This window comes from Ostrinia furnacalis, unplaced genomic scaffold (genome assembly GCF_004193835.3).
Source record: "Ostrinia furnacalis isolate ACB-3 unplaced genomic scaffold, ASM419383v2 OfSCF1110, whole genome shotgun sequence".
Classification (NCBI taxonomy): domain Eukaryota; kingdom Metazoa; phylum Arthropoda; class Insecta; order Lepidoptera; family Crambidae; genus Ostrinia; species Ostrinia furnacalis.
In genome coordinates, this window is record NW_021131349.1 from 1 (window position 1) to 72,089 (window position 72,089).

A 72,089-nucleotide genomic window follows, 5' to 3' on the forward strand; every position below is an offset into this window, starting at 1 on the left:
CCCGTAAAATCATCGTATCCGATTGTTGTAATCGGATTACATGAACATCACTCGACCATGTATGTCCATTTGGACATATCGGAATGGCACGCTTTGACTAGCAACTTGCTGTATCTACTCTAATCCATATCTGTGGTCAAAGACCATCAGCGAATGAATGAGTGGATACTGTCCTGTCAATGTCATTAAAATGACAGTTGACATAACGGATGCTCTTTTTTTTTAATTGGCCTAATCCTACAGAGCCCCGATTACGGTAACTTTTAACGTCTACAATCCAGACGCGTTTCTGATGCGTTTCTGATTCTGCAATACGATTGGTCAAAACAGCTGACGTGCGCTGTTGAACGACCAATCGTATCGCAGAATCGAGAAGCGTGTCTGGATTGTTGACGTTAAAAATTACCGTAATCGGGGCTCAGGCTATGTTCGCTGAGATTACGTGGATGCCCCTAGAAATGACATTTGACTAACCATCTGTCAAACACTATGGCGTTTCCACCCCGCTTCGAGCTCGAGTTCGAAAAATCGAGTTGTATTGTATTTCACGTTAAAAACATTCCTGTCTAATTAATCTGTATAGCGCACAGATGAGACTTAGCGTTCTCTTGTTATCATCATTAATGTTTAATCGGCCTTTGTTTTAATTAGTGAGCCTCGCGTTGCAGACTCATAACGCGTCTGTTGTCGTGTTCTTTGTATCAGTGAGGCCAATAGTATCTTGGTAATAAAATTATCAAGATTATGTGCCTGGTTGACAGCTGAATTGATCGAGGGATAGAAGATAAGATTTCATTTTGTGTAAATAATTAATCAGATTGTCTTAGGTAAGTTCAAACTCCACTAGCACTAATTATACACCGACCTTTATTTAAGTAGTGTTTAGTTAACTTCGCACTTTTTGCTGTAAATAGGACTGCTAAAAATTCGTTTTAGTTTACTTAAATAAATTAAAATGTTTAAGGAACTTCATGACACTGTTATCTGTAAAGTTAAAGGTAAAATTTCCTTCCTTTTTTCCTTTTAGCTTAGTTAGATCAACATCTTAGTTGATCTATTGCTTTGTTTAACAATGTCTTTGTTAACTATTTAACTAGGTAATTAATCCCATTCTTCTGTAGTTACTCACATTAAAGTATTTTTTTCTGAAGTAAAATTATTTTACACTAGCTTTTGCCTGTGGCTTCACCTGCGTGAAATTTCGTTTAACACAGACCGTTATAAATTATAGCCTATATGTTATTCTGGATTATAAACAATAATACTGTAAAATTTCATCAAAATCCGTTCAGTAGTTTTTGCGTGAAAGTAACAAACATCCAGACATCCAAACTTTCGCTTTTATAATATTAAGTAGAATCTTTCTAAGTATAGATTATTAAGGTTTTACTTTTTATTTAAGGAATAGAAGTTCCAGTTTCTAATTATTGCCTTTATTAATGTTGCAGCCATGAGTGAGCGTCCGCAACCGTTGAAAGCCGTCAACCGGTTTTTCGAAGGGAAGGAGCCATGGCAGATCGTAACCATGACCGCCTCCTCCATACTAGCATTAGTTTGGGCACACAGTCTATACAATGCCAAAGAAAGTAAGTATTCCATCAGTTTTCCTATACTTTTCAAATGATTTGATTTGAAATAATTACCTCATTAGTTAACTAAATTATTATACAACTAAGGCTGGGTTGCACCACCCAACTTTGACTGTAAATTTGACGTTAACCGGTGCTTTTTGTATGGATATTGACAGCTTTTTGACGTTTGCCTTAGTTAATGATCTTAAACTTTTTATGTATTGTTTTAGGCCCCACCACAAGACTACGTAAACAATTCTTCCATTGGCTGCGCCAATTACCAATAGTGAGGAAGACTATAGAGAAGAAAATGGCAGAAATCAATAAAGATTTCCGCAAGGACGTCAACAAACGCTTGGCTGGTGTCACGGTTAGGAGAGAGCTGCCGGCTACTGGGCTGAGTCCTGAACAAGTGGCTGAAGAAGTCAGAGACCACCTCAGTCTAGGTAAGAAGTAAAGCATGCCCTTAATGTTGCGTAATTGTTAGTCTCTTAATTACTAGCTGTAATTTTCCATTAAATGTAAAACTTGAAGAAACTATTTAAAGTAAATAGTTGTTGCAATTATAATGCTGCTGTCTATTAAACCTGATTTAATTTATAACTTCAATTAGACTGCCTTATGTAGAACTTGAATCCACAACCTTTCTCTTATTGGGAAACAGCTCTAATCAACTAATAGGTCATTTTCAAATCAAGGTATTAATTAGAGATGAAACGGATAGTTGTTTGGCCGGATACCGGATATCCGGCGGCCGGATAGTAATTGGCCCATTGTCTCGTTGCATTTCGTGACGATTTTAGCGCCGCACAGGTGCTTCGAACGCGATCAGTGGGTCTATTAGTAGACTAGTCTAGTCACACTTTTCGAATATCGAATCCGTCCGAATAGAATGTCAGATTTTGTCACTTGTCTAGGGGGCAGATCAATTCAGGTGATTTCGGTTGCTGTAGTGAGTGTGTGATTGAATAGCGAAAATTAAATTATAGATGACCCACGCTGAACTGTCCCGCCAAACTCAATGACAGGGGGGCGCTACCATCGTTCAACTATATGGTTTCCAACATGGCAAAAATCGGAAACAGCGATTCGGTATTGACGGTGGCGCCCCGCTGTCAATGTCATCGACAGGACAGTCCAGTATTTTGGAACTATAGTTTACTTGCTGCGTAATCTGACTGAACTGCATGCATCATATTGTCACCAGACCATCAGTGAAAAAAAGATCGCCTTTTTATTTGGCAATATTTCAACATTAACAGATGTTTACTATTTATGTATTCGTCATAAGAGTGATTAGCCCAGAAAAAAATAGTTTTTTGAAAAGCCTTAATATGGCTTTCTTGTAACTTTTTAGACTTTAAATAAAAGCCGTCATTATTATAAGCTATTTTATTGATATTTACATCAAAGATTAATGTATGTCATTTTATTAATAGAAAAATGTCGCAGTTTTTTAATATCCGGTATCCGGCCGGATAGTGAGTTACTATCCGGTATCCGGCCGGATAGTGAGTTACTATCCGGTATCCGGCCGGATAGTAAATTTACCGGATAGTTACCGGATATCCGTTTCATCTCTAGTATTAATGTTCATTAAAACTTGAATCCATTTTTCATGATTTTGTTAAGATGATTGTACACAATTACAGGATTTCACAATTAGTTAATTTCAATTTAAGTAGTTGCTTTTTTTGTGACTTGAAGGTCCCTAAATTGTTACCATTACAGGTAATTATGACTGGAAGAACGGCAATGTGTCCGGGGCAGTGTATCACACCAACGAAGAGATTGCCAAAGTCGCCTGCGATGCGTACGCTCTGTCTGCGTACACCAACCCTTTGCACTCGGATGTATTCCCTGGGGTCAACAAGATGGAGGCTGAAATTGTGCGCATGGCTGCCAATTTGTTCCATGGAGACGACAACTGTTGTGGGACGGTGAGTGGATTGTACTTGATGTATGTAGTTACCTTCGTTCGTTCGTTCATTTCAGCCGAAAGACGACCACTGCTGGACAAAGGCCTCCCCCAAGGATTTCCACAAAGACCGGTCCTGCGCCGCTCGCATCCAGGCATCTCCCGTGACCTTCACCAGATCGTCGGTCCGCCTAGTGGGGGGCCTGCCCACGCCCACGCTACGTCTTCCGGCTCGTGATCGCCACTCAAGAACTTTCCTGCCTTAAGCAGTTACCTTACAAATCTTAAAATACCATTTGCCAGGTATCTCTCTCATTCATCATCATCATCATCATTATCTCAGCCATATGACGTCCAGTGACTGCTGAACATAGGCCTCCCCCAATCTCACTCATTGCTAGGTATAAAATACAAGCTCCTATGAGTATAACATAGCCAGAGTTTTAGTTTAAAAATATTACAATAGAATTTATCCATACATAATTATTATTGTTTTGTTACATATGTACAAATAAGCAAATCAAATAAGCACGCAGTGCTTGGTAGATAAATAATTTAAAAATATGTTGTTTAAATAAATTACAATATCTTATGTTTTTGTTTGGTTAAGTAAGAAAATACCTAACAAATCTTGTATGGTTGATAAGCCCATTGTAATTTATACTTAGTCGTATCTCTTTTCAAACACTTGCTTTTAATTATCTTTTGGAACATAAAACATTGTCGTAAAACCATGTTGAGTCTTTTACAAACCATTTCTTAAAACCATTCTTTTTCAAGGTGACTTCTTTACATGCTAATGAGCATTCGCTCATTCTTTACAACTGTGAATTTTTTTCGGTGACTTGTTGTTTGTGAGATTAAGATATTTTATCTAGCTGGTTTTTAATGAGCAAAGATTATAATGAAAAAATATTGTGTAATTTTCATGCTAGTGATAATCACAAGAAAAGATAAAAGATTTGATATCCTTAATATAAATCTGTAATCAAATTAAGTACCGTTTTATGCCTATATCTGTCTGAGTTTAGGTCAATCAAATAAATTATTTTGGAAATGAATCGAAATTTTAGGGTCACCAGAAAAAATCGGTGAGCAAATAGAAGCCCTGTTTGTTCTACCACAGAATAATAATAAGTACTACGGTTCTACATAGTAATGATTGAGTCCAATTGGTACATCCTTATATTCTGCATTTTATGACCTTCTACTGCACATAATGTACACTCTATGACACATACAGTTTCACAGTTACAAAGCCAAAGTACTTATTTGGTAGATAATAAGACTGGTCAAGGTCACGCTCGATGCGTCTCGGGCGTCATTATTTTGTAAATAGGTGCAACAAAAATGTATATGCTGTCATCTAGGTATACATATTACATAATATACATCGAACAACTATACCTATTGCTAAAATATGTTCCAGGTCACAACAGGCGGTACAGAATCCATCATAATGGCGTGCAAAGCGTTCAGAGACTACGCTTACAGCAAGGGCATATCCAACCCTCAGATAGTGGTGCCCACTACAGTCCATTCCGCCTTTGATAAGGCTGCGCAATACCTGGGATTATCTGTGAAGTCGGTACCAGTGGACCCTGAGACGTTGTGTGTTGATATCGCGGCGGTCAAGAGGGCCATTGGCAGGAGGACCTGCTTGGTAAGTTGAAACTCATTTTCAATTTGCGTCATTCGAATTTCAAATAATTTTTGTTCTTCTTTTATATCTAATCCTAAGACTTCATTTTATTTATGGCCAGATATCAGTCCACAAATTACCTAATAAGCTTTTACATTTCTCATAAACAATGTGTAAGGCCCAGAACAGACGGTGAAACGCAACTGCAACGAAACTGCAACTGCTAGTTACTTTTGAGTTGCATCTAAGTTTCTGCCATAGCGTCCGTTGAGAGACCACACATGACGCTACCAGTTTGAAACTTTCAGTTTCAGTTTCATTCATCAGAATCATCACAAAGTTGCAGTTTCGTTGCAGTTGCGTTTCACCGTCTGTTCTGGGTCTAATAGCCCTGTATCCTGTATACGAGCAATAGTAACTTCTTGAGATGAAATTGAAAATTCTTCATCTATGGTTGAAGACATTTCCGTATAAGCCTATTGCCTGGCTGGCGTATTCGAGCAGTAATCACATCGCAGCCTTCCGGGAGCCACTGTCTAATACGCTGAGAGTGTGTCTCATTGCAATGGGTATTGCTATTGCAACAAGGTGGCACTGCTCAGTTCTTTATTTTCTCTTGATTTCTTCTTGTGCTATTGTTATGTGTTTTGATGTAACTTGTATTCTTAAGATGTAATGGAGAAGTTTCAAATTTAAAAAAAAAAATATAACTAAAACTAATAATAATTGTGAAAAAATCATGAAAATATCTCTACAAATAAAGAAGTTACAGGGCCCTAAAGTTGCGCATAACAAAACAAATCTTGATGGATTTAAAAAAAAACTTCACCGTCTTTTTAGTTTTGGTCTATATTTTAATCCCATTCAGAGAAATACAGGGTGTTAGGTAAATGGGTATATGAGCCGACACTAGCCCATGTTAACATGGTCATATAAATGGTATGGTGAAGTCAGAAAATTGATATCTTCATTTTAATTATTTTAATTTTCATACAAGTCGGATTTTATAAAATTTATTTTGTATGAAAATTAAAAAAAAAAAATTATGATATCAAATTTCTGACTTCACGATACCATTTATATGACCATGTTAACATGGGCTAGTGTCGGCTCATATACCTATTTACCTAACACCCTGTATAATGTTTTCAACATCAGGCAACTTCTCCATTATGTTTTTTTAAATATTTTCATAATCTAGGCGGGTTGGCCGCATTGCAAGTCTTAATATTGTCAACACATCTTCCAGATCGTAGGCTCAGCGCCGAACTTCCCCTACGGAACGATGGACGACATTGCGGCGTTGTCAGACATCGCTCTAGAGTATGACGTGCCTTTGCACGTAGACGCGTGCCTGGGAGGCTTTGTGGCGGCGTTCATGGAGCGTGCGGGTCACCATGTACCACCATTTGACTTCAGACTGCCTGGCGTTTGTAGCATGTCAGCTGATACGCATAAGGTGAGATAAATTCGCTCGTTTCAGCCAAATGACGTTCACTGCTAGACAAAGCCTCCTCTAAGAGTTCAGCAACCGGTCCAGCGCTACCCGCTTCCAGGTACTTCCCGTCACCTTCACCAGGTCGTCGGTCCACTTAGTGGGAGGCCTGCCCACACTACGTATTCAGGCTCGTGGTCGCCACTCGAGAAATTTTCTGCCCCAACGGCCATCAGCTCTAGGAGAGATAAGTACATGCATATAATAGGTTCTTACATGTATGTAATATAACTACCCCTACGGTTCGATGGATGACGTCATCGAACGAGGCCTTTTCTGACATTACGACGTTATCTCACATCGCGGCGTTGTCTGACATCGCGGCGTTGTCTGACATCGCGGTGTTGTCTGACATCGCGGCGTTCTCTGACATCGCGGCGTTGTCTGACATCGCGGCGTTGTTTGACATTACTCTCTAGTACGGGTTCCACTTGCACGTAGGCGCGTGCCTGGGAGGCTTCGTGCATTTATGGAACATGCAGGTCACCATAATATACCAACATTTGATTTCCGACTGCCTGGCGTTTGTAGCATGTCAGCTGATACGCATAAGGTAAGCCACCTGCTGTCGTTTTATCTTTCCGATTGCGACATTTTTTTTAGCAACTTTTTTCATGATTTTGGGTTATTTTGATGATGAAATTTTTCCTAACGTGATCGAATCAGGTATGAGGAGTCTGTCTTCTATAGATCTCGTCAACCAGAGAGGACGAAATTGTCAAACAAATTGTGGATAAAAAAATACATATATAAAATGGATAAAAAAAAGAAAAAAAAACAGCTGGCAATGGGTGGGGCAAAAAACCGTTCCTCCCTTACATCTACTAAGTATATCGCGGGAATCCCCTACATACAAGATGCGCCCATGTAGAAATCGAGCCTTACGCAGGACGTGACGTAGTAGAAATTCTTGGGGAAGGTCTTTGTTCTGCAAAGCATGTTCTTTGGTTGATATGAAAGACAATTTGTAGATGCAGTGAAATCAGCGCTACACGTTACGTCATTAAAATTTACTTACTTTTTTTTCAGTACGGATATGCGCCAAAAGGCACCTCAGTGGTTTTGTACCGCAAACCGGAATACCGGCACTACCAGTATACCGTCACGACCGACTGGCCCGGCGGCGTATACGGCTCACCCACTGTCAACGGTGAGTATTTTTTTTTTATGTGATACATCAGAGAGTTTAACGATTACTTTAATATCATTTTTGAAAATATCTTGCTGCTTTTTTCAAATGTCGACGTTTTTCTAGTTGACCCTGGAAGAATGTCCTATGACATTTAGACACGCTCTAGCGAATATAGGGTGCAGTTGCATTATTAATTAATCTTTAAAGTTGACTAATTCGTATGTATAGACATCTGAGTATTTTATCGTATCTAATTTAGTCTCACATAATACAACATCGTGGAACTTTGCACGTGCACGTTTACGTATCCGTTGTTATGTTTGCATTGATTTGGCAACTCAATTTGTTTTTTTTAATAAATAAATATCGTAGGACATTTTAATTGACGTAAAACTACAATTTACTCGTGCCTTTAATTAAAAACTAATCTGTTTTTCAATGCTAAAATAAAGTGTCTTTTAGTATTAATGGCACTTCATATGGCAAGTGAACAGGTCTCAATAATGAGGGCTATCGTTTTAGCGCTCACCAGTTAGCGCCACTGTAGAGTAAGGTCCTGTCACTTGCTAGTAGCGAAGACAGTGGCACCAACTGGTGAGCGCGAAAGTGGTAGGAGGACTATCGCATTTGCACTCATCAAGATGGCGCCACTGTAGAGTAAGGTCCTGTCAATCGCCAGGGGTGCTAACTGTTAAGTATAAAAACGATAGCCCTCATTGTAGGGTAGTTCTTTAACTAGTTGTCTTTACAGGCAGCCGCGCGGGCGGCCTGATCGCGGCGTGCTGGGCGACGATGATGCACGTGGGAATGGCGCGCTACGTGCATATGACGGATGAGATCATCACCACCACACGATACGTGGAGCAGGAGTGAGTTTGAAGTTCTTTACTTTGATTTACTATCTGCCGCCGACATACTACCCGTTCGCGCTAAGTTTGCCGGTCCGTGGAATGCGCGTCCCCTCCCCCAACCGCGATTAAACGCAATTAGAGCACGTAGAATTTTGTCCAATGACCCCAAGCTACCCATCCTTATCGCTCGCGCGTAATTATGTTGCTGTCGCGCTCGCACACTCACTGCGGGCGCCCGTCGCACAGTCGCGACAGCAATATAATTACGCGCGAGCGATAAGGATGGGTAGCTTGGGGTCATTGGACAAAATTGTACTTGCTCACGGACCAGGCCTTAGTTAGTGATTAAACGCAATTAACGTGTCTTATTTTACGCAAATACACAATTTTCAACCGACTTCAAAAAAAGGAGGAGGTTCTCAATTCGACCCGTATGTTTTTTTTTTCTATGTTTGTTACGCGATAACTCCGCCAATTATGAACCGATTTGAACAAATCTTTTTTCGGCGTATAGGTAATACCTCAAGGGTGGTCCCATTTAAATTTAATAATAAAAAAAACAACCCCCAAGGGTGGAAAATTGGGGATGAACTTTTTATACGCAATATCTCCGCCGATTATAAACCAATTTGAACGATTATTTTTTTGTTGAATAGGTATTATTAAAAGGGTGGTTTCATGCGAATTCGAAGAAAATATTTCACCCCCAAGGGTGGAAAATTGGGGATGAACTTTTTTATATGCAATATCTCCGCCGATTTATGAACCAATTTGAACGATTATTTTTTTTGTTGAATAGGTATTATTTGTGTTCACGTATTTGAAGTCGGTTTTATTTTTTAAAAAAGTTATTACCAATCGTCGTCGTCGTCGTTTCAGCCGAAAGACGTCCACTGCTGGACAAAGGCCTCCCCCAAGGATTTCCACAAAGACCACACACACCGGCAACACACACTGGTCAAACACTTTTCACTTGAGACACTGCGGTATTTCGGACGTGAGAATTTCGCGAAGCTTCCCGAACGCTGTCTTTGTTTTACCAATAATCATAAATAAAAAATATTTTAAATATAGTTTGTTAAAGTTATAGACGCTTCCCTTCGAGTGACGTCATATCGCCAGCGGCAAACTTAAAGCGAACGGATAGTACTTGCGTTTTGTTTCGTTCTTAAGTGTGCCTAAAAACGAATTTAATTTTAGGCGTACTTTGTAAAAGACGCCTGTATACACAAACGATGCTTGCTTAAGTGAAGCAGCAAATCGGACGCACGGCGTTGAATAGAGTTCTATGATTCGTTCGTGTGTCACCCTGTGCGTCCACGCGCACTGTGAGACTTCATAGTAATGTTTTTGAGTACGGGCGAGAGTCTTCCCCATAATAGGTCAAAAGCGACTTTAGCTCAAAACTTAGATCAATCTTATGTTCAAAACTTAGATCCATAGGTTTTTTAATATCTTATTACCTAATTACTTTTATTTGCGTATAAATGAACTGTTTAATGTCATGTCAATACTCGATAATAATACCAAGTTTTACAACATTTTTTTAAACACAGGCTACGCAAAGTCGAAGGCATCTTCATTTACGGTAAACCAGCGACTTCCGTCATCGCTTTCGGCTCGAAGAGGTTCGACATCTTCAAGCTGGCCGAATCACTGCACAAGAAAGGATGGAGTCTGAACGCTTTGCAGTTCCCTTCAGGGTGAGTGTCTATGTCTACAGTAAGAAAGAAAAAGAAAATAGAGGGAGAGAGAGAGAGAGAAATGTTTACGGCAAGCCCTTCTGGGTGAGAATAAACAATGGCAATGAAAGAAATAAACAATGAGATAGAGAGAGACTTCTCTTCTTTAAGAAAGAAATCATTAGATATTTATTAGTTAACGAATACAATATAATAGAATTACTTTATTCATTTCACATTTAGGTACAAATATTCTTAATCTAAATATGTACAGGGTGGAAACGATAAGTGATCTCATTCGATTATTTCTAAACTATACAAGATAACGAAAAACTGGTTACTAATCCTGAAAGTGCTTCACGAGCTCTTTCAAACGGTACCAATATTAGGTTACAGAATTAACTGGATCTATCCGAAAATTTACCTTTCAGAATTAGTAAACAGTTTTTCGATATCTAGTATAGTTTAGAAATAATCGAATGAGATCACTTATCGTTTCCACCCTGTATGTATAACTCAAAGGTGACTGACTGACTGACTGACTGGCATAGTGATCTATCAACGCACAGCCCAAACCACTGGACGGATCGGGCTGAAAAAAGGCATGCAGGTAGATGTTATGACGTAGGCATCCGCTAAGAAAGGATTTTACGAAACTCCACCCCTAAGGGGGTAAAACGGGATCCACGCGTATGAAGTCGCGAGCGGCGGCTAGTTTATTTTACTAAAATTAAGAATGCTGAAGAGGCAAAAATCCTGTCAGAAATTTTGCAAAAGTCGTCAAGCTGCTGAAGCTGGTTTTCAGCAGGGACCAGGATAAAGAAGATTGTGTTTTTGTAATGTAACAGGAGTAATATTGCAACTGCTTTTTCTATTTATTTATATTAACCGGCAGACAGTGGTGACTGAGTTTGTAGCGGCGCTTCTTCTCAGCACTTACCAAATGTTGGTCTCGAAGCGCTGGTAGGGTAAAAAGATTATGAGACATGTAGAGGCTCCTTAAGAGCAACATATTTGACGATTTGTAAGAACTATTTAATAGTCTATCGTTAGTTTCAGCCGAAAGACGTCCACTGCTGGACAAAGGCCTCCCCCAAGGATTTCCACAAAGACCGGTCCTGCGCCGCTCGCATCCAGGAACCTCCCGCGACCTTCACCAGATCGTCGGTCCACCTAGTGGGAGGCCTGCCCACGCTACGTCTTCCAGCTCGTGGTCGCCACTCAAGAACTTTCTTGCCCCAGCGGCCAACAGCTCTTCGAGCTATGTGCCCCGCCCACTGCCACTTGATTTTAGCGATTCTGCGAGCTATGTCAGTCACTCTGGTTCTCCTACGGATCTCCTCATTTCTGATTCGATCACGCAGGGAAACTCCGAGCATAGCACGCTCCATCGCTCTTTGGGTGACCTTGAGCCTTCTTATGAGGCCCATAGTAAGCGATTAATAGTATATACAAATAAAGAAATTTTAACTTTGACTTTATTGTTTGTCTACAGCATCCATATCTGCATAACGCACGCACACACGGCGGAAGGCGTGGCTTCCCGCTTCGTAACCGATGTACGCAGCGCTGCGCACGAGTGTCTTACTACCTCCTCCGGGCCTGTGGAGGGAAAGGTAATACAAAAAATTATATTTATAGTCTATCCAATATAGCTTGATTAGAATGACGGCTGTCAAACGAATGTGACTAGTGATGGGTATGTTTCGTACGGTTCACATAGATGTATCGATAAGTTTTCGAAAAGATGATATGAAAAAATGCACCCAATTTTTCTTCATATATCTTTATTCATAAAAATGACAATTATGATTTAAATTTAAAGACAGTAAAATGTAAAATTCATGTCAAGGGTGTACAACCTAAGTCGTAGTCATTATCATCAGTGTTCTTCAGTGGTTTTTTCCTCTCGCTAGAGGGCGGTGGACATCTCTTCTAGAGCAAAGGTGCTATGAATACCCAAAAAATTACCGGTGATTGATTTCCGATGTTTGATTATTTAAGAATGAAATGTTTTTTGGTTTTTAATAGTGAACATTTAGAAAAACGTATAACTTGACTTAAATATGTTAAAAAATTAGTTAGAAAAAAAATTTGTTAAATATGTTAAAAAAATAGTTTTAATTTAATATGACATTTGTCGATATGTCCCAACACTAACATTTTTGTAACTCGAGATAACCTTGTAGAGACGTCGTTAATACTCTAGCTTGATTTTTATAATTTCGAATTACTACTTATTGGTGTAATTTAACGCTGCATTTACACGAAATTATCATTTTTATTGGAAGCACTGTCGTCGAAAATATTGTTTGTAGGTCAGACGTGAATTATTTCTTGTCCGCCAATATTTAGCTCTCATTGATCGCTACTACAAAGTTATGTCGTTACTTTTGATGACAGCTGTCATTCTAATCAAGCTATGTTGGATAGACTATAGTATCAAAATGCGATACTGCCATACATTTTATGCCGGCGCCACACATTGGGGTTATTATTTCCAAGTTATTATTGTATCTTGAAACCAATACACCTGTGTAGATCAGTCTTTGGACAAAAACGTATTGGAAGTGTAGGCCAAATCCTACATTTGTCTCTGGTAAATTGGGGAGAAAACTAAATGACTTGATGATAATAGTTATTAGAAGTAATTAACGACTGATCGATAACATGTTTTACGATTAATAAATGCATTATAATTGTAGTCTATTTCAGGGTTTCCCAATTTTTTTTTGCCAAGGAACCCTAATTGATTATACTTTTCCTAGCGGAACCCCCGTACTACTCCGCCCGCACGCCCTGCCCCTCCCTTGTGCGTAAACAAGTCGGTGCGAGCGAACAACGTCGGTCACGAAACGTGGAATAATATTTTTTACGGAACCCTTGCGGCCTTTCCACGGAACCCCAGGGTTCCGCGGACCACCTTTCGGGAACCGCTGGTCTATTTTATGACTATTATGTCATGATTAACTGAGTTGACTAATGATGACTAACGGAGATTTTTATCTTCGCGTATTGCAACTAATAAATTCCATCTAACAATTTATTGTTACTGTCATTGGTAAAAGAAACAGGGCTATCTATAATCTTTGTATTGACTACCACACTATTTTATTTCCAGATGGCAATCTACGGTGTCGCCCAAGAGATATCAGACAGAAGCCTCGTATCTGACATCACCAAATACTTCATCGACTCCATGTACTATCTACCCGAACCAGAGTCTGAGGAAGACGCGAAGAAATAAAGCATTCCACTACTATTCCTATTGAAGCGTTTTAAATAATCACAAATATTTGTAACTATTTTACAAATAAAAGAAGGCTAGTACCTATAACAATTTAAGATATCACAATTGTATATACCTACTGTCCGTTCGCGATAAGTTTGCCGCTGGCGATATGACGTCACTCGAAGGAAAGCGTCTATAACTAGCAAACTATATTGAAAATATTTTTTATTTATTAATATTGATAAAAATTGTGTATTTGCGTAAAATAAAACACTTAATTGCTTAATCACGTTTAATCACTAACTAATTGCGTTTAATCGCGGTTGGAGGAGGGGACGCGCATTCCACGGACCGGCAAACTTAGCGCGAACGGGTAGTACAAGTAAGTAAATATTAATTTCTATTGTTTAAAATCCGTGCGTCGTATTCATGCAAATTGTAATCGATCCCTAAACCTTAATATTATGTTTTGCTCCACTGTATTTTATTTTCTTTCATCAAAACTACTTTTAATACCGATTAATTTAAATACCATTTTTTTATATTGTAACACTTATATTGTGATATTGCCAGTATATAAAATAAGTACAGTAAACATAAATTTTGTAAAGTTTTCTAGTCGAAAGTGCCACACACAAATCGAATTAATTTGTTTTACAGTGCCACCGATAAAAGTCACACATTCGAGTCGTTTCATTTTTATTTTTATATTTACATTTTATTTGATATTTATATTTCTTCGTGTACAAATATTTTAATTAGGTGGATTGCTTGAAGATATTCAAGATAATATTAAAAAATAGATGTGGTGTTTAAGGTTGTTATTGACAGTGGAATTTAATTCCATCTTTCACGCGTTTCTTGAAATATAATTTTTTCATGTTTTAAAACGATTTTTCATAGGTGGACTTAATCTTTGTAGTTAACTATCCATACGCAAGGATTATAAATATTATAAAATAGGTTTATTATAAAATCCGTTTATGTATTCAGTATTGTAAATAATATGCAAGCATTTAAAAGTAGTGCAACGAATGTATTAGCTCAGAAAGGCTCAATGAATTCTGCTATAATATGTATATTTGTGAAATATTTTTCTTTTTTGATTGTTAATATGTGATGTTATTTAATTAAAATAATTATATTCCTTAATTTGTATGTTTTTATTATTTGATTTAATTCACAACTTAGTGCTACTTTGTATAGTGGAAACATCGCTTGATTACAACCTGGATTGGGGGACTTTTCATACAGCTCAATGTGCATTGCGTGTTTAATGGGGAATGACATTATATTTTATTGATTGAACCTTGGATTGAACTATGGATTAAACCGAACTGGTATGATTCTATTTTGAATTTGTGAATATCACACTGGGTTTGATAAGCTTTGCTGGTACTCGTATAATTTACGTTTTATGGGCTAAGAGGGGCAAAGTTCGGTGCTGTGTTATAGGATTACCATTACCATGATCCATGACCATGACCACTGTATCAAAGAAAAGCAGATATTATGGCATCATAGATACAACCTTCCAAAAGATTCTCTACGATGATGATGCCTGTGCTCTACGGCTCTAGACGTCATTCAGACAAAATGTCACCTATCAAAATCAAAGAGCAAGTGAAAAGTGAACGCAAAGTAAAAATGCTAGGCAAAATTAACCGTTGAAGATGCGGCGGGCGGTCGCGTTGGTCCTAACATTGGTCGCCAACGCAGTCCTCGCTCAAGGCTTGTTAGCACAGCGCTCCGTCAACTATTGCGCTGCCAAGATGTGTGGGCATACCAATGCACATACCTTCTGTCAGTTTCAGGTGAGTAAAACAGCTTGTATGATTAAGGAGGGAAATGTCGCAGCCCAATTCCTTTAAAGGTACACAAGACGTCCAGTTTGATATCCTTGTTACCAGAAAAGATCGCATTGTCTCACATGTGTAGCTCTGAAGTACAGCAGAATCGTGTTTCCTAATGGAACCCATTGGCCCATTGGCGTATCTAGGGTTCGACATGCCTTGTCACGAGATTTCTCTCTAGAGCAGTGGTTCCCAAAGTTGTCTGGGCTACGACTCATCTCATAAAAGTTCCCAAAATCGGGACCCTATAGGAAATTTAACCGTTACCAATATACCTAAAATAGGACTTTTCAAATAACAAAGTTTAAGTACAAATTGTCACCCGCTGCCCAGCGGTTGGATCGGTAGGGTGGTGTGTCGTTCACTCAATTTTCGCTCGCGACCCACCACTGGGTCGCGACCCATTAATTGAGAAACCCTGCTCTAGAGAAATAATCAAATTAATTAGGGCTGGAATGGTATGAAAGTAGTCAATCCTGATTCACGGCAATGTTGTCCTCTCATCTTAGGAAGAGGGAGCTTAAATCCCATGTGTAATCCTTCGCTTCTTACAAAAACTCACACTATATTAGAGCAACTCAAATCTAGTTTTCTGTAGCTCCATCACAATCTAAAGCTCACTGATGCTGTAGCCCGGCCCAAGCGAAAGATGCAGAGGGTACATGGACGCACACCTCACCAACGAGGAGAAAGTGCGGGTAGTCGCGCGCCTTAACCGGCGACGCAGCGAGGCCGCGAGCGGGCGTCTGCGGCGCCTGCCTCCTGCTGGGAACATGCTCAAGTTGGTACGATTCATTATTACAGCCAATAAACATCATCAATTAGTTTTAGCCAAATGACTCATCCACTACTGGATAAAGGGACCTACCCTAGGGACTTCCCCACAAGGATCGGTCTTGTGCAATCCGCATCCAAATGCTTCCCGCGACCTTCGCCAGATCATCGGTCCATCTAGTGGGCTAGGCTTTCCTGCTCTACATTTCCTAGTCCGTTTCTATTTTATGAATCAATAAGTAGCTGGAACATGGTACATAGCCGGACTATGCACCGCGCACTAATCGCGCGCGCCCCGTCCATATTGGATCGTGCGTCCGAGTCCTCGTGTGGGTATAAGGCAAACTGTTAGCTAGAGTCGGCTAGAGAATTGTATTCAAGACAACAGTTCCGTTACGTGCTTTTGCTCCCCTTATGTACCTCGTAAACTGGATGAGAATGCCTTATGGCATTAAGTTCGCCTAATGTTAAAATTTTGGCATTGAAGTATAAATAAATAAATAACCCTCATATTACATCATTTATCGTCCCCTTTGATTGTTTCTGCTTCTAGCGTTGGGTGGAAGAACTGGCTCGTGAAGCCCAGCGGTGGGCTGACCAGTGCCGGCCGCCGCGGACGCCTGACGAGCGAGACGCTTGTAGAGACCTCTGTAAATATTATCGTCTAATCTTTTCTCATTGACCATAAGTATTTTTTTTAATTGAATTGACTAGGCAAGTAGGTATTAGGCCGCAATCGCACCTGGTGTTAAGTGAGATGCAGCTTAGGATGGTACATATCTGTCCTGTAAGTGCCTATTCACTCTCGCCTTGAAAAGGCCCGTATTATTGTGTTCGGGAAAGACAGCAGCAGGCAACGAATTCCAGTCTCTACTTAGAGATTACATTATTATAATGCGAACAGCTACTTAGCTGTTCGCATTATAAATAATGTTATATCCAGTCAGTCTGATCTCCATACGTCTGACCATGTAAAGCCCTCCCATAGAGGAGGGTGGAACTCTCTCACTCCTCTACTTCCTGCACTCCTAGTCACTCCCTCACTATCACTCATTACTGCACTGTCTAGGGTACTAATACTACGGTAACGGTCTCTTATCTTCATGTCCAGATTCGACTACAGTGGGGCAGTGCGTGGCGTCAGTGGTGGGGGAAGCCCCGGGCCTCCGCGTGGAGTCTATGGTCGACATGTGGTACATGCAGAGCATCTTATACAAGGGGAACGTCACTTCTTACATGATGTTAGTTTTTATTACTGTTTGTACCTAACCTACTGTGTGTGCCTGAAAGCACTCGAGGGGATTGAGATAGATTCCGAGTTACACAAATGATGATTGCTCTTGATCTTCAAACTTTCTGATACTATGGCTATTAAATAGCTAGATGATCAGTTTCTGGAATTTCTCTATTTGTTTTAACATAAGTATTTTTGAAATCGTGGCTTACAAATAAGATTGATAGCTTCTAACATCTTCTTGAAGTGCTTGCTTTCAATTTTGCAGCCCTATGAGCAACGTCACGTTCTACGGCGATTTCGCTCAAATGATTTGGGCAAGAAGCTACATGGTCGGTTGTGGTCGGAGTAGATTTATGGTGAGTCAATCATTATGAATGTAGTCTCGTCAAAAATGGCCAAGAGACATCGTTTTTCAAATGAGGGCATCTGATATTCATAGATCTGTACTTAAGTACTGCAATATTGTCATAAGTATATATCTTACGAATTTTTAGTCGGAATTGAACGGACGGTTGAGGAGCGTAGAGCGGCTGGTCTGCAACTTCGCGCCCCGGGGCCCCGTGCAGTCCAGGGCGCTGTGGATCCCAGCAGCCCCCGCCACTGCCTGTCCCGCGCGATCCATGCCTGACCCAGAATTGACTACACTCTGCAACTTTCGTAAGAGCTATCAAATGACCTTTATATAGTTTTGTCAGTTTGTTGCTAGTAGCAGTAGTTTCTTTTTGAAGCAGGCAGTTGATTATCCTACTTACCTGTACATTTTAATGCACTTTTTCACATAATTTTCTGTATGCACCGCAGACATCTATAATCCATTTGGTTACAAGTTAGGTGTATTGCCTAGACATTGAATATCGTACATTTTAGACATCTATGTAGTTAGGTAATACTACGTGTAGGTAAGTAAATCTAATAAATGCACAGCTATACCTAAGTAACTTTTAACTAAAATTTCGCATAAAATAACGAAATGAGAAATATCCAAAGAAAATGTGCATATTCCAGAACGCAATTTGGATGCATCTACTGATGTTGACGGCACAATGAGTTTAGAAGACCATGTTCTGTTAAGTATAGTATTAGAAATAGAAGATAATGAAATTTTGAACTATCTGGGAAGTCTAGACGAGCTGTATCTCACCAAGTTAGCGGTAGTTACAATGGATAACAAAATCACCACCCCTCATTACGAAAATGTTGTGCATAAGAGAGATATTATAGAAACACTGGGTTTAGATGAGAACGTGGTTCATATAGATAATGAACTTATGGAAAATGATGCGCATAAGTTTATAAATGCAACGAAGTTTTTGATGAAGATAGAAGAAGCTGTGAATAATGTCACCATTGTCACCAAGCCTGTAAAGAAAGCTATTTTAATCGGACGTCCAAAATCTTACAATATTGAAGAACTAAACGATATTGGAACTCATTCTCCACCAGAAAACACTAGTAAGTTGTTTCGATCAAGAATAAGTAAATTAGCACTTGAACAATTACTTTAAATTGACTCATCATGTGTTGCAGATCCTAACGAAGATATACCTAGTCCAGACCATGCAAAGATAGATCGTGATGTTTATTTGGAATATGCACTGCTAGATGTACAAGACGAAAACCTCACATCTTTGCCAGAAACGCCAAACATGAATTACGGTACGTATTTAAAAGTACCAAAGATTATGGAATATGGCAATTGTAGAGAAGCTAATTTTGGGTAATTTCCACAGAAAATATAACAGAGAAGCATGAAAATTCAAGCAGCATTGATGAGTCACAGAGCGTAACTTCTTCATCTGAAATTATGATGCAACAACATATTTCTTCGTCCGATGATGTTAGCCAAGAAAATTCAGGATTTTCTTTTAAAGAAGACGTTACCAATATCACAAACAAACGAGCAGCACTGACTTATGATTACTTTAAGAACATCACGAGGAATATGAATGAGACAGCCATTTTTTCCACTTTGAGGCCAGATGAAGATTATCTTACCGATCGTAAGTATAAGGAAGAAACTTTTAAATGCAAGTTGCGCCATGAAGAGCAAACAAAAAGAAATTCTTCACAAACAATCTGATGTACTCAGAAGTAAAATTTTAAAGTTCACCCAACTTAACTACAGTTATACATTTTTAATTACTAAATTATCCATTTGTTAACAGCTGAAACTGTACGAGAGATACAGGAAGCTTTGGATCGCATGGAGCGTAACCTCGAAGAGATCAGGTCGACACCAGGGAAGGTAAGTCTCGTTATAATTAACATAAGTACCAACCTAGTAATACAAAAAAGTCAAACTGATAGTAATGTTTTCTTTACACATCAATATAATATGCTCAATTTTACTCTTTAGGCAACTCTACATTCATCATCATCATTTCAGCCATAGGACGTCCACTGCTGAACATAGGCCTCTCCCAATGCTTTCCATGTTGATCGATTAGCAGCGGCCTGCGTCCAGCGCTTACACTCAACATTACATTATTCTGTTAAATTAAAAAGCAAATTTCTAAATCCTTCATAGTACGTATGACCACTGGGTAGTAAGATTTTAGCTAACAATGGTCTACCATTTCCCAAGGTGCGTCGCGAGCTACGAGATGTGCCACCACCCCCAGACATATTAGACAACACGCAGCCTCCAGATCCTGTTAGACATTATAGACCAGCTGTTCAGAATGCTGGCTCGGACCAGAACAAGACCGACAGGGGCCCTATGCTTAACATGGTGCTTAAGTACATGCCCTACTTGAAGCCCTATGAAAACGAAATACTTGGCAGTAGTACTTCTTCAGGAGTTTCTTTGGCTGTTTCGTACGTTTGGTTTAGCTTCGAGTTCTTGTTAATGTGCGTTTAGTTTGGTATTACATAGTTGTATTTTGTTATGTTGAGTGTTTTGTAATGTATTTTATTTTAAAGTTGTATAAATATTGGCAAAATGATATTGTAGTTTAATTTGTATACTTCTGAAAATTTTAAAACAACATTCCATTTCGATGGCTCCTACGTATACTGGCGTAAGTGAAAAAAGTAAATTTTACAGGAGAGCCATTTTAGTGGCCAGAACCATATTTTTGGGTCATATCTTCTGACCTACTAAAACGAATTTAATGAAATTTCACATTTAGCCTTAACATGTAATGCTTTTGCTACTGCTGTTATCAATTTTTATATTTTTCTTATATATTTTGAGATTTTACGCATTGCCCTTTTACGTCGGCATATTTCTATAATTTCATGTATATTGTTCAACGTAAAGAGACTTAAATGACAACGTAAATATAATATTTTAAGCGATTACTCTCTTTATTTATGCATGTAATTATTTTAATTGTTATCATGTGCTATATCAATAATAAATCAGTTAGAAAAAGTCGTTTAATGTACCGTTTTACGTTTTAACGCAAATACGCCCATATACTGTGCTCGAGATTTAGTTAGGTCTTTTAACATAATGTGTCATATTTTTAAAAAATATAAATAATTTGAAAAAATCGAATTGCCTAAGGCGGGAATTGAACCCACGATGCCTTAGGCAGTTCGATTTTTTCAAGTTATTTATAATTATCAAATTAGTTTGAGATGCGACTCTTAACGCTAAAAATTAAATAAGTATATAATGTGTCATAATTTATAAATAAAACAATTTGCTAAATATTTTCATGGCTTTATTTAAGATTTGGATTATAAAAAATATATGTTTATGTAAGCAACTACTCGTATAGATTGACGAATCGTATGATTGGGCTTTATACGTGGCGTAGTTTTGCACATACGCCTATTTGCCTAAAATTTTATTTTGTATCTAATGGAAAAAAAAATTTTTTTTCTTACTGATGTTATAGATTAGAGCAAAGTGAAATCATTGCTTAAATAATTGGAAAAAGGCGTAAGCGGCAGTTTCGCCCTTATACGTAGGAACCATCGATTTATGGAAAAAGTACTTAGACAAATATCATACAAATTTATTTTATTTATTTATTTAGACTTTATTGCACACACAACAATGTTCAGTACAAAAAGGCGAGCTTAATGCCATAAGTCATTCTCTACCAGCTGACCTGAATTCATTTCAAAACCTAATATGTTAATAGAGTTTACAGGTGTAAAACGTATGCAGGTGCATAAAAACATTTATGAGTCCTTGTATCGTTAGTAAGAGTAATGAGAAATTCAAACTTGTCTCTACATAATACTTTTAAGCATTCCTTCTCTAAAATTTCCATGTCGATATGCAAAATTAACTAAAACTAATTAAGTAATGCACCAGTCTAGTCTTCGTATTAATTACAGTGACTAATTCTGTTTAAAGCTTTATGCATGAAAGATAACGCCACACGAGCGCTTTGTTCGAAGCAGCGACGAATTAAAAAGTGTGTACGTTACCGTCTACGTTAACGCTGAAAAGGTTTTTAGGGCATACCCAGAAGGGTAATAAGCGTCGCGACGCGTCGGTCATCGTCCGCCAGTCGTGGACACGCGGGCCGGCCGCTCGCTCGTAGCACCGCTGCTTCGTAGCACGACGGCTATAGGATTACGACTGTAAATATATTTAACGCATTCAACTCACGGGCTTCAGTATTTCTTGTGCATTTTTGGATGAGTAGAATTGTGTGGTGTGTCTGTTATAATATCTAGGTTTTAATTGTTAAAATTAATTTTGACGCAATAGTAATTTGGGACTTTTATGATAGGTTTTATCAGTTCATCAATTATTTTTAGATAGAGGACATTTACTATCTTTAGATAGATAACTCAACATAGATCGTTTTTCCTATGGGAATGCTATTAAAGCAGAAATAAGTTCAGTAGTAGTGAAATTATTTTAAACTGCACGCTACGGGTGTCCTTGCTATTGACATTGATTGACTGGATTTGTGTGACCATGGCATTTGAATTGTTATAATATGTTATTATTGAAATAATAATATTGAATTGTTAATCAATGCAGAAAGGAAGTTACGGGAATCGTAAGCTACTGTTATGCATTCAGCTTCAGTAGCTGAAAAACCTTGTTCAATTTGGAGTATTATTCCAAAATTTTCTTCGAATATTCCTAAATAATAATAAGTATATAATGGAGTAATATTTTATGGCATTAGAATAAATAGTTTAAAGTTACTTGCGTCAGATTTCAGTAGATACAAATCTGTTTTGAAATCTTCAAAGACAGCACTTAGCATTTGATACTAACTGGAATTAGTAATCAAATAGCACCCGTGCATGTATGTAGCAACCAGACAGTCTAGAACGAATTGGTCATAATGACGAATGACGCATCGCAAAGTGGGGCCAGCGAGCCTCGTGAGGGGACAGCCCGAGGATCGTGGGGTGCCCGGAGGGGGGAAGACGTCAAGATCGAGTTTGGGTTTGGAGTGCCACTAGGAGCTATGGGCGCGCATCCTGCCTTCCACTCCGCTTGGGACCTGGGATGGTAAGATACTGATCAATTACTCTCTTTTGGTCTACCAAAAAAGCCATCAGGCTTTGAGCTGAGCCCTCAAAAACTGCGAGACCGTGGTATTGTATGGTTGATGGACTTATGGATCGGTAGAATTACAGGAGCTGAAACAAAATGACTATTTATTCTCTTGTATTGCAGAATAGCTTATTATAATAAAACTAGAACCACGCTATACATGAAAAAAAAAGACGTGACCCACGCATGTTCATGACTCGGGTAAACAAACGAAAGGCGTAACGTGTACCACATAACTGTAGGTAATATTAGGTTAGCCTATATTATGTACCTACCTTAACACAACGGCAAGATCTCATACCAATATAATGTAACATACAAAAGTAAACAACGGCAATAGAAAACAGAAAAAAAAACAATGACGCAATTGTGAGAAATTAAGTATTCTAAACGGCTTATAAGGTCAAGAAGGCTTAATCTATCATTCTTAGCTATTTTTGTTTTGTATTTCGTTATTAAAATGTAGGCCATAAAGCAGTTCGCGAACAGATTGACATCGCACGCGAGGTCTTTTTATAATCTCAAGTTATGTAGGTATAAATTATTCAGAATAATGCCAGTATAAATAGGAGAAATTAAGAATAATTAGAGTAGGCGCACACCGTTGATTTTTCGTCGGCCGATAGTTTAGTCGGGCAGTTGATCAGTATGGACATGTATGGGAGTGCGCACACTACGCCGATTCGATTTGGCCGATTCTTCACACAAATTAAAATCGGTCACAACTATCGGCCAACTAAAAATCAACGGCGTGCGCCTACTTTTAAATGGACCGTATTTTTTCGCTAATAGCGAATCTGGGTAGTACTTGTAAATGCCGTCTCTAGCTCCGAAGAATATGGTCTTTCTGTAATCTGAAGTAGCATCACGCCCTCCTTCTAGGACTTCGTAAGCAGTCAGTAATATAAACATACGAGTAAGAGTGTAACATAATTACAAACACCCGAAATTAAATACCTACCTCATACATCTTTTGATTTGAGATAGAGATAAGTTCTTATATTGGTATTTGGAGGACAAAAGAACCTATTTCTTTACCCTTCCTATTTCTTTTCGTAAATAAAATATTCGTGCTATCTAAGTGGACAAAGCAAATGACAAAGCTCTACATTTTTATATGTCGGGTAGAGTTCATTCATATATCTCCCTGTCTCATCTATTCTAAGACATTTTTACTGCTGGAGAAAGAAGAATTAAAATCCAATTTTAGTTCAAGTGCCAATCAAATACCAAGAAACCTTGACTTTGTTTATTAAAAGTAACATGTTAGGCGGGTGCTAACTACTTTCAGAGCGGAATAAATTATCATTTCTATAAGGCACCATTCCTCCACTGGATTATCAAGGTTTTTAACAAACCACTCTAACCACCATACATCATAGATCATCCTGATAACGAGTTAGGACTGTAATGACTGGGTACAGTCATATTTTGGTCTAGACTTTACGTTTGCCGTGACTAACAAAAGCTATGATAAATGGCGTTTCAATATTTTACCATGTGTACAAATTATATTAGTTAAAACATACAGTGGGCAATATATTGTTTTAAACTTTCATGGTCACTAACAAATTATTATTACTGACGGGATTGTGCTACCATGTACCTTAATTTTCAGTTACTCCGTGACCATGGCGCTTGCAACAGTGGCGAAATATCGGAAACTCAAAATTAAGGTACATGGTAACAATCCCGTCAGTATTAATAATTATACAGCAGGCAATTAGGCATGGAAAAGAACAGTTAGGTAATAATATCTCTAATGTTCAGTTTGATCAAAATGAGAACCAGTATTTAGCAGGGGGTTACACGTTTCAGAATCGTTTGACTATAAACATCATGGGGACAACGGTACGCCAGAAATTCCTTTCCATTGTCCACCTTATTAAAGGGGACAAAAGAAAGTATTTTTTATTGTTTTAATAAATTCCCCTTGTCATGGGGACAAGAATCACGGGGACAACGGGAATACAGGACTCGTACTCGTACATCGATAGGCGTATTTTGTCAAGTTATTGTTGGTATTTTGTATGATAAATAAGTCCAAAAACCTTACAATAATGAATTAATAGGCATAAAGAGCACTTACAGGCTTAACTCATCTCGAGGCTAATAACATCAATAACATAAACGAGGTAAATGTTTCCGACCTACATTAATGATAATTGACAAATGGTCATAAATCTTCAGACAATGTCTTCATGATGTACTTAGGTACAGTCAGGTTTAATAAGACAATGTACGACTTGCTAACAAAAACACAAACAACAAACTTAAAACGTTGAAGTAATATTACTACGTATACATTTATAACACAATGGCTTAAAATCTGTATTTTACGTAAAATAGCAACGCCTTCCAACCTACAGAATCGCTCTGATATTGCAAAAGTCAAAGTTTAATTAGTGGGAAAAGATAAACTCCTTTAATATACAGGGTGTTAGATAAATGGGTAGGTATATGAGCCGGCACTAGCCCATGTTAACATGGGCTGTTAACATGATAAATGGTATGATGAAGTCAGAAAATTGATTCATTTTAATTATTTTAATTTTCATTCAAATCGGATTTTATAAAATTTATTTTGTATGTGTGTAGTGTAGAAGTCTTATGTATATTTTTAGCTTCGTCGTTTATTGTCTCGTACATATCCTATTGTTTTAAAAGAAGTCTAAAGAAACAGAACCGCGAGCTATTGTCCTAACTTGGACACTTCTCCGCGGCAGTGCGGGAAGAACAGTGTCACTCACTACTCGCTACAATAAAGAGCCTTGATTAATTAAAGTCCAACTACCTAAAATGATTTTATTATCACAAAGACGTTGTGTTTATAGAGATGACTGACTGTCCATGGACGCCTGCGTGGGAGTGGGGCAATTTGCAATAAAACAAATTGTCCAGTAGGCGTAACTGTTTTAAGGAGTTCGTATTCATTCACCTCGCTGCTAAATTGATCTTGACATGATTCTGAAGACGAATCGACTTTTAAATGGGTTATCCTGCTTAAGGATTCTGCACAGTAATTGTTTAGCATCAATTTGGAGTGTCGCTTTCTATATTTGGCTTCTGCACCAGCAGTCTTGCTAATACTCATTCAAGAACCTATTAGATCAACTTTATCATTTTTTCCTATCACCTATAAAGATATTCGTATTCAAACTTGAACTTTGTGAAAACAATAATCTGCAAAATGAAATGGAAAACATATAATAGTTGTCCACTCATTTTTGGCAACATTTTAGTTACAAATACTTACAATTTCTAATTACTTTACTTTCCCATTTTCGTAAGAATACGTAATTGTTAGGAATTAAGTAAGTAGGTTATTAATTGGTAACTTTACCTTTCTAGTTACATAGTTTTAAAGTTATTAGATAAGTATTCCACAAGCATGATGCGGAAACGTTACTTTTATGTCACCTGATTACAGCGTCTTCAATAACTAGTAATTTCATAAACTAGTTAAGAATTTCTAGCTAGAAACAATCCATAACCGTAACACCAATAATCTTAGGGTAATTAATCTCAATCGATTGCATATCGAATGAAAGGAAAGTAGTGTATGTCGATGACCTTTCATGGTGTCTAGTCATCGACCTTTGACCCACATCCCTCTACCCTCCTTCCGTCAACAGTAAACATTGGGTTCGTTTACCCCAATGCAAGTCGAAGTTTGCAAGCTGCAAAGTAGGTGACGTTGTGGAATAGTTATTGACCTCTGATAGCAATTTGCAACTATGTACCTGGCAACAGCGTAGTCGTTTTTCAGGCGGAAATATCGCTGATGATTCACGTTAGTTAGGACAGGTATTTAAACTTATTCGACCTGATAAAGGTAGCAGGAAGGCGCTGGATGCAGGCCGCTACCAACCGTGCGATGTGGAAGTCACTGGGGGAGGCCTATGTTCAGCAGTGGACGTCCTGTGGCTGAAATGATAATGATGATGATGAAAGATGTATGTGCCCAAGTTATGGAATTCACTACATAGAGGACAAGTAAAGATGCCTCTCGTCTGTACACTTTCGACAGTTGCATCTTAGGTAGTAGGTGAAATTTTGAATGGAAAATAATACAACTGTACTTAATAATTATTCAGTGAATGTGAATGTGAATCTTAATGGAAGGCTCCATTAGTCTCACTAATTTGAAATATTGAGATACCTCTCGTATATGTTTGAATGAGATCCGATGTTTCAAGAGGTTCTTATTTTAGATTTTATCATTTATTCTATTCACAAGTTATAAAAATAAGTAATAATTTAGATTTTTCGTGATTTTTATTTGCATCATGCATAAACTTTTTTTAAGTTTACCTAATTTGTTTATTGTTTTAGCGCTCGTTTATGTCTTTTGTACTGTAATATAGATTTTATTTATTTTAAATTGTAACTTTTCCCAAATTAGGTTCATTATTATAGCCTGACCAGGAACATAAAAACCCTGGCATAGAGGCGCGTCAATTGCATTTGATAGTGCAACACTGAGTACAGTCGTACCTGTGTTAAATTAATAGGCTGACTTTATGTATCAGGATTCAGGATTACGTCCTAATTTGATATTTTCATAAATTAACGAATAAAGATTTTATAGGTAATCTGGTTTAAATAAATTAAATGAAACCATCAATCGAGTTAGTAGGATTTATTTTATTATTCGTCAATAATCAAATTCAGAACTTGAATATTCAACTGCAATGTCTGCTCATGAACGCTTCAAACTCGGTACTTCTTTCCCAATTCCATAAAATTCAACACTTAGAAAGTGACAAAAAACTTTAAAATAGGTAGTTGAAACAAACCACAGCTAATTTTCATAGTGGACTGTACTATACGATAAACATGTCAGTCAATTTGACAACCTTTGTCGGAAACATTATCAATGAAAATATTGTCCGAACCCTTAGTATTTCTCTTCGACAAATACTTTAACACATTGTGAACCACTTTTCTTTCACGACTATAAAAATATTTTAGCAATTTAATTCACAAAATCAATTGCGCACATTTAAAATAAAGTTTGTTTACACTTTGACAGCAATAGACTGACATGCAAGGTGACATGTCAATGAAGTTTTCAGTTACTGTTGCCATTAAAAGAAATTAGTACCATTAGTTTTCCGCAACATGGCGAGGGTTTTTATGTTCCTGGTCAGGCTATAAATAAATAATGCAACATGTAACAAACGCATTATAAATAAAACGTAATGACGTCAAAAAAAGTAGAACAGTCAAGAGCCTTTCATCCAAACACCAATATAAACTTCTATAAGACGAAGGGGCCAAGAGCTTTATTGCATAAGAAATAAGGTGTTGAATCACAAAAATGTAATTTGACCGAAGATTTGATAAGTTTGTACGGCCGTACGCAACCATTGCCGCGGTCAGTGGTCGGTTTCCGCAACCGCGTTGCCATGGCAACCGCACCATAACAGACCTGTCAAATAGCACACGATATTTTCCAGCCCGGTTCAACAAAAGTAATGACACACTTTCCATACTTATATACCTGAGAAATTATGTTTCCGTGACCTACAGTGACCTCCATTTGAATGCTACACACAAACAATTACTTATGTTCTTAGCAAAAGTCAGAAGAGTGCTGAGACTCAGGATGGATTTTGGATTCGGTGATACGTTGATCCCCAACGTGGCGGGACTGAGACAGTACTTCCAGCATGATCCGTTTTTTGGGTACGTAGCATTTCAGATGCTCAAAGATGATAGATTATTTTGGTGAAGTTATCAGGAAAACTGTCAACAACGAACATTAGTAATTGATACAAGTAATCTGCGAAATCTTTATATCTTTTAAGCTAAACTGAAAAGTAGGTAGTAGAGTAAGCATAAAAAAAAATGTTTTTATTAGCAACCAGGATGGTTCACTTCGCTTATAGATAATTATTTAGGTACAGATAAGTTTGGTTTCATCGTAGGTATGAATGCGGGCAACGCAAGACCGGTCGTTAAGGAAATCCTTGGGCCTTTGTCCAGCAGTGGACTGACGTAGCCAAATGACTTTGGCTGAAACGAAGCTTGGTTTCTGCTGACATGGAAAATCCTAGATAACATTCATCGTATCGTTTTCAGATACATCTCTTTCTCTATAGGTTTAATAAAATTAATTGTCAAACGTTTTTAAAGCTAAACTACTGTAAATATACTCAACATCAAATAAACCGCACCTTCCGCGACGCGAACTTTAAAGATTTTCTTCTGACACAATCATGGTACCCCAACAGTATTGGTGTTATTTGAAAGCCCAATAAATATCCATAAAGAAAAATACATTTCCTTTCTAAATAAATGATTAACATATACCATGAATGTGACTTGAAAATAGACCTCACTTTGGGCTCACCTCTGGGATCAATTAGACCAATTTTTATGGTTATAAAACCAAATAAAGATCTCACGTGTCCTCTTTAACAGATGGATAGCGATTAATCCCAACTTAACAGTTTTATAGTCATAAAAAATGGCTATAGCGTAACTACCTATTTTTTGAAGAAGTGACTCTGGATCCTTCTAAAGACACATTTTTGGGGTAAAAACCTTTCCTTTAATGAAATGAAGGTAAGAACTAGGCTTTTAAATGGTGCCAATATCGGTGGGAAGTGGGGAAGCATACGTTTGAAAATGCTTGTCTCGGGAGGTGCGATTTATTTGATGCCGAGTGTATTACTACTAGGTATGTTGTTACTTTATGGTTATTTCTTCACCAATTTTGTGTGTGCCCAAGATCGAACCCGGGACCTTCATGCATGAGTTCAGTTCTTTACTATAAACTAACTAGGTACATTCGTAGTCTCGTAGCATTTCGTAGCAGAAATGTTATCACTCATCTAAATTTGATTACTTTTGTGTTCGTAATGATTAACGAAAATACTTTCCCAACGTCATTATAGTTAATAGTGTTCTTATCACGGCTTTCCTCGAGCTATGAAAGTAATTAAATGTAATAGAGTCAAGGATCGCTTGACTTGTAAGTTTATACCTGTAGGTGGTATTCGTAGGTCTGAAAATTATAAGACTTGTTTCTGCCTGTGGGTGCACTTATGTTTATTTCAAAATGTTCCATAATAGTTTTTATTATAAAAGTCCTGGCCCAATGTATGATCTAAACCACGGGTGTAATTCTTAATACATAATTGGATTTGGAGCAAAGGTATTTTGTTAATTATGCATCTCAAAGTACGACAAGTATTTGTATTTATTATTTAATAAGTTCAAGGAGTTCTTTGCTTGAAAAATAAGATTTTTTTTAAAGATCACGTAGCTTGTATTACGAGTGAGCTCACAACAATAGTCGAGCGGCGGCGGGGACCGAACCCGCGTTCCTCGATCACGAGTCAGCCAGTCCGACCCCTTCACCGTTCGGCTATCGTGGCTTATCTTTATTCTTCATCTATCCTTAGACGCTATATTGTTCCTGCTGTGCATTAACATTTTACCATAATGTGTTGGCCTTCGTAATCTTCTTAAATTTCAAACTTTTTCCAGCCCATCGTCAGGGTTCCACCAAATGGCCCGAATGATGGACCGCATGATGTCAGAGAGCCTGCAACCATTTGGCTTCGCGCGGATGTCAACCAGGCGTGGTGGAGATGGCAGAGACAAGAACGAGCCTCCTAGAGATGGCCTGAGGACAGAACGGAGCGAGGTGCGAAGAGAGAGGGCGAAGCAGAACGTTCCGGATACACACATGGCGAATGGCACGAGGCATCCTCCTACACAAGGTAATGAAATATATCAACAGGTGACGTCGATAGGTTGGAGATATTGATTATGAAAAGAATGAGTAGGATCCTTATATCATGAGGGTTAATTATGAGGAACAGCACCATATCCAATCAAGTCAATTATTTTCTCGTCATTTCCATGCATCGTGAGTTGTAGGTGTGCAAACTTTTTTTACGATTAAAATCCTTATTGGTGCTATGAGTATCAGATGGATGATCCGTCGTCTTATTATCTTATACTTGGGTCTGGAAATTGTTGTGTCAGAAACTCTCAAGATTTATATTCAGAAACTAAATAAAGGTAATTGTATACTTACTTAGATAAAACCGAAGTATTTTTCATTTCAGTGGTAAAGCCAACACAAGCATACACTTTCCAAATACAACCAATGGACACTTCAAAGCAAAATGATCCGACGACAGAGAAGTGGGCCGGCACATTGCGACGTCGAGACCCCAACATCCAGCCCACTCTCCCCTCCATCGTCTCCAGGAAGACATCCTCCACTTCATCTTCAGTAGGAAGCGGTAGGAAATGTCGATCGGTGGACCGCATGCCCAGAGGTAGGGCGAGGCACCTTATACCGATAAAACCCACTGTTAGAAAAACCGATATACCTACAGAAGGAGACGTGGCGGTGTTGGAAAGAGACGAGAAAGTTTTTGATGCGACGGGGTACGAGCTGCATTTAGTAGAGACCCTAGAAAGGGACATATTGCAGAAGAATCCTGACGTTCGTTGGAAGGATGTGATTGGTTTAGACGACGCTAAGTCGGTGCTGCAAGAAGCTATGGTCTTGCCACTCGTGATGCCGGACTATTTTAAGGTAATGGTCTCAAAACATTACACTAACTAGATAATTGTATGCTTGAAATTGCTAGTTGATGTAATGGGTAGCTTCTCGGTAGTAATCACATGATACAAGAATAGCATGGACTCTTATGTGACTCATTTTTTTTTTTTATTTTCAAATGAATAAATATCCTTTATTCATGTCAAATGACAGAATAGTTGATTTTGAAGAACTGAAACTAACAATAAAGCTTGCATTTTGAACCCAACTGGAATATCAAGGTTTCGGTTATCGGTAGACCTCACATGAACCTCTAAATTGTTGGTGGTGTCATTGAGTCTCAAAATCTAGCCGATGTAAAATAACCTTTATCAATATTAGTATATCTTGCGATAAGGGATACGCCGAGTGCACACAGTCTCGTAAAACATGATTACACAAATAAAGCCAAGCCCACAAAGGTAACACCAAACTCAGAATTAGCCTACTTTAAATTGGAGATTCGCGTGAGCGATATAATCGTCCTGACATTTTACTCCTTTAGGACTTGCTTGGCTTTCTTGAAAGTGTTTCAAATAACCCTTTACATGTCCAACGTATATGCAAAGTAGGTCAGTGTAATCACTAATGTGTTACTGTAATTACCTCCTGAATAGAGGTTCTTAGGCTGAATGCATGCGGTTATATTTTGATCACGGTCAGAGTAGTTATTTTTAATTATTTTGATCAAACAGAACTTTGGTTAAGACCTTTAAATAGTAGTCTGAAGAATACACTAATGTGGTTGTCTGATACTTTATTTTTATTTATTAGCTGTCACACCCAGTGGTCAAAGAGGTAACTATTACCTCATCTTACTTGTGACAGTTGTTTGAAAAGCTTATAAAAACTGCCCTAGATCTTATGCTCTGGTTAGCTAAAGACTGTATTTCGATGGCTTATGACAAGCTCTGGGGCAGTTGTGTCCTTTCTTTGATTGATTAATCTATGTTTATGCATATCTTAAATTGATCAACTAATTAATCCAATTTTGTGATGTCCAGGGCATCCGAAGACCGTGGAAAGGCGTGCTACTCACGGGTCCTCCAGGAACAGGGAAGACTTTGTTGGCCAGAGCGGTCGCTACTGAGTGCAAGACCACGTTCTTCAACGTTTCATCAGCTACCCTCACTTCGAAGTACAGGGGGGACTCGGAAAAACTCGTCCGGCTTTTGTTTGATATGGTATTTATTCAATTAAAAAGTTTCAGTTAGTTGATAACATTAGTCTTAAAATCTTATGTAAAATACTAACTTTTTGCCACCTAAGAGCCTGAAATGTTTAATCCTACTTCGAAACAGTCAACATGGGCCGTTCAAAGATATAGCAGTCCAAGAAACTCTTATCTTTCTCAGCCTCTTTTAAGTGATCTCAATAGTGCCTGTACTCGATGATTATTATTTGTAGTTTAAAATCAATGTTTGTTCTTTGTTTTCCAGGCAGCCTTCTATGCCCCAAGCACGATATTCCTGGACGAGGTGGACTCCCTGTGCGCGGTGCGAGGCGCTGACTCGGAGCACGAGGCCTCGCGCAGGTTCAAGGCAGAGCTGCTGATACAGATGGATGGACTCGCGGCAGCTTTGTAAGATTACAAACTAAAGTGTAACTACTGTATAAAGACAAATAAAGCACTATAATACACAAAAGAAGAACTCGTACAAAAAAGAGACAGCACAATTTAAGGGCTCTTGCCCACGGCGACTTTTTGAAGCGATGCAGTCGCGCTGATGCTGTAGCGCGTTGGTATCACTTCTGGAGTGCGTTGTAAATGTGACTAACGCGCGTTAGTAGCGATGCTGTCGCCGTGGGCGAGGGCCCTAAGTGCTATTAATCAATGTCTTTCAGATTTACTGGAGAGAGGACAACTATTTAAAATAACTTTAGATAGAAAGTATTTGTCTCAAAACCGGTTACAATAGTAACAACATAGACTTCTTTAAGCGTTTGAAAATTATCATTTCTAGCGGCGGCGTAGCTAGCAATCACTATCACCATCTAGCTGATTGCTGAAGGACGACCTTTGATTTTGTTAACACGCAAGTTTAGTACAAGTCTTTGGAACTGGTTTAATTTAGCTTTTCTCTTCCAGTAATCGGGACAAAATAATAATGGTGCTTGCGGCTACAAACCACCCTTGGGACATCGACGAAGCTTTCAGAAGGCGATTTGAGAAGAGGATATACATTGGTCTCCCTGATGGTATGTGTAAGATCTCTAATAAAGACTGTAGCATCTTCATTCCTTCGTTTCAGCCAAATGACGTCCACTGCTGGACAAAGGCCTCGTCTAAGGATTTCCATAATGACCGGTCCTGCGCTACCTGCATCCAGATTCTTCCAGCGACATTCATCAGATCGTCGGTCTACCTTGGGAGGCCTGCTATGGCATGTTATGTATTTGTAATATGTGCTATTTTGGAACAAAGCTCAGTCTGATGTGTCCTTGACTGTACAGTGTATTATCGTTTCATCCACGAAGACGCGCCCCACCAATTTTTGGTCGAGGGAAACGAGCGGGGAGTTTGATCCAAGCAATCCGAGCGTCATTATTGTAGTGTGCGTGTGCACTCATAGATAATTTAGCGTGTACCGATAACACACAAACATTAGCGGAAGAATGGTGGGGTCAAAAGTCTGTAGGTACTTATGTATTTGTTACAGAAATGACGAGGGTTAAGCTATTGCACTTGTGTCTTCGAGAAGTAGTGTTGGCAGACGATGTTAACTTCGCTGACCTTACTACGAAGCTCGATGGGTACAGCGGTTCAGATATTTGCAATCTGTGCAGGTGAGACAATCTTATAGATACGTTTTAAGCACATTCGCCGACGCGATTTGCACGCGTTGGTTTGGCTGAAGATTTAGTGTGCGGTCCCTTAAGAGTATAACAGATGTCTTGTGTAAAACATCTTATTTGATAGAGCTTTTTAACTACAATGATAGACAATTCTATATTATGACTATGTCGATCAACAGAAGAGTGGTAAGCGTTGTACTTTCTTTCGCGTTTGAAACATTATAAATATTATTTCATACTGCGTTTTAATTTATCTTTTGTTTCCAGGGACGCAGCAATGATGACGATGCGTCGCAAAATCGCCGGCAAGAGTCCCGACCAGATCCGTCAGCTGAAGCGTTCCGAACTTGAAGCGCCTGTCTCTATGAACGACTTGGAGGCCGCTATGGAGAAGACCCAACGCACCGTCACCCAGGCTGACGTAGCCCGCTACACGAGCTGGATGCAGCGGCACGGGTGCTCCTAGCGGCGAGCTAAAGCGCTGCGAGCGCTGTTACGAAAGCTACGTAACGCTTGAGGAGCATTTACCACATTGTGCGAACAAAAAGGTCACGTTACCTGTGTTGGATGTTTAGATGGGCATAGTTGATGCGCTGTTGGCGTGAGTCCTGATAAAATTCAAGGTTTTTTTTTATGGGAAAGTCTTGATACTTGACTACCTAAAACGATCGCGCTCGTATCAAAATATCAAGAATACTGTCTAAGTTTTTTATGTGTCTGGGTAAAATTTAGGTCGAGGTTATCTTAGTTAGATAGATATCTCTATCCTATCTATAGCGTAAATTAACAACACTGTGTTAGCGAAAAGGTCATCGTGTCAGCCTACATCACTATAGTTAGGCTTAGGTCTTCTCTAATGTTGAATTCTGGCATGATTTTTTCTTCAACTGGTTTGGTAGAATAATTTCTTGTTGATAGCAAAACGGCTTTGCCAAATATTTTGAATAAGATGTAAAGTTTGTTTGTTGAGTTAGAAAATTAGCTCTATTTACCTTTTCACAATGCAAGCCATCATGGTCTCGTCTTGGCAACATTTTACATGAAAATGTGTTCGGTGGGATTACATTTATTAAATCATTGGGGTGGCAGTTGCTTTGAACAGTCAAGACGAAGGTTTAGGTCTTCTCTCAAGACAAAGGACAAATTCTTAAGCCACGCGTGTTGGTTGATCATTGACGATCATCATATTGATATTAATAGGGTCCCACGTCACAGCGTTGTTACCTAGCACATCTAATATTCCAACAAGCCTTTTTGTAGAAAGTAGATGCTCCAAAAGACTCAGAAAGATTTTAGTGAACACTTTGGTGATTTGAATACTAGTGATTTTAGACTGAAGTTAAGATTCTTGTGTTAAAAGTGGATTGAATAAAGTTGAAATTGTTATACGACTGTGAATTACTCTAGTAGCTTAGAAGGCTTAGAACATAGATTAAAACTATTGAGGTTAACGTTATAGTGATTTTATACTGAATTTTATATCGAAGCACGTATCTATGCTGATGGATTTATTGTAGTTATTCATTAGCAACTGTTTGCTAGGAACAGTAAATGTAAAGTATAGCACTCGCAATGGCAAGTATTGTAGTAAGTAACGAACATGTTTAAACATTATATTTTTGCTTGGATTTCATGTAGTTTAATACTTTAAGCAATTTATATTTTAATTAATTTAGCAACAGTTTCATCTTTCAAATATTTATAAATTATCACTTTATGCTTTGCCTGTTATAAAATATAGACAAATATGTCACCATATTGTACTATGATATTTCATTTAATGTAGGGTGACGGAACCAATCATGGACATGTTAAGCGCACTAAATTCGAATTTCGTTTAAAAAGGGGATGTTTTTTGACGATACAAAAGTGGTGATTTTTTTTTCGGCACTTAAATACATAAGGAACATTTAAACAAAACCAAAAATCCTGTATGTTTAATAGATAATTAATAAAAAAATTATAAATTGAAATTTACGAAATCACCATTGTTGGACATCAAAAATTCAGTAATGGACACCCAGTCATGGACATGGACCCAATTATGAACATCCATTAATGGACACTTTTGTATTGAACACATTAATGAAACAAATGATGTCACAAATCAACTTTTATTACTGCTATTTGAACTTTCAACATGATCAGTCTTCGATTTTCAAGTATCAGACTTTCAATCAACCATCTGGTGACAAAATGCGCTTCCGTCGGTATTAAATATCCGGCTGGGTTCATCTAAAACATCTTTTAAACCTATAACTTCTATGTTTCTCGTTATTTCATCGAACCATTTGCGAATGCCTTCTTCGGTAACGTCATCCCTCGACTTTAAACGAGCAAAATATCGAATTTACAAATGATCAAATGTTCAAAATATCGAATGATTAAAATATCGAAAATCAGTAAATAAGTTTAAACTAAATGTCATAATTATGATGAATATAAATAAAACTTTTTTTTTAATTTCTAGGGTCAACAAGGAACCCTTACCTCCATCTTCCTATTAAACTTTACAATAAGATCGATTTTCGATAGTTTAATCCTTAGATCTTTTGAAGATTATTTCGATCATTTTGTAAATTCTATATTTTAATCGTTCGATGTTTTGAGTTTTTGATGAAACGTGTTTGATATTTTTACTTTCGATCATTTGTTATTCGATATGGTGGAGGTAACCCAGGTTATTCGAGGAACATCAAACCGGAGGGCAGCCGTGCTTGTCTTTTCCCCCATCCTTACAGCATCCAATGCTCTCCCCATTTGTTTAGGGGTGTTTTGTTTTGGTGCCATCTAAGACAAAACAAAGAACCCAATTATGGACAACTAAAAATACCCAGTTATGGACATCGTCCAACATTGGAAAATAAAGAGCAATTACAAAATCAACTCAACCCAAATGTTTAGTGCATAAAATTAAATAATTTAATACAATAAACTAAAAAATCTATTAAAAACTTAAGCATGGACACTTGTCCATTACTGAATTTCATAAAATATCGAATCCAGTAATGAACAAACCCCAGAAAAAACTTATGGCTGTGATAAGACATTTTTAACTTGGCTCAAATTAATTGCTATTTATTATTATTCAGTAAAAATAACATCAAATCTCATTATAACACAACACAAGATAGCACCAAGCACAAATATGTACTCACTTCCTTAACGGTTTCAATAGTAAAAACGGATTTTCATGACCACCGCGCGCAACGAGATTTCACTTCGCAGCTATCTTAAAACAAAGTGGCCGATTTTGGTGACGTGTGTCAAAATGATAGCCCAAACATCTATTGATTGTGATTTTAGTGTTGCCAGTTCAAAATGTTGCGACAGTTGCTTAATAAATTCGATCAACGAAAAAAATGTCCATAATTGGTGCCATGTCCATTACTGGTGCCGTCGCGTCACCCTAATTGCTATCATTTCATTTTTATCTTTATTTTGTTTTGGTATAAAATTGTTGGGTTTAATTAGGATAAAAACAATATTATGGGTAAAACTCGTTTATTGAGGAATGATGTAAAGTTAGTGTTGTAATTTATACTGTCTGTTTGCGTATTCCGGTGTAAATTGTTATGTAATGTGCGGTTTGATATCGTGTACATAAAGTCAATAAAGTCCATAAGGTTTACGGCTGGTTTCTTTTATTATGATATGTGGAAGAAATTCTTAGTAAAGGCACAGTTTGATCCTCAGTGACGTTCTAATGACAATCACAATGCAAAGATTTCTTCATAATTTTTATTATTATGATGTGAAAGTGCAAAAGTTTTCATAGTCTCTATATCAAAACTTTTAAGCGGAATTTATATTTTCTTTGTAGTTTGTTTTATTCAAAACTTGTAAACTATGTTAAATCTAATTCACAAAACAATTTTTCCTCTGAAACCAAGGGTTAAAACATTACGGTACTTACTAGTCCACCTACCACTCTTATAACAAAAGTTTGTTAGAGGCTTTTAGGAAGAAAGAAAAAACATTTAACTAAAAAATAAAAACAAGCGTTTTGTTGGATTGTCTTTGTCTTGTGAAAATCATTATTTACTACTTGAGTTACCTATTAGAAACATTCCTTACAAAAGTATTATTATTAATCACTCAGCCTCACAATTTAGATTTGTCCAGGAACAAGCTTAATCTGAACTACATTGTTATTGTTATAAATATAAAGGCACCAATTAAATTTTATTTACATAAAATAACTTCAACAAACTCACTTTAAACACAATTCTTTGGCTAAACGATTATAGAAATAATAAAATATTGTAACAAAAACTCTTATTAAATTAAAATAATTAATATTTTATTAAACTTATCGATTATATTAGTTTAAACAATTCACTTACATTACAGTTTACGAGTCTATTGTGACTTTAATTAGATTAATGTGAATATTATCACAAGGTCATGCCTTTACGAACTACATCCTTGACAAAAATTACGTAGATTTTATGCAATTCACTCACGTTCAATTGCTCAATATCATTTATCATATTGCTAGCCAAATAAGTTAAATTTTATAAAAAAAAAATAAAACCGACTCCAAAAAACCTACACTAAAAAGCAGAATAATAATTACTAATTACCTACTTATTTATTAGGACGAATTATTAATATTTATGTAGGTATACCATGATTGATACTTCTGGAGTCGGTGCCAAGATTATGAAACATGTAAAGTTTGCCTGCACAGACTCCAAAAGTATCAATCATGGTATACCNCGAACACCCACGACTGATTCCCATAAACTAGCAGTTGCACTCGAGTGGTCGAGCAGTATAAAAGTGGGATCTGTCGCTTTGAGGAGCATTTTTCAGAGGTTTGAAATCACTCAGAATTTTTGGTCACTGGTCATTTCTCAAACCGGTGTGCGATATTAATAATGTTCATGAAGTATTTAATGAGATTACTGCTGAATTAATTAAGTATTTAACTGATATCTGCCATTACGTTTGGTAGAAATGGTTGTAATTTATAATATTTTAGAGTAATTTGATGAAATGTGATTTTTCCTCAATTCCGTGGATCTCAATTCCGCGGAATATGGGGCATCGAATTGAGAAAACACGTACACCGAATTGATATTAAATGAAAATAGAGACTTTTATTGTGCTATAAATTGTTTGTGTGTCTTAAAATAATAATGAAATCAATAGAGCATAATAATAGGGTGAACTACCAATCATTGGACCGTACCAGTCATTGGACAGAAGACAATAAAACTTATTTTTTGAGGTTTCATTAAAAATAATACACTACTAGCAATAACAATATCTTATCAAAATAATTCTTCCAGGTTCTTCCCTCGACCTTCGCCAGATCGTCGGTCTACCTAGTGGGGGGCCTGCTCACTGGTCCGTGGTTTCCACTCGACAATTTTTCAGTCCCAACAGCCATTATCTGTACGAGCTATGTGCCCCGCCCACTCCTACTTGATTTATGCAATTCTGCGGGCTATGCCGGTCACTTTGGTGCTTTTGCCGATATTATTTTCATTTCTGATTCTTATTAGGCTCATAGTAAGCGACCACGTTTCCCATCCATACACCATCACTGGAAACACACACTGGTCGAAGACTTTTGTCTTAAGACACTGCGGTATTTCAGACGAAATAGCGAAGCCTCCCGTTCGATGCTTAGCTATGTTGAATTCAGCGATAGACCTCTTTCTCAAAGTTGGACCTAACTATCTGGACTCTTGTCCCAGGTATACACAATTGTCAAAAACTTCGAGTGTAGTCTCCAACCTTCAGAGGAGTAAGTGCAACACGGACATTTGACATGATTTTTGTCTTGTCCATGTTCATTTTGAGACCCACTTGTTGAGAGGCTCTGCGGAGGCCATCGAGCATTGTGCTTAGATCTTACAAGGTCTCAGCCATGACTCCGATATCGTCCGCGATATTGCGACTCCTTGGTCTTCTGTATAATCTGCCGTAGCGTACCTGTGTGTGTACCATAATACAGCCTTTTCGGAAACAAGCTTGTTCGGAAGACTGGAAGTCGTCGACTCTGCGAGCGAGATGATTCGTAAGGACTCTCGAAAACAGCTCGTAAACACGCCTCATAAGTGAGATGAGTCTATAATGCTATCAACACACTTCTGTGCCATACCGAAGGCGTTTTTTCTTCGAGAATGACGGAATTGAACTGCTTCTGTAGAGCCTTTAGTACCGGCGATGCTCAGCAATGATGCCGTAACACCCGGTACCTTGTTGTATTTCAGCTATTTGAGAGCCATTTTAATCGTGTACAAACTGACGTCCAATATATCTTCGGTATAGTGTCAGGTTAATCTAGCTCTTGGGTCTTGCAATATCTGTTTTATGTTTAAGGTTAAGCATAAATAAACAATGAGACCCTGTGTTATGTATTTATTTGTTTTAATAAATAAAATTAAAATAATATATAAATATTAAGAATTAATTTTATTATAGTTCTTTATTAAAAAATTAAACATATTGATTAGGATTTTTGTTTTATTCCATTGGTATTTCAGACACATAAACCTAAAATAAACCATCTAACTACTAGACCAGCAGTCGGATATCAAAACGTTTTAAGTATATTTATTATATTGATTATTGAAATACATTAGGTATTTCTTCATAATGTCATCAATACTAAGTCTGCGGAGCGATTTTTATATTTGGAGATTCATTTCTCAATTCCGTGATTCATTTTCTCAATTCGGTGCTCTCTCAATTCGGTGCTTAACTTCTCTCATAAACCACTTCACAATATTTAGTGACAATGCTATTTTTACATTCAGAATGGAGTAAAATTTATTTTTTTGTATCGAAACTACTTAAAAAACTAAATATAAATTTTTGCACCGAATTGAGAAAAAATACACCGTGGAGTAGAAATGCCCACAAGCTGTTGGTGAACCTTTTTTATAAAATAAAAATAAAAATAAATAAAAAATCATTTAGAAGTATTGAGCTTAAATGACGTCACACAATAATAACTACCTATATCGAAGTAATCATAAAACATCACAAAAAACTAACGCAGCGAACAAACGAAACTGTAAGGATAAAATATAGCTATAATATCAAATGACTGTAGGTACTTAATACGTGGGCAAAACAACCAGTATATTTTTTATTATTAAGTAATAAAATTCAGTGACTTAACTTGGTAGTTATATCAAAATCAATCTGCACTGCAACTTGATGCATGAGGTAACGACGTAAACACGCCTAAGTACCACTTAACCGTTTTTTCGCAACTACGTAACGCACTTGTTGCTATTAAATTGTAGTGATTTCACACTTTATTTCAGTTGCAAATGTGAAAGGTTCATCTTTAGTAACTATATATCGATATGTGTGAGTTCAATTATAAAGTAGTAACTTATTTCAATCTACAGCTCTACTTTTTCAATGCAACTTTATAAAATCTATGAACAAAATGTAGTATACTTCATAACCTGGTTACTTCTGAAAAACTTTTTTCTGCTTCTTTCAGGCAGTCCATACAAATATACAAGTCATATTATAAATAGAAGTAGCAAACTAATAAAAATATTTAAAGAACTTCTAAAAATATCTTTACAAACCGTTAAGATTGTAAATGTTTTTGCTAAAAAACGGTCAATGTCCATTTTAGCATATTTAATATCATATATCTCGTCGAATCCAAAATACATATTATTAACTCCCATAATTTGAGGTTGGTATTATTAATTATGTCTAATGTCACAAACTATTTGTGTTCTGTTCACTACAAAAATAATCTGATCTCAAACAATTGATGGTCGCATGTTTTCGAACTTGGAATTTCATAATGTCATAATTATCGTGCAAAAATTAACAAAAACTGTGACAAAAAAGGTTTCGCTCTGGAATCTCACGCCATAAAGGCTTCATTTTAATTCTAACCAGCCAGTATTAACGGCAATTAATATCTTTATTCCTAATTACTTTTAAACTTCGTACAAAAATCTTTCTGAAAAAAGGTTATCTGCAACTCTGCGTAACAGTAACGAAAATGAAAATTGTTAAAACTGTTTCCTTAAAATGTGGGAGTCAATTTAAATTTAAAATTTCATCAATTCCAGTTTTAACTGGTTTTATACATATCTTTATTAGAAAAAGGCATGACTACAATAGCATGTCGGCTTCGGCCTATCAAAGAATGCCTTATGCCTATTAATTAAATTGAGTATTTGAGTTTGGGAATGCTTTTAAAGCGTGCCCATTTGTTTTGTTACCAATAGCCTTCGTTATTAGTTAACAGATACCATAAAATTTAATTATAATAAGATAAACGGCGTTAGGGATGTGACTTGCTTGAGTAGGTGTGGTTTTACTCAATAAATTAACAGATTAGGCATGATGACATCCATTAATATCGGTTGTCATAATAGACTGCTTCTGTGGTCTAGTGGTAAGACCACCTGGATCAGATTCAGGGTTCGATACCCAGTGGAGCAAACATTTCTCCTTGATTTGTTTGGTGGTACGGCTCTATCTAAGTCCACTGTTTAACTACCACCGTCTTACTAAATCTGTCGCCATAGTAACAATGTTACTATCGCCATAGTGGTGTTAAAAACGAAAAAAAATCCAAGTACCTACAATATTAGGTAGGAAGAGATAATCGGCGACACTCAGAAGTCACTTCACTAATTTACAATCAGATTGACTTCTGATGATCTTAACAAATTAATCTTTCGCATCACTTAGCACAGCAATAAAAATGCTAGGTCTTCCTACGATTTTTCAAAATTAACGGTTATAATTCAACACTAGAGCTTCTGGTATTAAAAACAATTATTTGGCTATTATTTTTGTACAAAAACTTTTTACAGCATTAATAAATGAAATCACTAAACACATCCCTAACTTTGGATCAGATTTCGAGCTGTTGATAATGGAATACACGCAAAAAATAATTTCTCAAGAATGTTGCTTTTTACCAAGAATATAATTACCTGTTGTTGATCATAAGTGTATCATTAGGTCCGATTAGGCATTGTAAAAGCGCCTAACTGTCAAGACCGTTTAACATCTCATCGGTTTATTAGATGTAATTAGCGGTTTTTACGGTAATCCCGTTTTGGCCCCTATTTTGTTAAGATGAAGGGTGAGAAAATTTCACTTTGTATGTGATACATGTTCAATGAATGCATTATAGTAGAATGATTAAAAAATAACACGTCCATAGAGAGGATCGTGGTCGTGTAGTATGGACCTCTCATTATGATGATGATGCTTCCTAAATGACTTTTTTAAGTTTCGTACTAAGTACATTTAAAAAAATGACTAAGTTTTGTTTAGTAAGTAAGTAAGTATACTACTAGATAGCTAGCACACGAGCCGTATATTTTTTTTACTATTTTAGTTTAGACGGTTTTCATTATGAAATATTATGAAACAAGTATTGCTTTTAAGGACTGTACCTACACAGGCAAGCATTTTTCAGTTACGGTGAAACAACTATTTACTTAATTTCCAACTGTAGGTAATTGCTTAAAAAATTGTCACATTTTTGCCACTAACTGTACAAGGACAAAGGCCTAAATGCAAAACGATTTCGAGATTTCGATATATCGGTCTCTCTTACTCAATGAAACATACAAGGACGAGTGAGAGAAATGGATATATCAAAAGAATGCTCCACAAAGTGCTGTAATCGAATTAAAAATGTTGAAATTATTGCACTAATTTGCATCGGCGATTTCTGGTTCGATTCTTAGTGGGTCAAAATGTTTACTGTACTTATTACTGGTTTAATTGCATTTTATTATATTGGCGAGTTAAAAAAATTGTGATATTGATAAGAATGCAATACTTAATTGGTTAAGAATTCTTAAGTATGATATCATATCAAATAAGATTTTTTGAGGCTAATGTGCCCTTGAAAGGACTTTTGCCGTTATGTGTAGTGTAATCAGAATTGCGGACATTATTATAGGCAAATAAGATAAATAGTAATAAGATAGGTAATTACTTATTATCTTTTATGACACGGTATTATGGAGGACATGGAGGTGGTGGAGATGGAGTAGTTAACGTCCGTTAAAGAACATAAATCTAGCCTATTCTAATATCTGTTTGGCCAAAGGTTAACTAATAGAAAACGCCGTAGGCATTAAGGTCCACTTTCCTTCCATAAGCTTAATTTGAGCAAGAAAATGTTTTAACTAAATAAATAAGTATTATGTGAAACAGTAAAATCAAAGAAACATATTAACCTAGGTATTTCATACTTGAACACCTACATTTTACTAAAATAAAATACTAGTCATATATACTCGTACCTACTTGTAATTTATTGTAAAACATTTGGAGATACAACAATAGTGTGTAAATTATTAATTTATTGTATTAGCAACAAACGAGATGCGACTGCAAAAGGTTTCTTCACCGCAATACATATATCGTACATCATTGATGTGAGACTACAGCCATTGTGCAAAATGTCCCAAGTGTGCATTTTCATTATTTTGAGTCAGGGCGTAAAACAATTGAATCCAGCTTGACAAATAAATGAATTGCATAAATTGATGTAACAAGTACCTAATCTTCATTGTAAATCAGTTTGATTGTTATCCTAATTTGTGTCAGATTTATTATTTTATTGCGATTTTCATATTCGGGATCGAAGCAGTCTTAAATCAATAGGGACTTGCCAATACAAAAAAGGCAAAAAGTGAAATAATGGTCAATAAATTAAACAGTAAGTACCTACCTACCTACTATAAATAAATGCAAGAAATCAGTAACGAAATTTCTTATTGGTAATTAAAGCATCCAGCACTAGTTAAGTACTAGAAATAAAATCTATTCAAAAACGCAGTCAATTACACAATTTTTTTATGCAAACATTATTTTAAAACTTTAATTATTATTTACATTATTTAAAAAAAAAGCTTACCTAAAACATTCGGTTGCCAGACTCTATCCCAAACTATCCCTTCGCTTCCATTGGCACAAAATTGCCTACCTCATTCACTATAAAAAAAAGTTAAATGTCACTAAACTTTTCACGCGCGAGCTGTCAGTTTTCCCGCGCATTCGCACCGCGCGCGGCGGGGCAGGCGTCCTAACAAGCAATGTAGCGACTTGCGTTCACTGACTGCTAGACGACCTTACGGCATATTGCTCAGCACAGATTTGACCACAAACAGGGTCAGTGATGAGTTATCACAAATTTTGATAATGCATATTCTATATCCACGAATCAGGTTGATTACATTCTGCCATGCGTTAAAGTAACGCCGCCGTGTGAAGTCGTAATACGCATTCTTGGCTATTAACCGAATAAATTAGTAGTTACCGACCTCAGTCTAATCATCAAAACTAATAATATTAATGGTCACCAAATGAAACAGCCGCAGCAAAGCTACTAGATATGTAAATTGATGGAAGTTAACTTATTATTAACATTTTCAGGTAAAATAGGTAACTTAGAGGTAGAGTACAAAATAAGGCCCAAAGACTGAATCCTGAATCCCGAATTATTTTATAGTCTTAGTATTAAAAGAAATAAGTATAAATTAAATAAATTATTGGCCATTTACAAATAATTCAGCGCTTTCGAACACAGTCATGAAAATCCGAGAATGTCCACGAATAAAAATTATTGTAGCATCAAAATTAACACTGGAGCATGATAAGTAGGTAGATTTAAAAACGGCCTTAATCTGCAACCAGAATATTTCTACTACATAATGTGTCTGACGACAAAGATATTTTTTCAATACGGAAGCACCAACAAACCACAGCACAGCCTACCTACTTCAATCCAAATTGGCGTAAATCACATACTTTCACTAACATGCGTTTTATATCAATAAAAACTTCGATCGTTCATCAAAAACCGTAATTACTATTTCGAGACCTGTGATTATGGTATTATTTAAAGCATATTACGCCCATGTAAACATTAATACAGGTTTTATTAATGTATCATCAATTGACGGATGTATGTAATTTTTACACCGCCTACTTACATTAGATACCTACACGAGTAAGTTTTTATAAATTATTTTTTGATTGTGGAAAAATCAATGCCTATAGTCACTTCAGAGAATGTTACATTAGTTTTGGGAATCAGTTTGTTGAAGTCATGTATTACGGTTTACGGTTCAAAAAATACCTTAAGTTTTCGATACTCCAGTTCACCAAAGTTCACAAAAACGAGGCATTTTGATCATTTCCTTGAAAAATGTCTGANAGTTTACGGTTAAATACTCCACTTTACCAAAGTTCACAAAAAGTTCACAAATTTTGATAATTTCCTTGAAAAACGTCTGACTTGTTGTATGATACTTTTAATTAAAATCCAAAACTAAAATGGATCTTGGATGGAACTAGGTACTCAAATATCCCATAAATAATATTTAAAACAAAGCCGATTCCCACTAAATAAAAGATAGTTACCTAAGTAGGTAGGTAGGTTAACTTATTTTCAAAATAGGTAAGTACCTACTTATTAATTAAAATCCATTTTATCTTTGAAAAGAAACGTGATGTGTGATAATTGCTTTAAGTTTGTTTGCTGTCTTATTCCTCGTGTAATCTATATTATATAAAGCTCGATTCCTACTCACTGACTCACTGACTGATCAGGGGTATTTTTAGGGTATTTAGAGGGGAGAAGGGTAAAATTGTTAGTGTTTGTTTTTAACTAGATTTTTTGACCGCCAGCTTTACTGGATTTTTTGAACCAAAAAACAAAATGGCGGCCTTTTTTGAAACATTAACTTTTTTGTTTTTCATCCTGAATTTTTTCTTTTTTGGTGGTTGGTTGGGGTTGCCAAGGTGTGTTAAAAAATGTGAGAAAAAAATAGAAAAACAAAATGGCCGCGCCGCCATCTTGGATTGAAAATGCGATTTCGAGGTGTTTTTAGGGAGGTGTCACTCCGAGATGCGCAATTGTTTTTGAAAATTTCTTTTGAGTATTTGTGACATGTATAGTCTTCTTAAGAGATACATTCACAGATTATCAAAAAACAAGATGGCGGCTGAGCCGTCGGCCATTTTGTTGCGATCAAAAAATTCCCAAACTTTGACACGAATTTTCCGGTAGATGGCGACATCGGAGTAGGGTACAATGTTCCGGGCAATTGTTGGTCTGTTATTCGAGTGTTGCCATGAATTGGAAAAAACTACCATTTTGGTAGAAAATTTTCCACCACGGCCCCGGATAGTAGAAAATGGAAATTTCCAAAAATTCCAAAAACGTGGTATGCAGTTTGGTGACGTTTGGGGACCCGAATGACATTTCACCATTTTTATGAAAAAAGTCTGGCAACACTGAAAGTTACGGGGAAAACAAATTTTCGCGACATGGGTGACTTTAAAGTTAGTGACAGACAGAAAGAATTATGGCAGAAAAAAAATAAAAATGAAGTTTGGTCGTATATACGACCCAGATTATGGGAAAAATCCGAAATGTCAGAAAATCAAGATGGCGGCGGCGTGGGCGGCCATTTTGTAAAAAGTTGAAAATTTCGAAATTTTGGAATCCATTTTTCGAGAACTTGGCAACATTTTTAAAAGTCGAGTTGTATGAGGCGGTTGTGTGTCCTGTCAAGAGGTTTCGCTTGGGTGAAGAAATTTCTCCAGTGTTGCCATACTTTAGGAGATTTGGTCCAAAAATGTAGAAAGTAGAAATAACGACTTCCGGTCAAAAATTTTGATGACGCCTCCTGCAAAGGGGTCGTGCAAATGACATTTGACCATTTTCATCTCGATCACCTGGCAACACTGGGAGCTACGCGGAAAAGTATTTTTTTCGACATGGGTGTCTTTAAAGGTAAGGACGGACAGAAGGAGATATGGGAGGAAAAGTCTAAATATGGGGTTTGGTCGGTTATACGACCCAGATTATGGGAAAAATCCGAAATCATGGAAAATCAAGATGGCGGCTGAGCGGGCGGCCATTTTGTAAAAAGTTTCAGATTTCTGATTTTTCAAATGCATTTTTCGGGTAGTTGGCAACATCTGAGAAAGTCGGGTTGTATGAGGCGATTACGTAGTTTGTTAAGGAGTATCGCTTGAAAAAACGAAAATTTCCAGTGTTGCCATACTTTAAGAGTTTTGGTCCAAAAATGTAAAAAATGGAAATAACGACTTTCGGTCAGAAATTTGGATGACGCCTCCTGCAAATAGGTCAAACTAATGACATTTGACCATTTTCAACTCGATCACCTGGCAACACTGGGAGTTAGGGGAACTCAAAGTTTTGGGACAACGGAGGAATAAGGAATTGTAGAAACAAATGAATTCGGGATTGGGTGAAGGTAGAAAAAAAGTAAAAATGGGGTTCGGCGCGGAAAATGGTCCAGATTAAGGCAAAAATGCAAAATTTTGGAAATCCAAGATGGCCGCCAAGCGTTCACCCGTTTTCCTAAAGGGACTAAATTCTCCATACAAATTGTATGCAGGGGGGCTTAGCTAACGTAGAAAAAGGCGAGGCCGAAGGCCGAGCGATAGTTTAAAGCCTGTGAGTCGCCATAGAATTATTTTTAATGCGTCAAAAAAGGACTAGAGCCCAGTGACAGACAGAAAGGCGAGGCCGAAGGCCGAGCGATGGTTCAAATCCCGAGAGTTACCACAGTTAAACTTGTGTTGCGTCAAAAAAGCAAAAGAGCCTTGCGACAAACGATGAACGCCCCCTGTAATTTTTGCGAGGCCGAAGGCCGAGCTCCGAATGCGAGGCCGCAGGCCGAGCGCCGCGTAGGGCGAAGCCCGGAGCGGCCAGCATCGCAGATCTAGCTTTTGTAGCCCGCGTAGCGGGCGACCAAAGCTAGTCTATTTAATGAATTCGTTAAATCCTATTACTTACATACTTCGAGTATTGACGATATTAATTGCATGTTAGATTGTGTCCTACATACCCAGTTTAAGATGATTATCGAAGAAATCATACCTTAATTGAAGATAAAAAGGGTGTTATTATTAATTTACTCGTTATGCTCATTACTTTTGTGGTTACTCATACAATGAAGATCAATCTAACATTTATCTCATAAGATATCGGGACCTAACGGCAACTTTGTAATCCGCCTCAATTTTACAAAATACGGGACTAACTAGACAGGANGGTTTACGGTTCAAAAAATACCTTAAGTTTTCGATACTCCAGTTCACCAAAGTTCACAAAAACGAGGCATTTTGATCATTTCCTTGAAAAATGTCTGACTTGTTGTACGATACTTTTAATTAAAATGGATCTTGGAACCACTCAAATAGCCCATAAATATTTAAAACTAAGCCGATTCCCACTAAATAAAAGATAGTTAAGTAGGTAGGTTAACTTATTTTCAGAATACTTACCTACTTATTAATTAAAATCCATTTTATCTTTGAAAAGAAACGTGATGTGTGGTAATTGCTTTAAGTTTGTTTGCTGTCTTATTCCTCGTGTAATCTATTTAATGAATTTGTTATATCCTATTACTTACATACTTCGAGTATTGACGATATTAATCGCATGTTAGATTGTGTCCTACATACCCAGTTTAAGATGTTCATCGAAGAAATTCATACCTTAATAATTGAAGATAAAAAGGGTGTTGTTATTAATTTACTCGTTATGCTCATTACTTTTGTAGTTACTCATACAAAGAAGATCAATCTAACATTTATCTCATAAGATATCGGGACCTAACGGCAACTTTGTAATCCGCCTCAATTTTACAAAATACGGGACTAACTAGACAGGATGACGTATAGCTACGTCGCCGCGTCGCTCCGTCAATTCACATTTTACTTACGAAGCGCTGTTTTAACCAAACTGTCAAAATAAACTGGTTCATATGATGTTATGTCATTATCAAAGATTGATGCAGCACTTCGAGGGCTGCTTATGTGAGTTATGTACAATACTCGTAAATTAAGTAAGTAACAACGTAATATAGAGCCGATAATCGCCTGAACTACAGACTGTTAGGTCTTGAAAAAAACATATGAGAGGCAATAAAATCAATTGTGGTCTGTGGTAGAGACGTTAGGCCTCCTACCATATCACGTCAAATTAAGTATTTTTTGAACCGGGCCACTTAGTCCAATCTGTTATTATTCTTTCTATTCAAGTTCCAAACTTATATTACTGGCTGGCGCGCTTATGCGATGTCTGTACGCGCCCGATATTTTTTCAGTGACCAATTCAGTGACAGATAGAAATACCCGAGCGAACCCATAGACAAAAACTAGTTTTTTCTATATTCTAAAAACTGCAACATCCGACATTAGCTTGCAATAAATAAATCCAAGATGAAAGTAGTCCGTAGCCTCCCGCAACGCTTCAACGCTGTGTGTAATGACGTAACTTTTTATTATGCCCCCGTGCTATACTTCTTACTTCCTTCTCGATTCAAAGTAAACATTCGCTATAATCGATTCAAATATCGGTGCGGTGAGAAAAAGTAAGTCGTGAGTTCAAACTTCAAACGCTGCGAAGCATAAAATAAATGGAAGACGTTGCATAAAAAGTTAATATTCATCTACTTTTATGTTCGTACCTTTTATAAATCAGTTTAGCATATTACATTACCCCCTATACTTCTTTGTATAACTCATTATGATGAGTTACACACTGTTTTGTTTTCTACTGTTGAATAAAATATTATTCGTGCATGAAAAAAGAAATTCTATGCCCATATACGTTAACAAATGCTTGTTAATTAAATTGTATTAAGTAATTGTTTTGGTTACATCTAACGATTTTAGCACACATCCACACATTGAAATAATCGACTCAAAATCTTGTAATGTAAATAACTGAAAAATTAAGTAAGTATAAGTCGTAGTAAACATAATGAAAAAATATTTAACATATAACCCAATTTTGAAATGCTTTAATTTATTATTATCATGTCTTTAGTATAAAACAAGCCTCTAAGTAATTCGAACACTCATTTATTTAAGTATTATTGATCCATATTATTGAGTATCTACTGACCTCCAATAACTATGAAATTCTACTTTATATGCGTGACGTGCACTTAATATTATCATATCTAAAATGTTCAGTCAACTTTCTAAAAGTTTGTATACTATAATGCTCATAATATAGGGTGTAAAGAGGATGGCACAAACTTTAACAGTGAACTCAGAGTTACAAAGTCTATCTAAGAAGGCAACACGTTAGGAATTTTAATAAATATAAGATACCAAGAATTTTATTTGCAGTGAATGATCTGTATTAAAATTTCAGATCACCAACATTAAAGTTGAATTGGTAGCGTTATGTTTTTTTCACTCCTGAATATACAGCCAGTTTTATGACCAAGTAGTATACACGTTTCTGTNTAGAGATGGGCTGACTAGTCGCCGACTAGTCGGGAAAGCCGACTATTCGGCATAATTTGTAGTCGGCCGACTAGTGACGACTATTCGGCAAAATCTGCCGATTATAATCGGCGCATTAAAAAATTAAATATATGAATGAAATAAAACTCATAATTATCAAGATGATTATGAGGTAGACCAAGGGCGTTTGTCTAAACCATTTTTGACTGCAAAAAATCAGTAAAAGGTGGTTTCACCTGATTTAAAAATTTGGCAATCAGTCTAAATTCATACAAAGTTAAGATTAGTTAAAATTACCAGGATATCATCAAAAATGTGTAAAGTTTATGTAATTTGTCCATAAAATAAATAAATAATAAATCGTGTGGTAAATAAGTAATAAAGTGGATTATGTGGGACTCCTCTCATCGGAAGGATGAGGAATACCCACATAAATTAACCCCTGAGCTCCGTCGATCGCCTTAGTGTGAAGAACTATGGGAATCCGGACAAAGCCATCAACTATCACAGTCTGTGCTGGCCAGCAATTGGCGGGCCCTGCCTATTGACGGTGGTCGTAGTCCGTGCTATGTAGGCGGGGGTACCCCCACGCCCCCAGCTTCTGACCATCACCGTGGAGGGTGGAGAGAAATTAGTGGGCCTAGGATGCGTGCCGCGATAAGCGCAGTTTGCCCATACATTTTGACGTCGATTAGTAAGAATAATATCACGGTGCGCATCCTAGCCCAGCAGGAGGCGATCATATTGTCACCTCCTCACCCATCCGCCGTCGAAAATTATAACATCTACTGTTAGGTGATTGTAATGTTGCTTTTTATTTTTTCTCATAATTAAAGAAATCTCATTTCTCAAGAAGTTTGTATTTATCTCTTTAGAAATCTAGCTATCTATCTATCTCTTTATTCTTATTTCTTTGAGAAATCTAGATATTATTCTTCGGACAAGTAGGTATTAGAATGATCGGCATTGCCGACTAGTCGGCCGACTAATCGGCAATTTGAAAACCGATTAGTCGGCTAGTCGGTTAGTCGGCAAAGACCATAGTCGGCCCATCACTAGTATACACGTTTCTGTTGGTGTGTCATCATCTCTTATACTACTATTCTACGTTATTAATCAAATAACTTTAGGTATACCAAAGCACACACTTCACAAGTTCTGCGCTCTGAACTAACAATACATTCTTGCAAACCTTAGCTTTACACCCTGTATTAAATGTTAATATAATACACTGGTAAAGTGCGTGATAAGTTGTGTATAGCTATAACAATTTCACATAAAGTTTCTACTTGAGTCCCGTGTTTGAAACCGTAGTTAGTACTTATAATAATAAGTTGTTGACAATAATACTAACATAGGTCAAAAGCTTAAAACTGCCTACTAAAACTCTTAGGCTGAGTTGCACCACCTAACATTGACCGTAAGTATAACTATAACTGGTGTATTTTGTATGGAGTTTGACAGATTTTTGACGTTCGTCAAAGTTAAAGTAAGATGGTACAACCCAGCCTTAAAGCTCTTGTCTGGTAACGTGCGTTATTCATTTCAGTTTCATAAAAAACTCATTAAACTCGTTTATTTTGCAAATAGGCTTTTAAAAAGCACTTTAACACATCCCAGTATTAACCCTACCACTGCTTCGGGACGATAAATGGGCCAGTGCTGAGAAGAAGCAGCGCAAGAAACTCGGTCATTACTTATTATATTAATACTGAATTAATTCTCATCACTCTAAAATGATAATAGGCTAGTTTCCTAAAAAAAATTTTTTAGTTCGTCATGTTTGATATCAAAAAATATTGGACACATATATTTTTATTTGTCAATCTAACAAATAATTACATAGTTATGGTGCGTTGAAGTTCCGCACGACGTCATAACGTGCGGCACTTTTATGCAAGCATTGACGTCATGGGCCTCTTCTTATGAACTTTGGCGCGCTTTATCTCTTTAAATTTTCATTAGTTTGAAAAAGTGAAAAATACGTGTAGAGTATTTTTTGATAAGTTAACTGACGGACTAATTAAAACTCTTGCTTTTTGACCCAGGAAACATCCCTGCAACCCTAGTTGGCATTGTAGCTGACAGTTCTAAACTAAAACTTGACATTTCAACTTTTCAAACGTTTTTTTAAGCTTCCTTTTACGTTTACAACGTGGTTTTAATTAAATAGGATACCATTAAGCAGTAAACAACTTTTACCGTCTCCACTTCACATGCATTACCTGTTTTAGTTAATATACAATTGAAATTAATTGAATATTATTATAATACGTGTGAGTCTAGGTGGCACGTCGTTTGTAAAGGCATCACCGGCCATCTTGGATTTATGACGTACGAATCGATTTACGACCTGGCTATTTTATGATCTGTGCTTCCCAGGGAGCTAGACAAAGAGCTCACGAGCTAACGAAACTTAATTTTCTAATGAGCTAATTGGATTATGGCATATTCGTACATGGGAGTAAAATCGCTATGATAATAAAACTCAATCTTAATAATGTGTTTCTATCTGATTCTAAAACCTTAATACAACTGGAAAAAAAACTGAGTTATAGCTTGCTATTTGTCCAGAAAATAGCCACGTGAGTATTCTAAAGTTCATTAAGTTGTAATGGATCACTTGAAAAAGTATTTAATGTTAAAATTTTCAGGCTGAAAAAACTACTGTAACTGGTATTTACTAAAAAAAATCTTTTTATCTAATCGTTATTATCTTAACGAATAGAGTCGCTTTTTATCTAGCTGTCGGTATCATGATATTTGTTAATTAGGGCTTCTTTTAGCTTTTTAACCCGTGAAAGTTGCAGTCTGCCACTTTCATTTATTAATAAAGACAAAATTTACAAACTCTACTAACAACATAACAACTTGAACTTTTAATAGGTCCGATTCATAAAACCGAAGTAACGATCATCCTTACGCCGTATTTACAAACATTACTACGAGGTCTCACAGTGCGCGTTGACACACAGGGTCACACACGAACCAATCACAGAGCTCTATTCAACGCTGTGCTTTCGATTTGCTGCTTCACTCAAGCAAGCATCGTTTGAATACGGGCGTTATAGTCACACGCGAGCTGGCTCCAAGACTATTACTTAAATCACAAACCGTGAGTTGCTTCTAAATGGAGGAAAAAGGGCAAAGGATAATAACTTGGTGGGACATAGAAAGTCTTATGTATTATACATGGCACAAAGCCCCATCGAATTAAACAAATTGACGTATTCAATTACTGAGATCTGAGAGGTGGATTAGAAACGGTAAGTAGGTGTTATTTTATGCAATGTAAGTGGGAGAGGATATTGCAAGTATGAATAATAAACTCTATTAGTTTGATTATTTAGTAAACATTGTTGCAGGACTTGAAATGTACAGTCTCTGAAAGAACAAATCTTGACCTTCACTGTTCGGGTTTTTATTGGCGGTCAAGCTGTAGATCCTGACTACACAGGAGTTGCAGCGGTGGGAAAGAGAGGTGGTGAATTATGTCAATAACCTTTGATGATGGTCTCTTAACATTAAAAATGTAGGTAGATAATTATTCAATTAATAATCTGTTAATTAATTCCCTTCCCTACTGATTTCGGCAACGCTTGAACGCGACTACAGTTAATTAGTTTTATTGAGCATTTATAATTTTAACCGCTTATGATTTGTCAGTTTTTAATAAATTACTATTTTTAGGCTTAAACATTTACAAGGGCAATTAAATTACCTTATTAAACTTTGCAGTTATATGATATGAATATGACTTTACCAGCAACTAACCCGTTCGGTGCGCTCTATTAAAAAATGTGATAATAATATTTGATAATTTTCAGAGATTGTTATATCACTAATTCAAAATCTCAGTTGGTGATCGCTTAAGTACCTACCATCAGGTGACCGGCAAGCCCAGTTGCTGATCTGTATGACCTACTTAAACGATTTGCCTTAAACTATGCATTCTTCTTCTTCTTCGTCGCTACACTCTTGCCAGAGTGGTCGTGGTCGTCACACCAGGTCCGGTGGCAAGTCTCACAATCCGTCGCCATTCCTCCCGCACTGCAGCCTTTCTTGTGCACTCGTGGAGTTGACCATTGAGTGCGGTTTTGATTAAACTATGCATAACTAGAATCTTTCCATAGGTATTTTTTCAGGCTTTTGTCGATGCAGCCAAACTCATCTACAATTTCTACAAAGGGCCACGCTGGTTCCTGGCTGCGTTTGCGCAGTTTTTGCGGCGCGCCATTTGCCTAGACCCTGATGAGGCTTGATCGAGTCCGCTAATGACGACGATATAGTGTTGCGGACCCAACGATATCGATAGTGATATCGATAGTTTTGTTATGAGCTAGGTACTAATAGTATGAAAAATATCAGAAAAAATGAAAATCTTAGTATCAAAAGTGACAGAAATAGCTAAAAACTATCGTTTTTTATCCACAACAAGGAAACTCTTGGCCTGCATCTCACCTGATAGAAATTGATGACCAGGTCGAAGGTGGATGCGAGCTTTACTCATACTAGTTCCAGTTAATAACCATAGTATTGATTTATTTTTGGTTAATGTTATTAAAAATCACAATACTATCGATAGTATCTGACGTAACAGTATTTCCTTTATCAAGAAATAGCATACCTCAAAATGCCCTATCCATAGAAACTATTTCGCATGGCAATACTATCGTGGACCGACGATCTGGTAAAGGTCGCGGGAAGTGCCTGGATGCAGGCAGCGCAGGACCGTTCGTTATGGAAATCCTTGAGGAGGCCTTTGATCAGCAGTAGACGTCATTTGGCTGAAACGAACTAACTATCGATGATAGATTACCTATCTATAAGCAACACTACACGTTATCATTGCAATCCGTTGTCGGTCGTAATTGAAATTATTGTCGGGAAGTATAATAGTTGCGCGATTGACATGAAATAATCTATTTGTAATGTTTTCACGTTCTGCGACTTCCAATGTGGTGAGAAAACTGAGGTTCATTTGTAGAGGTACAATGTATATGTGTCAATGACTGTTCTACATTCATTTTCTTTTTGTAGTGGCGGAACTGTAATTTTTAAATAAGTATATAGTAGAATATAGCGTATAGTTAGCTAGTTTGATGGTTTTCTGTGCAGATTAAGGGAAATTAGGTTAATGATTAGGTTGTGAATTCATAAGAAAGAAAGAAAGAAAGAAAGCAAAAATTTTTATTCAGTATCATCGACAATACACTTACAATACTTAACATTATTGAGTAACACCCGTACTCACAAACGATGCTTGCTTAAGTGGAGCAGCAAATCGAAAGCACAGCGTTGAATAGAGCTCTGTTATTGGTTCGTGTGTGACCCTGTGCATCCAGGTGCACTGTGAGACCTCATAGTAATGTTTGTGAGTACGGGCGTAAGCTACGAATTGTTTGCGATTACGATACTTCTATGGTGATTATTATCTTCAGTGTAGTAGTATGAAAAGCTCTACATTAGGTATCCTTAAATGCTATAATAGTGCTAAAAACTAGAAACATAATAATAATATCTTTACAAATAGAGCAAAGTAACTTATTCCATAGGGAACGTTATACCCTGAACCCAATGCGGTGTGAATAAAAAAAATTTAGGCTCGTTCGTTCGTTCGTTCGTTCGTTTCAGCCGAAAGACGTCCACTGCTGGACAAAGGCCTCCCCCAAGGATTTCCACAAAGACCGGTCCTGCGCCGCTTGCATCCAGGTACTTCCCGCGACCTTCACCAGATCGTCGGTCCACCTAGTGGCTGTGTGTAGTGTAATTTAGGCTCATTACAACAAAATAGGTTCTTTCATGGCCTATCTTTACCTACCTTTTAACCCAAGTACCTACTCTAAGCACTACATAAACATAGTAACCTGAATGCGTACTAAACATGATTGCTCTAGGAAATGCAAATTTCCATCGATTCTCTGAAGTATCGACGACATTTCAGAACAATGCTCTATCGACGGTGGGAAATTCTGAAGTCAATAGACATATCTCTATCAACATTCGCACATGTACCTACTGGTGAGAAAACTAAACGGTCTTACAGCATCTATTAATATTTTTAAAAGCAATTTGTTATTGTAAATTGATTTCTACGCTAGACATTTATAAAGTAATGTCTTTAACAGAGGTCGTCCCTCCACTTGTGGCGGTACATTAATTAAAATATTGGATCTTTTCACGCGAAAGTAGGACGCGCAATCCAACATTCAAATATCGTTTATTAGCTCATGAATAAATATGAAATTATGATTAAATTAGTTACTTATTTATGTAAGAACTTAATTTGTATCAGATGAGCAACGTTATTTTCCATTCATAACCGTTTTCTACTTTTAAATTAAATTAAACAATTACATAAAATACTCATCATCATGATTTAAGTTTCTATTTTCGAGTCAGAAGTTATTAATTATGAGCCCTAATGTACTTACGGTTTGTAAATTTTTATAGAAAAGTCGCTCTTATGACACACATAGATACCTACCAGAGATGAAGAGCTTAATGCACCGTTGTCTTAAGAAATATACTTTTTTTTTTATGTGACAGGAGGCAAAGGAGCAGACGGATCACCTGATGGTAAGTGATTACCATCGCCCATAGACACCCGCAGACCCAGGGGCGTTACAGGTGCGTTGCCGGCCTTTAAGGTGAAGATACGCTCTCTTGAAAGCTTTCAGGTCGTATCCGTCCGGAAACACCGCAGACGACAGTCCATTCCACAGTTTGGTTGTACGGGGCAGGAAGTTTTACTGCTGAGACATCTCTATGAAAAAGTTTGGTCAGTTTAGGTACTGCAAATGACTTTACACATCTAGACTAGATATCAAGTCGGGTGTTTCCCCACTCGGCCCCCACTTCCCGGATAGAAGTGCGTTTTTCTCACAACACGACAATTTCCTTGTGTGCACCGGCGTTGACAGACGATAAAAAGTCGTGTGACGTTCAAACTCACAACAAAACATGTCAGTAGAAGTTCATAATTATGTACCTCAATGTCTAGTGATTGGAGTGGAAATCCATTCCCGGTTAGTACAATTCAAAGGGCAAATTAAAGAGCATACAAATTAAATAAAATATGATAACGGATAGTTAATGTAGGTAATTGGTCACGCTTAAATCGTTGCTCTTAGGTCTAAGTTAAACGAATTAGAGAACGCCATAATAAGGCTACTTTTTGTCACGTCAAATAAGTAGGTACTGTCAAGAGGGAAAATAAGTGATGAAATGAGGAGGAAAACCTGACATAAACATTTTATTCAAAACTAGCGGCCGCCCGCGACTTCGTACGCGTGGATCCCGTTTTACCCCCTTCATCTATCTTACGCGGTTTAGATTTTTTCATACAAATGTTTTTTCCCGCTCACTCCCGTTCCCGTGGAAATTTTGCAATATCCTGTTGTAACTAAGCTTTAAATTTACTAAGGTACCTGCATGCCAAATTTCAAGCGTCTAACTTAAGCGGTTTAGATTTTTCATACATAAGGATTTTCCCGCTAATTCCTGTTCCCGTGAGAATTCCTAAGTATACTATAACCTGCCCAGGAGTATGAAGAATAATTGTACCAAGTTTCGTTAAAATCCGTCGAGTAGTTTTTGTTTCTATAAGGAACATACAGACGGACAGACAGACAGACAGACAAAAATTTTACTGATTGCATTTTTGGCATCAGTATCGATCACTAATCACCCCCTGATAGTTATTTTGAAAATATATTTCATGTACAGAATTGACCTCTCTACAGATTTATTATAAGTATAGATACTTTCGATGCTATTGTTCTTGTGCTTATTTGATCGCTCTGGACACACTTTATCTAGCAAAAATCGACGCAGTCTGCGTTTAAAGGTAATTTAATGTATTAAATAGTAAAGAAAGTGACAGTTAGATAAGCAATTAATCAACGTGTAGAACTGAGAATCTTAATATGGGGAAAGTTCATAGAAAAATACCACATTACCGCAGTTACAACTGCGGGACATTCATCGAGAACTGGACGCGGTATCCCAGGTTTTCCTTTTTATTACAGCTGACACCTGCATAATAACGCATGATGTGAGTACTTATGAGATTAATAGCCTAATAAAAGATCAAATACAACCTTAAAAGGTAAACATTTAAACAGAGTCCTTTGATCATGGTAAATGGTACGAGTAATATCCATTTGATTTGCTGTTTAATGGATGTAACTTGAGCTTTAATTTCATGCACATTTTATTTAAATGTATTGGAATCATGGAGCTTATTTCAGACGAAATCACGGACTTAATATGGCAGCATGTTTTATATGAGTGATAAAAGTCCACAAGATTTTAAAAAAAGTGGAATCATTTTACCTGGGTGATATTTTTCCAAAGTGATACGAAGACACCAAATATAAATATTAAGACCATATAAATCATATTATACATCCTAGAATTTAATTGAATGATTTGACAACAAATACTACGAGTACCTACTGTTTATACTTAAGTATAACTTACCAAAGCGTAAACTTTTGTAAGAAAACGAAATTGTAGTCTCAACAGGTAAAAGGAAGACATGTAAGTAGGTACAGTTTACAGCAACTGTGCATCAAGCTAAAAACATTGTAGCATCTTTTGTAGAATGTAGCTATTTTTTAATAAAAATTACACTAAGAACTGGCCACTGTAGAGATGACAGCACATTAAGTCCTATATCACTGAGCCATATTAATTAAGTAAGTAGATTTTTCATCAGAAATAAGTATGTAAAGTAATGTAAAGTCTACAAAACATATTATGCTACTTACCTACCTACTTATTGGTAAGAATCACTTGAAACTGGATCCCAATCACAATTTTAGGTAAGTATTCATTTATTAAAAGAAAGCTAGTTCCGGAATGATTTATGCTCTTTTAAGTGCAAAAGAGACTCCTCTACTTGTCATACAATATCATAACATAATTACTCTTTCCTGATCATAAAAAAGGCAGGCAAATGAGTTGTAAAACAGCGCAATCAATGGCTTGTTAGCGGCGTGAAGTAATTTCACATAATTATTATGTAACCATATCATCTAACGTCCTCACCGGAAAAGATTCGATCGGGGCAGATCAAATCGACATAAATCTTAAACTATACCCCATCAAACTAAACAACCTTGTTGTGAAATCGACCTTATTACAATCAACATAAGATGCCACAGTGTAAAGCTTGACGTGCTCTGGGCATCGGAAAAGAATAACAATGCAGTGTGAGTTTGCGATTTGCGACAGTCGGGGAAGTCCGGTGTATGTAGAAGTAGATTACAGACAAGTAACATTCGTGAACGATTCGATTTCGTGTTCGCTTTGATTAATTACCTATTTATAAAAACAACACGTAGCGAAGCTGTTGGAAGTATACTAATAAAAAAGAGGGAATTATTTGACTAACACGGTTTATTGACGTCCACACGGACGGAAAAAGCACAGAGAATACAGAGTCGCATCATTGAAGTAATATTACTAATTATAACTCAATGAGTCGCATAGACAAAAGTATAAACTTTTTGATTAAGGCAAAGGGCGGTGTTTACATAAATCCTACAGAAGCGAATACAAAATCAAAAATATTTTATTCAATTTAGACCACTGTTGGCACTTATGAATGACGTTACCTATGTAGAGGGGCTTTAGGTGCTAAAGACATCATAATTGATTACTTACGTAACTAGGATTTTCTTTTAGATGTGGCATAGTCGTCAAATAAAGCGTAAGTACCAAAATAAAATGTTCAAGAGTACAATACAAGCATACCTAATATCGAAAGAAATACCAATTTTGGGCTTATTTAGCTCTCTTAACTTTTAAGATAAAGAGGCTTCTCTTAACTTTAAAAATAAAGAGGCTATCGGGCTTTAAGCGATCAGAAGAATTTGGTACATCTTTTTTACCAGAATCGTACACCTTTTTCTATAAAAAAAACATAATTGTGCTGTGCCCTTAGTACCTATTTGAATCTGGATAATAGTTACCTATTTTAACATAGTTTGTTAAAACACCTCGTTAAGAAAACAAATGAACAATGATGTAAAAAGGCCATAAATGTCTTTCAACTGAGAAAGGTTCATGTCACTTTCAAGCCAGTCTGGACTTACAACTTTTTATTTTATTCGTAAAACTCACCTGCCAGTGCCAGTCTTAACATCATCTTTAATTGTGCCCTACTTACTGAAAGCAAGCAAATTATGTACCCACCAAAAAAAATGTTGTTAAAACATGATAAAATCTTATCGATGATTTTAGACGACAAATGTATGGGCTTATCGCGCAAAATCGATAAAATGGCGTCATAAACGCTTATTGCGGCGCGCATCCTAGGCTTGCTGATCTCATGTAGAGCCAAGCTTCTATCTATGTATACGCCCTAATTAAACAAAATATACCATAGTCAAAATATTTATAAGGCACATCAATTTCGCTATCGTCACATGGGCGTAAGGTGGAAAATGTATTCACTGTTCGTTCATTACTTTTCTGTTAAATAAGTTCTTGTAGTAATGAAATGGTAGTGATGAGTATACTATGACCTGTACCTTTTCAAAGCACCTAACTAGGACACTAAACCACACTATAAAAAGTGAAGCCACTCATTTCTCTCTAAGGTACTGGTATTACAAGTTTTAGGAAACTATTTAAGTGATTTAAGAAAGTCGAAATGATTGCAGATGGATCGCTCTCGCTGGGATTTCATTTCACTGATTAATTGATTATAATTTCAAGCAATTAAATGTTTGAACCTCGAAAACTTTACCCACGTCTTGTTATCAAGTTCTTCTAAGTTAAAATTAATGGATTTGGCAAGAAAGAGTTATTTTTGAGTTCTGATATCTAGGTGTCAGCTCTATTACGTCAGTGACAGCTCTATTACGTCACTACCCTTTCGGCTCCACTCCGCTTCAGTAGAATCCTTTTTATCCACAACGGGGAAGCTCTTGGCATGTATCTCACCTGATGAAAACGTGATGATCAGGTCGAAGGTAGAACCTACTTAGTTATAAAGTAGGCTATGTGTATGTTTATTGTTTTTCTGATCCATATCAATCCTTAGGTACAGTAGCCAACAGCAGCTTATGATGGAAGGTTCGTTGTATGTAGTACCTACATACGTTTCTGACTACTAATATTTTTAGGTGCGATACCTAAATACATAATAAATCAAATTCAAATTAGTTACGGCTAATTTTTAAATTTAATATCCACCTTAAGGAATTTATATCTCCATTAGAATTTTAATGGCGTATAGGTATTTGAGATTTATGCATTAAAACCGTAAAAATATTTTAACGTTTGCGTAATTATGCGATAGTAAAATTACCGGAATAAAAATTAAGAATATGATTCATGAAACATTAAACAAAATTAACTTAGGTAAGCTCACCCATAAATCAATAGATTTTATTCCAAGATTTTATTCTAATCTGCCGCAAACTCGGTATAATACATAAATAGACAGGTTTAAAAGATTATAATTATAGACATATTATAAATGCGAGAGTAACGTTGTCTGTTTGTTTATAACATTTTCACGCTTTAGGTGCTGGACCAGTTATGATTAATTAATTTTGTTATCAGCTAATCAAAGAATGTCTAATCAAGTAGAAGTTAGAGAAGGTGTAATCTTTAAATTATCCGTATTACGGCCTATTTGATTGGGAAACTCTTTTAAGAACTCATTTCTTTATGAATGATGAAGATAAACTGATGAATATTCGTCGTTCGTCGAATAGTCNATTTAAAAAAACTCGAATCATTTTACCTGGGTGATATGTTTCCAAGTATAATTTTAAGGTGGCAGGCAATAAATTTTAATATGAAGACCATATAAATCATATTATACATCCTAGAATTTAATTGAATGATTTGACAACAAAAACTACGAGTACAGTTTATACTTATAACTTAGCAAAGCGTAAACTTCCGTACAAAAACGAAAATATAATTGTAGTCTCAACAAGTAAAAGGAAGACATGTAAGTAGGTACAGTTTGCAGCAACTGTGAATCAAGGTAAAAACATTGTAGCATCTTTTGTAGAATGTAGCTATTTTTTAATAAAAATTACACTAAGAACTGGCCACTGTAGAGACGACAGCGCATTAAGTCCTATATCACTGAGCCATATTAATTAAGTAAGTAGATTTTTCATCAGAAATAAGTATAATGTAAAGTCTACAAAACATATTATGCTACTTACCTACTTATTGGTAAGAATCACTTGAAAAATGGATCCCAATTACAATTAAGTAAGTATTAATTTATTAAACGAAAACTAGTTCCGGAATGATTTATATGCTCTTCTAAGTGCAAAAGAGACTCCTCTACTTGTCATGCAATGTCATAACATAATTACTTTCCTGATCATAAAAAAGGCAAGCAAATGAGTTGTAAAACAGCCGTAATCAATGGATTGTTAGCGGCGTGAAGTATTTTACATAATTATTATGTAACCATATCATCTAACGTCCTCACCGGAAAAGATTCGATCGGGGCAGGTCAAATCGATATAAATCTTAAACTATAGCCCATCAAACTAAACAACTTTGTTGTGAAATCGACCTTATTACAATCAGCATAAGATGCCACAGTGTAAAGCTTGACGTGCTCTGGGCATCGGAAAAGAATAACAATGCAGTGTGAGTTTGCGATTTGCGACAGTCGGGGAAGTCCGGTGTATGTAGATTACAGACAAGTAACATTCGTGAACGATTCGATTTCGTGTTCGCTTTGATTAATTACCTATTTATAAAAACAACACATAGCGAAGCTGTTGGAAGTAACCAATAAAAGAGGGAATTATTTGAATAACACGGTTTATTGACGTCCACGGACGGAAAAAGCACAGAGAGTACAGAGTCGCAATAGACAAAAGTATAAACTTTTTAATTAAGGCAAAGGGCGGTGTTTACATAAATCCTACAGAAGCGAATACAAAATCAAAAATCAAAATCAAAAATATTTTATTCAATTTAGACCACTGGTGGCACTTATGAATGACGTTACCTATGTAGAGGGGCTTTAGGTGCTAAAGACATCATAAGTAATTGACTACTTACGTAATTAGGATTGTCTTTTACTCGTAGATGTGCCATAGTCGTATAATATAGTGTACCTAAATAAAATGTTCAAGCTTACAATATACCTAAGCATAATATCGAAATACCAATGTTGGGCTTATTTAGCTCTCTTAACTTTTTCAAAAGATGAAAAGAGGGCTATCGGGCTTTAAGCGATCAGAAGAGGTAACCCTCTAGTTGGGTTCGCCACTGATCGGGCGCCTTATGTGCTCGATACGGTCCGATCGTGAACGTCGGTCTGCGACCGACGCGGACGAGCCTGGGCTTCGCTTCGCGAAGCCCACACTCGGCCTCCTCGGCACGCGCACCGACGATCGCCAAACGGCTAGAGTACCTTCTGTACTCGCCACTCTGCCCGGTGAAGCTGGAAAAGCTCCTCAAGCGAGGCTTCCGGCGACTGGGACCGCAATTAACTAGGACCGCGGTCCCAGTCGCCGGATCCATAAAAAGATAATAATTTTCTTCCGGCAACTGGGACCACTCATAGATAACTTAAAAGAAAATATTATTCAATCTAAAATTGGTACAGTACTAAAATCCATGAGTGGTCCCAGTCGCCGGAAGAAAATTGTTTAATTTTTACGCATCCGGCGACTGGGACCGCGGTCCCAGTATATTGCGGTCCCAGTTGACGGAATCCTCCTCAAGCTACCAGCGCGCGTCCCTTCAAAAAATAATAATAATAAAAAAAAAGCGATCAGAAGAATTTGGTACGTCCTTTTTTTCCAGAATCGTACACCTTTTTCTTAAAAAACCATAAAGCTAAGCGTCCACTTGTCGGTATCGTACGCAACGGACGCATCGTACGAAACACATCGTATCGGACGTGCGATGCGTACGATGCGGACAGGTGGGCGCACTTATATGAGTTTCCATATAAATAATACTACGATCCGTTGCGTGCGATACGTCCGATGCGTACGATACCGACATGTGGACGCTTAGCTTAATAATCTGTACCCCCAGTGAAAACGGAGTTAAGTCGAAAATGGTGATTTTTGGGAAATCGCATTTGAAGTTAAAAAAAATCCTGCTTCGTCGCTATTAGAGATAACTTGGTGAAATATTTTTTAGGTGAAAGGTAATGTTAGATATAATTAGGCAGTGTGCCAGTTTGGGAAATATAGCATGTAGTTTTTTCNGTGCTGTGCCCTTAGTACCTATTTGAATCTGAATACATATATGTAGTTATTTTGACATATAGTTAGATAAAACACCTCGTTAAGAAAACAAATGAACAATGATGTAAAAAGTCGTGAATGCCTTTCAACTGAGAAAGGTTCATGTCACTTTCAAGCCAGTCCGGATTTACAACTTTTTATTTTATCCGTAAAACTCACCTGCCAGTTACAATCTTAACATCATCTTTAATTTGTACCCTACTTACTGAAAGCAAGTAAATTTTGTACCCACCCAAAAAATGTTTATGTAATGTTGTCAACGACGAGACCATAATGGTTCTTATGCAATATAAAAAAGTTGATCTCATGTAGAGCCAAGCTTCTAACTCTATACGCCCTAATTAAACAAACTATACCTTAATCTAAATATGTGGCACAGCAATTTCGCTATCGTCACATGGGCGTAAGGTGAAAAATGTATTATTCACTGTTCGTTCATTACTTTTCTGTTAAATTAAATTCTTGTAGTAATAAAATGGTAATGATGTCTTTCTTATGACCTATACCTTTTCAAAACACCTAACTAGGGCACTAAACCACACTATAAAAAGTGAAGCCACTCCTTTGCTCTAAGTTACTGGTATTACAAGTTTTAGGAAACTATTTACGTGATTTAAGAAAGTCGAAATGATTGCAGATGGATCGCTCTCGCTGGGATTTCATTTCACTGATTAATTGATTATAATTTCAAGCAATTAAATGTTTGAACCTCGAAAACTTTACCCACGTCTTGATATCAAGTTCTTCTAAGTTAAATTAATGGATTTGGCAAGAAAGAGTTATTTTTGAGTTCTGATATCTAGGTGTCAGCTCTATTACGTCTGTGACAGCTCTGTGACGTCACTACAACTCCTTCGGCTCCACTCCGCTTCAGTAGAATCCTTTTTTATCCATAACGAGGAAGCTCTTGGCATGCATCTCACCTGATGAAAACGTGATGATCAGGTCGAATGTGGGACCTACTCAGTTATAAAATACCTACTATATGTATGTTTATTGTTTTTCTGATCCATATCAATCCTTACAGCAGCCAACAGCAGCTTATGATGGAAGGTTCGTTGTATGTAGTACCTACATACGTTTCTGACTACTAATATTTTTAGGTGCGTTACCTAAATACATAATAAATCAAATTTAAATTAGTTACGGCTAATTTTTAAATTTAATATCCACCTTAAGGAATTTATCTCCCCATTAGAATTTTAATGGCGGATAGGTATTTGAGATTTATGCATTAAAACCGTAAAAATATTTTAACGTTTGCGTAATTATGCGATAGTAAAATTACCGGAATAAAAATTAAGAATATGATTCATGAAACATTAAACAAAATTAACTTAGGTAAGCCCATCGATAAATCAATAGATTTTATACCAAGATTTTATTCTAATCTGCCGTAAACTCGGTATAATAAACAGACAGGTTTAAAATATTATAATTATAGACATATTATAAATGCGAGAGTAACTCTGTCTGTTTGTTTATAACTTTTTCACGCTTTAGGTGCTGGACCAATTATGATTAATTGATTTTGTTATCAGCTAATCAAAGAATGTCTGATCAAGTAGAAGTTAGAGAAGGAATCTTTAAATTATCCGTGTTACGGCCCATATGATTGGGAAACTCTTTTATGAATTCATTTCTTTATGGTGAAGACAAACTGATATGAGTTTAAAATAATTTGATAATTAGTAATAGCGAAAACAAAAACAAATATTTTTGGTTTCTTCAGTTTTTGTTTGATATAAGATTTTCTTTCTTTTGGCACCTAATTTTTATTTATTTACTTATTTCTTGCTCTCTTTAACTTTCTTACACAATATCTATGAACCCTGCCTTTTCACGGTTTCTGGCATACCCTTTTCCTAACAAGTATGTATAACAACAACTACAGTTTTATAGAATAATCGAAAGTTTATTGACCTGTATTCTTAAGGGAGACGATAAGAACTTCCAAGAAAACCCTTCAAGAAAGAAATTAGCTGTAAATAGCAAGAAACTCTTGAATAACAAGTAAGGTACTTGATACAAATAAGGCCTACGTTCTAATAAGGCCTATACATCAGAAAACACAGATAAATAAATCCAACCGGGACAATACTTCAAGGATACGTACTCATATGCCCTATAACCCAGTAGAGTGCTAGAGCATACCGATCCACGATCCCAGCACCAATTGGCACGCGTTCTTCTAAGGTGGTGGGTGATTTCGTGCTCCCTTATAAAAATCCGGCGATTTCATCTTAAGTTTTCGGTAAAATGACGCTGTTTTAGATTAAGCTTTTCTTAGTAATCGTTTCTAAATATATCTTACTAGCTAATAATTACCTTAATTTGTACTACTGGCTATAGATGCATTATTTGTAAATTTTTAAAGACAACAAGGGCGAGATATCTAATAAGGCCTAGGCCTTATTTCAGCACGGTAGGCCATATTAGATACTTATGTTAACACCTGATTACGGACAAATTCATTAAACTAAATGAGTCAAAGAGTAACAAAATATTTATTTAATAAGAATGTTACTAACAGCACAGAAAAGAAAAAGAAAACAGTGTCAAAAAAAATTACAAAACCTGTAAAAAAAGAAACAAAATACAAAAACAATAAAAAATTAGAAAAATGAAGCCGTATGTATAATTCTTAAGGAAAGGAGAATAAAAGCTGGTATTATCATGCCTGTTTCGAAGACAAAGTAGCAGATACGCGACCATAAATGACTGCTTTAGGTGGTATCACAAGTATTGTGTAGGAGTTCGCAAAGATGATTCAGAAGCCTTTTTATGCCCTGGTTCTAACAAAAATTGATATCTCATTTTGTTTACAAAAATTCAAGACTAAATGATGTTCCTAAACTGATTTATTTAAAAGGTTTTATGTGTAGGCCTTATTCGAACACGGTGTAAAACACCGTGTTCGAATAAGCCCTATACAAAAAAACAATATTGTTTGTTTTTGATATTTTTTTTGATAATATATGTAAGGAATCGTTACTTTGTTACTATGAATATTTAATTTTATCTATAATTTATGTATAATTCTTAATAAGTGGAATTTAAGTTTATCTAGAGATGTACAGTATATTTCTGTTTACTTGGTATGTAAAATTTTGATAAAGCAAACAAATCGACGTGTTTAATGTTATAAGACCGCATTTTGTTTAATACAACCTCAATTTTAAGGTCTAGAGCCATTTGAATCATGTAGGCCTTATTCCGTGTAGGTGATTTAATAACGCCAAAATCAGTGGTTTCGTAATTTGCTTATTTTGAATAGATTTCGTTAAAAATTGTGTTATTTTTTGTAATATTTCTAAAATTAAAGGATGGAAGAAGATAATTAACCTTGTTTTTGTTAATTCGCGTTAATATTTATTGAATTATAAGCATTTAAAGTTAGGTAGGCCTTATTTGTATCAAGTACCTTATAGTGATTAGAAAACAAATGCTCGGGGCCGCGGTCCGTTGAGCATGGGGGTCTGTGATATCAATTTACGACCCATAATAATATCAGTCAAGACATCTCGGCAGACGGACGCTCATTTTGAATCGATTTGAAATTACTTCTAAAGAGCATATTTTAAGAACATTGTATCCTGTTGCTGAAAGAAAATCGGCCTTGGGTAAAAACTAAGAACGTTTAATTTATTCTACGCGGAAGTAGGGAGCGGCACGGGAAGGGTGGATTTGACTTTTTTATCTGTAGCTTCATGGATTTGACATATTATGACGTGACAGAGCGTACAAATCTGAAGTCTCGCTGACGTTTGATGTCAAATAAAACACCCTCCCGTTGCTGTTCCCTTCCCATGAGTTAAATGCGCTAAGTGCTTAGCAAATAAATTTACAGTGCTAATTAAGAGGCCCCATAGAAGATATAAGATTTTTTCTTAACCGTATAATAATTATCCTATAAAAGCGAAAGGTCACTGATTGACTGACTCACACACTCATCACGAAATCTCAGAAATTACAAGTGCTAGGAATCTCAAATTTTGTATGTGGGTTCCTTTTAGAACGTAGATGCTTACTAAGACGGGATTTTGCAAAATTCAACTCCTAATTGGGTAAAACGGGATCCACGCATACGAAGTCGCTACAGCCGCTAGTTGGATATAAAAGTAGGAACTATCAACACTTTATTCATCGGTAAAAATAGCTATAGCAAAAAGAATATGGATGTTTGTAATAGATATGTTAGAGCGAAAAGTAATAACCGCAGGACAGAATAATCAACAAGTTAATTGGAGGTGTCTTGTAGAATCGAAGAATTATTCTTAGTCGTGACTGCCTAACCTCTGACTGTCTAAGAATTTAGAAAGTAAAAGATTTATAATTATCCTCAAAACCTAGGTATAATGAATCACAAGTCTGGTACCTACCTATCAGACTATGACTCTACCTTGAACACTGAACAGCTAAAAGAAATGTGCTCTAATCAATAAAAATACGGAATCATAGTATTCATCATTTTTATTTAAATAGGATAGGTAGGTAGGTACTATCGGGTAGATATCCTATTGACTAGGACCTAGTCCATAAGACAAATGAAATAAAGTGATTTTTCAACTTTAAGTAAGTACTTATCTGGGAAAGGAAAAATTAATCGAACCTATTGTTGAGTGAACTATAGAGACGTTGACACTACTTTTATTGATAGCGGGAGAAAGTAGGAAATAATACTATTAGGTACTTATGGCTACTTACAGATGAAAAATATCCTAGGTAAGGTTCTTCAAATGATTTCACGATAAAGTAATTAAATTGGCTTTTATCCGTACCGTACCTATAGCTTATTTTCATTATCTATGTTAACGTCATACGCAAGTGAGAAATAAACCCACTAAATACAAGGTGAAAGGTCCCACAAAACACTTCAAATCAGAATGAAGTACCTAAAAAATTAGAAACGGAAAACATCCTAGAAACACAACATCGTGACAACTGACAAAGTGGCACAAATGTAAATAGCCAACGAAAACATCCACTTGGTAAAAATTCACACAACACTCACGCAGGAAGCTGTTAGCTGATACAAAACAATGTTTGATAGCCACGACTGGCGAATACCTCGGTAACTATGGGAAAAACTTATGCACGTCGGGACACGCTCCTTTACAATTTTCTTCCAATTAAGTATAGCTGAGTGATGTGCATATTATTATTTGCAATGTCCGTGAATTTTGAGGAACTGTTTTAATAGATTCCTGTCTTTTGAATTTTCTAAGAAGCGAAACATGAATTACTGAAAATTTCAGAAGTAGGGTTTTCTATTTTAGTATGGTAGAAGTACCCTGAAAAAGACCTTAAATCCAAAATTAATTTTCAATTACTCATAAATAGATAATACACTCAACATCAAATAAATCGCACCTCCCGCAACAAGCACTTTCAAACGTATGCATCCCCACTTCCCATCAATATTGCCACTATTTAAAAGCCTAGTTCTAAACTTCATTTTATTAAAGGAAAGGTTTTTACCCCAAAAATGTGTCTTTAGAAGGATCCAGAGTCACTTCTTCAAAAAATAGGCTATTACGCTTGAGCCAACTTTTATGGCTATAAAACTGTTAAGTTGGGATTAATCGGTATCCATCTGTTAAAGAGGACACGTGTGATCATTACCTATTTGGTTTTATAACCATAAAATTTGGTCTAATTGATCCCAGAGGTGAGCCCAAAGTGAGGTCTCTTTTCAAGTCACATTTTATGGTATATGATAATCATTTATTTAGAAATTAAATGTGTTTTTCTTTAAGGATATTTATTCAAATAACACCATTATTGTTGGGGCACCATGATTGTGTCAGAAGAAAATCTTTAAAGTTCGCGTCGCGGAAGGTGCAGTTTATTTGATGTTGAGTGTATTATTTGCATTTTGCAGTAACAAACGATACAAGTTTCTACAAAATTAATAGGCTTTCAAGAGACTACAACAATTATTATCAAAATTAACATAATATTAGCTATATTAGGTCCATTTGGCGCCAAACGATCGACATTTTACATCCTAATTTGAAAAAATAAAACGTTACTTTCGTAATAAATTTGCCTGTCACAGAGTGCTCAATTAACAAACTCAGCAATACAAGAAAATGAACTGCCTAAAAACCTAAATGGTTTTTATAATTGACATACTATTTATTTCACAAGACGAATGTGAAATCCTTTAGAACATGTAAAAGATGTTAGAAAATCGCCAATAATTAATACAGCGGTATAGAGATGACACAGCCAATTCCAAAAAAACTATTTTTCAACTGTTAATGAGGACTTAATTTATTTTATACAGTTATCTGAATATTTATATTATTCTA

General features: G+C 36.6%; 3 protein-coding genes and 1 long non-coding RNA gene across 9 annotated transcripts; 3 read left to right on the top strand and 1 right to left on the bottom strand.

Annotated features, from left to right (window-relative positions):
• Window positions 1-507: 507 nt before the first annotated feature.
• On the top strand, window positions 508-14,554 carry Sply (Sphingosine-1-phosphate lyase). Of its 2 annotated transcripts, none has more exons than XM_028302339.1 (11): window positions 508-827; window positions 1,449-1,586; window positions 1,802-2,017; window positions 3,303-3,511; window positions 4,919-5,152; window positions 6,381-6,590; window positions 7,656-7,776; window positions 8,510-8,627; window positions 10,166-10,312; window positions 11,787-11,907; window positions 13,413-14,554. In XM_028302339.1, the coding sequence occupies exons 2-11, from the start codon at window positions 1,451-1,453 to the stop codon at window positions 13,536-13,538; spliced, it is 1,638 nt and encodes a 545-aa protein (XP_028158140.1). In that variant the 5' UTR covers window positions 508-827; window positions 1,449-1,450; the 3' UTR covers window positions 13,539-14,554. The 2 variants fall into 2 exon arrangements, with proteins under 2 accessions (XP_028158140.1, XP_028158139.1); XM_028302338.1 differs by lacking the exon at window positions 508-827 and adding an exon at window positions 858-998.
• Window positions 14,555-15,135: 581 nt separating this feature from the next.
• LOC114351238 (uncharacterized) lies at window positions 15,136-20,298 on the top strand. Its single transcript, XM_028302376.1, has 11 exons — window positions 15,136-15,337; window positions 16,009-16,161; window positions 16,704-16,800; window positions 17,262-17,391; window positions 17,653-17,743; window positions 17,882-18,044; window positions 18,393-18,839; window positions 18,915-19,043; window positions 19,118-19,387; window positions 19,553-19,632; window positions 19,972-20,298. Exons 1-11 carry the CDS (start codon window positions 15,197-15,199, stop codon window positions 20,245-20,247), a joined length of 1,977 nt encoding a protein of 658 aa, XP_028158177.1. The 5' UTR covers window positions 15,136-15,196; the 3' UTR covers window positions 20,248-20,298.
• Window positions 20,299-21,846: 1,548 nt separating this feature from the next.
• LOC114351230 (katanin p60-like 1) lies at window positions 21,847-36,129 on the top strand. Of its 5 annotated transcripts, none has more exons than XM_028302348.1 (9): window positions 21,847-21,932; window positions 22,560-22,824; window positions 30,370-30,605; window positions 30,957-31,435; window positions 32,446-32,625; window positions 32,881-33,023; window positions 33,531-33,640; window positions 34,102-34,228; window positions 34,505-36,129. In XM_028302348.1, exons 2-9 carry the CDS (start codon window positions 22,655-22,657, stop codon window positions 34,701-34,703), a joined length of 1,644 nt encoding a protein of 547 aa, XP_028158149.1. In that variant the 5' UTR covers window positions 21,847-21,932; window positions 22,560-22,654; the 3' UTR covers window positions 34,704-36,129. The 5 variants fall into 5 exon arrangements, with proteins under 5 accessions (XP_028158149.1, XP_028158150.1, XP_028158151.1 ...); XM_028302349.1 differs by having other exon boundaries at window positions 21,854-22,006; XM_028302350.1 differs by having other exon boundaries at window positions 21,854-22,003; window positions 22,564-22,824.
• Window positions 36,130-36,708: 579 nt separating this feature from the next.
• LOC114351231 (uncharacterized) lies at window positions 36,709-38,783 on the bottom strand. Its single transcript, XR_003655765.1, has 2 exons — window positions 37,396-38,783; window positions 36,709-37,027 (listed from the first exon to the last, which is right to left on the bottom strand). It is a non-coding gene; the product is annotated as an uncharacterized LOC114351231 (long non-coding RNA).
• Window positions 38,784-72,089: the final 33,306 nt, after the last annotated feature.

What these genes read in the sequence shown, in the direction of transcription:
- LOC114351230 (XM_028302348.1), top strand. Translation starts at nt 22,655, where the DNA reads ATGACGAATGACGCATCGCAAAGTGGGGCCAGCGAGCCTCGTGAGGGG. An exon ending in TCCGCTTGGGACCTGGGATG is followed by an intron (nt 22,825 to 30,369) that starts GTAAGATACTGA and finishes AACTTTTTCCAG; the next exon opens with CCCATCGTCAGGGTTCCACC. An exon ending in GAGGCATCCTCCTACACAAG is followed by an intron (nt 30,606 to 30,956) that starts GTAATGAAATAT and finishes TTTTCATTTCAG; the next exon opens with TGGTAAAGCCAACACAAGCA.
- Sply (XM_028302338.1), top strand. Translation starts at nt 956, where the DNA reads ATGTTTAAGGAACTTCATGACACTGTTATCTGTAAAGTTAAAG. An exon ending in TCTATACAATGCCAAAGAAA is followed by an intron (nt 1,587 to 1,801) that starts GTAAGTATTCCA and finishes GTATTGTTTTAG; the next exon opens with GCCCCACCACAAGACTACGT. An exon ending in GCTTTGCAGTTCCCTTCAGG is followed by an intron (nt 10,313 to 11,786) that starts GTGAGTGTCTAT and finishes GTTTGTCTACAG; the next exon opens with CATCCATATCTGCATAACGC.
- LOC114351238 (XM_028302376.1), top strand. Translation starts at nt 15,197, where the DNA reads ATGCGGCGGGCGGTCGCGTTGGTCCTAACATTGGTCGCCAACGCAGTC. An exon ending in CTGGGAACATGCTCAAGTTG is followed by an intron (nt 16,162 to 16,703) that starts GTACGATTCATT and finishes TTCTGCTTCTAG; the next exon opens with CGTTGGGTGGAAGAACTGGC. An exon ending in AACGTCACTTCTTACATGAT is followed by an intron (nt 17,392 to 17,652) that starts GTTAGTTTTTAT and finishes TCAATTTTGCAG; the next exon opens with CCCTATGAGCAACGTCACGT.